General features: G+C 45.8%; 1 protein-coding gene across 2 annotated transcripts; it reads left to right on the top strand.

The window, feature by feature from the left end:
- Positions 1-4,239: 4,239 nt before the first annotated feature.
- Positions 4,240-44,219, top strand: TTLL6 (tubulin tyrosine ligase like 6). Of its 2 annotated transcripts, XM_072747417.1 has the most exons (14): positions 5,174-5,699; positions 6,646-6,764; positions 6,902-7,032; positions 8,754-8,910; positions 10,091-10,234; positions 10,846-10,931; positions 16,255-16,480; positions 17,994-18,169; positions 20,296-20,484; positions 21,331-21,508; positions 22,402-22,683; positions 36,727-37,096; positions 37,735-38,003; positions 43,496-44,219. In XM_072747417.1, the coding sequence occupies exons 2-13, from the start codon at positions 6,744-6,746 to the stop codon at positions 38,001-38,003; spliced, it is 2,229 nt and encodes a 742-aa protein (XP_072603518.1). In that variant the 5' UTR covers positions 5,174-5,699; positions 6,646-6,743; the 3' UTR covers positions 43,496-44,219. The 2 variants fall into 2 exon arrangements, with proteins under 2 accessions (XP_072603519.1, XP_072603518.1); XM_072747418.1 differs by lacking the exon at positions 8,754-8,910 and having other exon boundaries at positions 4,240-5,699.
- Positions 44,220-60,948: the final 16,729 nt, after the last annotated feature.

Below are 60,948 nucleotides of genomic sequence, written 5' to 3'. Positions count from 1 at the left end.
GATTCTTTCTTATTTTTTCCTTTATTTTATTTTATTTTTGAAGCAGGCTCCACACCCAGCGTGGGGCCCAAGATGGGACTTGAACTCATGACCCTGAGATCAAGACCTGAGCTGAGTTCAAGAATCAGATGCTTCACTGGGTGGCTCAGTCAGTTGAGTGTCTGACTCTTGATCTTCCATACTGGCCTACTTAAAAAAAAAAAAAAAAATATATATATATATATATATATATATATATATATATATATATATGAAATAAAGTCACATCTCTGACTGCAGAGGCCCTTATACTAGAGTGTATGTATAGCTCAGGGTGCTGGCAGCCCCTTTCATTCTTTTGTATTTTCCTTGTATTTCCTTGTATTTCCTTCATTTTGTATTTCCTAAAGGCCTTGTCTTTAGCATTTATTGGCTCTCCTCCTTTGATTCCTCAAGGCTGCAAAACTACTTTTGATAACCAAATTATTGGGCAGGAGAGTGGGTGGGAACCCCCAGGTTAGCAGGGAGTGGCTGCTGAGACTGGCAAAGAGAATTCTGGCTGGTAGAGTAAGATAAACCTTGAGAGGTTCTGGGGGAAGCAGCTTTTATTCTAACTCATTGCTGCTTGAGGGCCAGGGATGTGCTAAAAGAGGACAGGTCAGTCCAGATGTCAATGAGGCTGGGCCTCTGGCCTGAAGGAGAGAAATGATCTTGGCATACAAAAAATGTTCCCTCTCTCTTAATGCTTCTACGAGGAAAATAATAACACAAGAGCAACTGTCACTTGGCTCTAGTATCAGGGTGACCATAGGGACAGGATGGGGAAAGACTGAAAAATATCTAAAGAGGGAGCCATTACTTGGCTCTGGGGGATTACTGGCATGAAGCAATGGGGACCCATTTTTCCAAAAGAAATGGAAATCTGGATTTTTATGAGAAATTGATATTGTCTAGCTATTGGCAACTACTTCTATTTCAAACCATCACCACAACACACTGAGGTGGGCCAAATGAAAACTTCTGCAGGCTAGATTCAGCACGCAACATATGTACCCCCTATCCCCACCCCGGCAGAATTTGAGCAAGATATTCTCTGTCAGTGAGCCTTTGAGATAAGTCAACGGGATTTAGTGTTGGGGGTCAGACAGGAAGGAAAGGACCGGGGGAAGAGAAAGCTAGGTGGACAAAGGCAAAGCAAAAATAGACTCATGTAGCATTGACTGCTCTCCACCATCTTGCACCTGACTCAGGTACCGTTCAAGGGGCTCTTGTATCACAGCCTAGAATCCAGGGAAGGTAGGTGAGAATGCCACGGTAACCAGTTCCTTGAGAAGTACTCAGGCTCCGTTCCTTGGTCTATGTGCTTGGGTCCCTCTTGTCGTGCAAAACTAACAGATTTTGATCTTTTTGCCATTGTTTTTCTCTTTGAGGTAGGCGAACAGCGGCAGCTATGACTTGTTCCTACCACATGGGCAAGGACTCGAAAAAGAGCAAAGGCAACTCACAACTCCAGAGGCCAAATTCAGGGTCAGTTTTCTCTCCTCCAGTTAACATTAACCTTTAGGTAAACGGAGCCACTCCTCCATGGCTGGGTAAACAGAGGCCGTTGTGGAGGGCTCGGGGAGTGGAGTTGGCCGTTTACCTGAAATCAAGGGAGCAGGTTGAGGTCAAGATTTCATGGACCTTAGTCCTCTTGAACAAGAATGTGCCTATTCATTGGGAAAAATGGACTTCCAAGACGCAGGTGCCCTTGGTCTGTTGTGCTGAGTATGACTTTTTCTCCCCCAGCTCAGGTGTCACCATAAAGGGGCTTGACTGTAAGGGGCAGCCCTCTTCAGCAAAGAGAGAAACCAGTGGTGATCTTTGGCTGACTTAATAATGCTGCCCTTCCTCTTGGCAATGGTTATGAGCATTTGGTGCAATGGTGTATGTGATGACTCTTTGAAAGACATAAAGAAGTACACTCCTCTAAGGGCTTATTATGAAGCTATTCATAGGTAGGCTCCCAGTTAGAGCTCTCCACTCCCCAGTTTGGTTTGGGATAGAGGCAGAAAGATGTGGAAGGATGCAGTAATGTTAAAAACATGGCCCATAAGATACAAAAAGTTGTCTAGAATTAGCAAGTTTGGGTATGGAGGAAACGTGATTCCCATGAGATGTCTGGTGGGTCTGCTGTTACCACGTATTGCTGATAGTAATCCAAACTGTTGGAGTCCCTCTGGGAAACAACATGGCAAGATAGGTAGATAGATAAACTAAAACAAAAACAAAAGCTATATAATTTTTATATTAACCTAGTAATCCTGGTTCTGGATATATATCTTAAGAAAAATAATCCTCAAGATGTAAAAGGCCTTCTGTACATGGAAGTGCACATTTTAGAGCTAATAATGTAATAGCAAAATTGGAAGAAACTTACATTGCCAACAATAGGGCAATGGTTGGTTAAATTCAGGCACATTCCTTCTGTGCAGCATTATTACACCGCCATTAAACACTGGAAACATATAAGCTTTGTTACCAGCAAAAGGATGTTTCTTTTTTTTTTTAAGATTTTATTGATTGATGAGACACACACACACACACACGGAGAAGCATAGACATAGGCAGAAGGAGAAGCAGGCTCCTTGTGGGGAGCCTGATGCAGGACTCCTCGATCCCCGGGATCCCTTGGACCCTGGGATCATGACATGAGCCAAAAGCAGACGCTCAAACACTGAGCCACCCAGGTGCCCCAGGATGTTTCTGATATGATATGAAGTCGGGGAAGATAAGCAGATAGAAAATTGTTTCTTAAAAAAAAAGAGTAAAAGAAAATGGTTTCTATATTATGGTTACAATTATAGACGAATAATTATGCTTAGAAATTAATAATTAAAGAGAATATGCAAAAGGGACAAAGTTGCTATACTAGGGTAGGAAAGCCACAGTGATTTCCCACTTTATCCTTTTCTAAACTCCCTTTAAAAAAATAAACTCCTAAAAAAAATAAAAAAAATAAACTCCTTTTAGTGTTTTATTATTTCATTATAATAAATTATAATGAAGATATTACTATCTTTTAAAAACCAAAGAGTTGAGGGAAGAACAGATAGTAAGTAGCAAGAGCATCAAAGGACAGGGGTGGCAAGAGTGAGGAGGAAGAGGTTGGCATTGTTTTGGAGGTACAGAGGAGGAGGAGCTCCAGAAAGTTGGCTTTATGGTCACAGAAGCCCTGGATGTGAAGGAGATGGATCAGTTAATTGGATCTGGGCTGTTCTAGGTTACCCAAAGTCACACTAAGCATATTCCCTAAGGATTATTGAATCAGAGGCATTAAAAACCATTAAAAGAATTTGATATTTGAAATTTCAAGCAAACAACAAAGAAATCATCATGGGAATAGGGGAGGGACAAGACCTTTGCTGGACCTTGTTATCGGTGTTTTACCATTTGGTGTTTGTTTTTGTGTACAATTGCATGGTGTGGGAGACACTAGCTTTTTCTGTGGTTGGGATCACTGAAGGTCTCCTATGGCCCTAGGCTTGAATTGTGTTAAGTCAGCTACCAATTGACCCCATGCTCCACAAGCTACCTTTGCATTCACCATCAGCAGCAGGTTGGGGGTGGGAGGTTCAGTGTAGTGTCAAAACAGTTAACAGACCTCCTCAGAGTCCCTCATCTGCACCCACTGGGACTAACTTCTTCTGTTGGGAAGGCTTAGGGCTTGGTTCTGAGGCTGTCTCCAGACACTCACTCATTTCACTAAGATTGTTTACCAGGTGGTGCCATGCATAGCATCTCAGCCTGCTCCTGCAAATCCCAGGAGGGCAAAACCAAAGCCTGGATTGGCTGAGTGAGTCCCTAAGGGCAGAGTCTCCAAGGGCAAAAGGTAGAATCAGTTCTCTCCCTGAGCCTGCACCAACCTTGGAGGTGGGGTGGCATTTTCTAAACTGCAATCCGTGCCTGGTCTCAGAGCGGGTCTACCACCCACATGAGCAAGGGAGGGGGTCCCCCTGCAGGCCGATACAAGTCACTGCTGCTCCCTCTGCTCTCTCCCCAGGGTGGGCAGGGATTTCCCCAGAGCCTCCTCCCAGGCTGGGGAGATGCTTCAGTGCCTGTCTTTGGAAGGTGAGGAAGGAGCCGACTCTGAAGTGCGAGAAGACAGTTCCCAAGACGATCTGAAAGAAATCATCACCCTGGCTTTCGTGAGCGAGGACACTGGGGTGCACGAGGGGCTTCAGAATGCCCAGCAGCAAGGCAAGAAGAAGAGGAAGAAAAAGAGGTTAGGACTGAAAGATAGGGAATGGGAGTCCACATTGTTGGGAGCAGAAGGGACCTGGAAGGGAGGGGGCCTTGGCCACTAATGAGAGGTTAAAGAGATGCTGTGTGCTCAAAATCACACCCCCGTTCAGGTGTATGGGAAGAACCAACCTGACGATCAGTTTTATAGAATCAGATAATGGTGTGTGTAATCTCCAACCACACCCTGTCCTAATCTTCATTCCTTTTTTTTTTAAGATTTTATTTATTAACTCGTGAGATGCACAGAGAGAGGCAGAGACACAGGCAGAGGGAGAAGCAGGCTCCCTGTGGGGAACCTGATGCAGGACTCGATCCCAGGACCCAGGGATCACGACCTGAGCCAAAGGCAGACACCCAACCACTGAACCACGCAGGTGTCCCACTAATCTTCATTCCATATGTGTTTAGAATGCTTTTTTTTTTTAAGATTTTATTTATTTATTCATGAAAGATACAGAGACAGAGAGAGGCAGAGACACAGGCAGAGGGAGAAGCAGGCTCCATGCAGGGAGCCCGATGCGGGACTCAATCCCGGGACTCCAGGATCACGCCCTGGGCCAAAGGCAGGTGCTAAACCACTGAGCCACCCAGGGATCCTCCCCCCCCCCCCCCCTTTATTTTAACTGTGTGGAGAAAGATAATTTAATTTCCTTGTTTTAAGGAAGTGCTTATTGTCCTGGGAACTTAGTACATTTTAAAGACAGTGAAGCTGATGCTGACTTCTTAGGATCTGCCTGTGGCTTCTGCCTTTTAGTTCCTACTTACTATTCTGTCAAACCTGGTTCCTTTTGGGGACAATGAGTTACTCCTCAGACTCATTGCTGTCTGAAAGTTTGTCCACTTTCTAACTCACAACTTCCTTTTGTGGGGGGCAAGAGTAGAGAGACCATGAAGTATTTGGCCCAAGAGATTTTCTTTTTCTTTTTTTTTTTTTTTAAGATTTTATTTATTTATTCATGAGAGACACAGACAGAGAGAGAGATAGAGACACAGGCAGAGAGAAGCAGGCTCCATGCAGGAAGCCTGATGCAGGACTTGATCCCTGGTCTCCAGGATCACACCCTGGCCCAAAAGATTTTCACTTCCTGTTCCTGATGGGCCGCTGGAGCAAAAGGATTGAAGAGGTGATGATATTCATATGGAGCTGAAGCAGAATTAGTTATGACCCCAATACAGAATTCCTACCCTGTGGACAGGGTACCAGTTGAGTCTGCCTTCTGCCTCTCTGCAACCCTTTGGATTTGTGTCTTCAGTTAGTGGGGTTCATCAAACCAGGATTAGTGTGGCAGAGTGGGTTTCATGCAGCCTCGCCCAGGACTGGATGCTTCTGGGTGTGGTCACTTGTTCTGGCAAGTGTGTCTGTCTCTGTCTTGCTTTCCTTTTTCTCTTTTCCAGATGATTGGTGATCGATCTCTCCACCTGCCGATATGAGAGCGGTGAGCACTTGCATTCAAGGGATCCATGATGGGGACCCAGTGGATTACCCCAAAGCGTTGGGAAGGGTCACTCTTGTATAATCTTGAGGATGAAAAGTGGGTGTCTTCACATCCCATTGTTTCCTTCATCTAGCTGGATTAACTATTTGAAGAAGTTGGAATCTCATTCCAAGAAAATATGGGTTTTGACCACAGTTGGTGTATATTTCAGCTCTCTGTAGTTCTCATATAGGGTTTTTTGGGAATCTGATTGTAGAGAAGGCAGTTGTTGCTCCTTGCTAGAGCATAGGTTAGAGATTAGCAGTCCACAGACTGAAGATGACCTACAGACCTACATTGTACTACAGAGCAGTGTTGTTATTATATGGATTTCAAATTAGAATGTTTTAGGCTAGTCCTGACTCCTCTGGGTCACTGAAGGCACTTCTGGTTTTCCAGGTCCTTGAAGGCATTTGAGTTTGTGTTGGAGTCAGCTCCCAGTTACTAATGCTAAGAGGGACAGGGGAAGAAGGCTGTGATAGCATATATGTGGTTTTGAAAATCATTGTATGCTTTTTTCTTTTTCTGTCAATTTATCTTCTAATTAAGCTTGGCTCTGGCTGATGTTAAGGTTAGGTTTATCTTCCCTGAACATTCTGTGCTTAGTATTTGGAGGAAAGCCAGAATTCTACTTCCTGGTAAGGGGAAGCAGCGCGGATAAAACATTCTTCCCAGATAACCTTCTGTGGGGTTCACTGGGTATTGGCTGTATGCCTCAATAGCTCTTCATGTTCCTTTCTTGGCAGTGGTGAGGTCAGGCTGGGCAAGATGGCTTCCAGGCCCAATAAGCTGAGGTGTCTCTCTTCAGCATGTGGTCTGAGAGCACCTAGAAACATAACCTCCCCACCCCACACTCCTCCCCCACTTCCTGGACTAACAGGCCTTTCTTTTTCCAACTCCATGGCAGTGCGTAGGGCTGCCCAGAGATATGGCCTTCGAGAGGGAGGGGAAACCAATGACTGGACTCTCTACTGGACGGACTACTCTGTGTCGCTGGAGAGGGTGATGGAAATGAAAAGTTACCAGGTATCTGGGCAGAGCCGGTCCTCCGTATAAGGGTGACATCTACCCAGTGGGTCCCTACTTTTTGGACTGTCCCCTGAGGGGATCTCCTGGGTACTCCCATGGCCCCTGTTGTTCATGAATTTTGCCTTCCTCTGCAGAAAATCAATCACTTCCCTGGGATGAGTGAAATCTGCCGCAAGGACTTGCTGGCCAGGAATATGAGCCGCATGTTAAAGATGTTCCCTAGGGATTTCCACTTTTTCCCTAGGACCTGGTGTCTTCCTGCTGAGTGAGTGCCTACCTGTGTTCCCTTCTATGCCACCCACCCCCAATTTACATTTCCCCCTTGCTCCTCATTCCCCAGTGCTACTTCCCTTCCCAGAGGATCTCCCATCTCTCTCTCTCCTTTTCAGGAAGAGGAGGGATAAAGGGTGTGTCCAAGGTTAAGAGAATACAAGGCTCTGCAATAAAAGAATCAGATGACATTTAGGGGCTGGGTGCCTTGGAACCCGTGCCTGCAGTTGGGATGAGAATTTGTTCTGACCCTGAAATCTGTTGATTTTGAACTTGTTCCAGCTTCTTAACTGTGCAGTTTCTGAATTTTTAAGGACTGTGAGCACTTCTGGAGGGAGTGAGATAATGGTTAGTGCCCAGATTAGGAGTAGGGAGGGACACCTGACCTCTGTTCCATGGCAGAAGCATGGATGGCAGCCAGCCTTTCCCTGTCTCCTGTCTTGCTTTATCCATCTTGAAACTGAGCATCCATTCTTTTTTTTTTTTTTTTATGATAGTCACAGAGAGAGGGAGAGAGAGGCAGAGACATGGGCAGAGGGAGAAGCAGGCTCCATGCACCGGGAGCCCGACGTGGGATTCGATCCCTGGTCTCCAGGATCGCGCCCTGGGCCAAAGGCAGGCGCTAAACCACTGCGCCACCCAGGGGTCCCCCCCCCTTTTTTTTTATTTAGAGCATCCATTCTTAGTATACAAAATGCTCTGGACCGTAGCACCAAGAAACAGAAGAAATGCGAGATGACATGATTGTCACCGGGGTACAGTCTGGTCTTTGGGATGAGGAGAGGGGGCGCAGAGAAGCATTGCCATTGGAATTATATTCACATGACAAGAATCCCACTCTGTCCTCTGCACTCACTGCTTTTCAAAACTAAGAGCTCCAGGATTCCCAGACTTCCTGAGCCTGGAAAGTTTTAGGACTTAATAGCAACTTAGAAGGAAACATACTTGCCTTCAGTCACCTCCAGATTTCATGGCCACTGAGGAACATTGCAGTGAAGTGACTTCTCCAGTGATCACGATGCAAATGAGTTCAAATGCAAAACAAGAAGTGGAGCAAGCCTGAGATCTAGAATGCATTAAAGTGGTTTCTTTCTTCTGAATATATTTTCTACAGAGTATATTCGAGGACAGTATTTGTGCTTTGATACTCTGGCTGGAGTGGGGGTGTTCCTGGGGAAGAGCTGCAGCCTGGAGTAGAGGAAGAGACTGGTGGATCCAAGGTCACAACACTTGTCAGGGCTTGTGCCCCACACAGAAGTCCATGTCTCCTGTCTGCAAACCTAGAAAGTCAAAGTACTTGGATCATAGCTACCTTCATGGGCCATGCAACATGTATCAGCACCTTGCCTGTCTGTTACGTAATTAACCACTGTACAAAACAGGTGTCATTATCCTCATTGTGTAGATAGTGGAATTGAGGCTTAAATAGGTTAAGTCCTTGCAGAGGGTCACACAGCTGGTAAGTGGTGTAGCCTGGGTTTAAATCCAGGCCTGAGTTCCCTCCAAAGCCCACCCTCTCTCCACCATGTATCCACGTGCATGGCTATTTCTCTTCTTGCCAGTTGACATGTCCGTCAACTCTGGGGCTTTGTCACATGAGATAGCTTTAGTGGTTTTTTGGTTTTTGGTGGTTTTTTAAAAATAAAGAGCTAGGCTTCCTTTTCACTGCTCCCTCCGCTAAAGGTGTATCTCATTCCCTCCCTGCTGCTCTGGTAGCTGGGGGGATTTGCAGAACTACAGCAGGTCAAGAAAAAATAAGACATACATTTGTAAGCCGGATTCGGGCTGCCAAGGGAGAGGTATATTCATCACCCGGACAGTGAAAGATATCAAGCCAGGCGAGGATAAGATCTGTCAGCTCTATATTTCAAAGGTACTTCTTCATCGTGGTCATTTATTTCTCGCTCATAGCAACCTCAGCTCTAGCTCCTCCGCACCAAGGGAAGTGAGGGAATGAGGCGGGGGGGTCGGGGTGTGTGCGTGTCAAAGCTGAGTCCGGCCTTCTGCCTTAAAAGTTGTCAGACCAAAAAAAAAAAAAAAAAGTTGTCAGACCAAGCCTTTTATTTTTTTCCCTAAAGATTTTATTTATCCATGAGAGATACAGAGAGAGAGAGAGGCAGAGACATAGGCAGAGGGAGAAGCAGGCTCCCTGTGGGGAGCCCTATGTGGGACTCGATCCCAGGACCTCAGGACTGTGACCTGAGCTGAAGGCAGAAGCTCAACCATTGAGCCACCCAGGTGTCCCCAGACCAGGCCTTCCAACCAGGGCTGTGACATGTGTCTGGGCCAGAGCATCCCTCACCCTTGTACCCTTGTAGCTGGTCTGGCCTTAGTAGGCTGGCCTGTCACCTCTAACAGATGACAGCTAGAGGGCACATTTGGTCTGTGGATGCTCCTTTTCATTTAGGAGAGGGTAATAGTCCTGGAGGGTTCATGGTAACCAGCCTTCCTCCATGGCTGGAGGTCAGAGGTCACAGTGGTATAGCTCACTGCAGGGAGGAACCCTCTAGAAGTATGTGTGGACTGGAAAGGATTGGCCAGCATTGCAGGAAACATTTTTGCAGAGCTGCCATGTAATACAGCCCTCGATGGTGACACATGTCCTTCATCACAGGACTTTTAATTTTTAAAAAAATATTTCTTCATTTGAGAGAGAGAGTACGCACACAAGCAAGGGGAGCAGCAAAGGGAAAGAGAGAAGCAGGCTCTCGCTGAGCAGAGACCCCAATGTGGGGCTCAATCCCAGGACCCCAGGATCATGACATGAGCCAAAGGCAGACACTTAACCAACTGAGCCACCCAGAGGCTCTATCACAGGACTTTTTAATGTTATTTTGTTTGGTTGCCAGGAGATCTCTGGGAGGAGGTTACTTGTGCTGCAGGAAACTGAGGCACGGTATAGTTTAGTGACTCCCATGGGTCAAGTCACCTTGTCCTCGTTCCCTACCCCAGCCCAGCCCTTACTCTGTAGTACCAAGACCAAGACAAGGCACTAATATTCAAGACTGAATCTCTCCTTGGAAGCTTACATGACTTCTCTTTCCTCCTCGTAGCCCTTTATTATTGATGGGTTCAAGTTTGACCTACGGATTTATGTTCTGATGACATCCTGTGACCCTCTCAGGATTTTTGCATACAAGGAAGGACTAGCACGCTTCGCCACCACCTCTTACTCCCACCCCAGCACAGACAACCTGGTGAGCTCAGTGGATGTGCCCTTCCCCCTCCTCCTTAGGGGGATGAAAAATCCCAGTTCATTCCACATTCTCAAGGCATTGCGGATATGGCTGTCATTTGCTGAACACTTACTATGTGCCAGATTGCAGATGTCCCTTTGTTTAGCCCTCTTAGAAGCCCTCAGAAATAGGGATTATAATTTCCATTTCACAAATGAGGAAATGAAAACTCAGTAAAAGAAACTTGTCCAAGGTCACAGAACTGGGAAGAGATGAGGCTGGGCCTCGTCATGGCCAGATCTGCCCTACCACAAAGCTAGTGCCCCAGATCTGTGGTATCTGAGGGGAGAAGGCCATGGGTCTCTCCCCCACCCATACCCTGCACCCTCTGATCTCCCAGGACTTCTGAAATCTCCCTCAGGCAGTGAACCACCCAAACTCAGGAGGAGCTAGACTCTCTCCTACCCCAGGTTGCAAGCTCCCACTTTACTGCCTCTGTTTCATCAATTGAAGTAAGCCCCAAGACTTCCCCTCCTCTCTTCATGCCGTGGGGGCTACACAGGAGGGCACAGAGAAAAAGCGGATGGCCTGCCCTTCCTCCTGACCTCACAGAATTGTGTCTCTTTCCCCAGGATGAGATCTGCATGCACCTGACTAATTATTCCATTAATAAGCACAGTTCCAATTTCATTCGAGACGCTCACGCTGGAAGTAAGAGGTAAGGAAGCTGCTTCACTTCTCTTTTCTTGCCCTGCCAGGCTCAGAGTTGCTGCCTAGGATTCTACCCAAACCCTGTCAGTCCCCAGCAGTGTTTCTATCTTGGGTCACATGGTCTCAGCAAATATTTCTTTGCCTCCTTAGTCTCTGCCCTCTGGCTGTTAATCATTAAAAGAAGGCTACATCGTAAACCCTAGGAGGTTGGGAGGAGGAGAGATAAACATGACCGTTTCCCCAGCAGGACACACACACACACACACACACACACCCCAAAACATATGCTTGTTACCCTGGGCATTTCTGACATTTCCAAACCAACGGATATTTATCGATTGCTAGTCAGCCAAGGGAGGTGGACATGCCAGGCAGTTGTTGGCCTGTGGCTTCCGGGGTGTTGCTCCAACAGAGATTCTTGAATGATAGGTCACGATGCCTGGTGTGGCCTGACCGAGAGGCTGGCTGGCTTTGAGATTCCCCAGGAGAGGGGGGAGATGGGAGGAATGCATGAGAGTCTTCCCAGTTATTACATGCATGTTATTGTCTAATCCTAATCCTGTCTCATCTGAGATGGATGGGGTTGAGTTGTAGGAAAAAGGGGGAGCTGAAAGAAATGAACACAGCCAGGCACAAGGGGAAGGGGAGGCAGTACTTATGGAGGCCTCCTGTGTGGTGAGGCCTGTGGAGGGGAGTCCGTGTGCATTGTTCCCCATTGCATCTTCACCACACCATGACAGGGGCGTTGTCATCTGCCCTTTGTAGGTGCAGAACAATGAGTTAGGTACCATCTCATTTTCTTTACAGACAAGGAAACTGAGTCTCTGAGAGGTTAAGCTGCCCAAGGTCACACAGCTGTAAATGTTAGAGCAGGATGAGAAAGTAGGTCTGTCGGGTTGCAAGGCGCATGCTCCGTCCCCTTGCAGCAGGCTTCAAAGGATGGATAAACACACAGTCTGTTTGGCTTCAAAGCATCAGAGAGACACGTGAAATTTCCCAACTCCCCTGGTGGCAGAGTGCCAAAAGGCAAATGGAAAATCACTAGCTGGCCTGCTTGAAGGGAAGTCTCCCCTGTGTCGGAGGGTGCCGGCACCCGTCTCGCCCGAAGCTCTCAGCTCCTCATCAGGCCCGTGGGCACCAGCTCAGCCTCCCATGCTGCTGCGGGCCGAGAGCCGGTGCTCGGTGAGGCCTAGCTTTCAGGCCCGGCTCCGACTCTTGCCAGCTAAGTAAGTCTAGGCAAGTCTCTTTGGCTTTCTGAGCCTCCACTTGGTGTGTACAATGAGGGCAGACCCTTCTGCTCTGCTCCCCTGGCCTCCACCCTGCCACCTCTCCCTAAGCACCAGGCTCATCCCTCACTATACCCTGACATCTGTTGCCTACAACTCAGCCTTTTCTTGCTCCTTGCTCCCACCCCAGAGTTCCAAAATGGTCCCCTTGCTCAACTTCCCCATCTCTGCCTCCTGGCCTACAGGATGGGGGGGTTTGGTGTCATCTTGGTTGTTGAATCTTGAAGGTTCCTCCTGCAGATGTCCCCGTGTCCCTTCTTTCCACCAGACCTAGGCCTTGCTTCAGCCTCAGACCTGATGTCTGCTCAGCCTCCTTGCTTTTCTCTCTAAATTCAGACTTCGACTTCTTGGTACCTCCATTTTCTCATCTCTGAAATGACAGGAAAGGGCAGCCCTGGTGGCTCAGTGGTTTAGCGCCGCCTTTGGCCGGGGGTGTGATCCTGGAGACCTGGGATCAAGTCCCGCATCAGGCTCCCTGCATGGAGCCTGCTTCTCCCTCTGCCTGTGTCTCTGCCTCTCTCTCTCTCTCTCTGTGTCTGTCGTAAATAAGTAAATAAATCTTTAAAAAATAAAATAACATAAATAAAATAAAATGACAGGAAAATATGAATTCTGGCTGGCCATCCTCAGATTTGCCACGAGGGACCTATTGAGATGATGTGTACGAATGGGCTTCAAAAACACTAACCCCCTTCCAGATGAATGTTGTTGTTATTTTGTATTCCATATCCAGTGGTCCCTGCTTATCCATGGTTTCAGCTACCTGCAGTTAAGTGAGTGTGGTGTCTCTCTCTCTCTCAAAATATCTTCCTTTACTGTACTGGCCCTCCTTATGATGATGATGTGAAATGATAAGATCCTACCTGATGAGGTAAATGAGGTGAATGATGTAGACATGTGACATTACTATTATGGATCTCTTTCTGGGCCTAATTTATAAACTAACCTTTATTATAGATGTGTATGTATAGGAGAAAAACAGTGCATGTAGAGTTTGGCACTATCCATGGGGCCAAGCGTCCTCTGTGCATAAGGGAGGACTTCTCTACTCATTACTTCCACAGCGATGGGGCTCCCAGGTACCTAGAGATTCAGGTTCAAACTCTTCTTCTCAATCTACTGTAATTTGACCAGACGCCACCATCCATTGTTACACTACTACACTGGTAGTCAGCATTGTTGGGGACTTGCTATCTGGCAGGCACTACTCTAGGAAACATACACACCTCAGCCCACTCACAACACTCACAACAACACTTGAAGGTAAGAATTATTATTATCAGCATGGCTTTGCGTATTAGGAAACAGGTGGTAGAACTGCAAGGAAAACTCCCGAGTCTCTACCCTTAACCACTGGGCCACGCCGTCTGTCTGTTCACTCTGTGGTGTCTGTTGGGACACTCTGTGGCTCACATTCCATATATGGGCCTTGTTCATTCCCACTTCTCCATCTTTGCTCAGCACCAACCAAAAACATGGGATAACATCCTTGAAGGTTCTTCTGGCTCACTGGGCTTCCATGTTGCCTCCCCTGATCTGGCTTTGGGTCCTGGTCCAGCCATATAGCCACTGTGAAGCCAGCCTTCTCTGTGAGTCTCTGCTCACTTAATCAGATGAGATCTGTCTCTGAGGACGAGCCTGTGGAATCCGAGTTAAACCACCCACAGCAACCTTCCCATCTCTGGACTCCCACTACCCTCTGGTCAACATCAACCATACCTCATGACCGCTCTTGGCTTGGTGCACACGTCTGTCACGTGTTCTCAATTGTGCTTAGCCTCCTTGAGGGTTAGAGTGGCACCCTGGCCTTCTAGGCACCTCCCATGTGCTGGGCAGAGTCCTTCTTTCCTCCTGTTCCTCCCTTTTCCTTTCACCTCTCCTGTTCTTCCCCTTCCTCCTCTTCTGAGGCGATCTGCTTCTCATTCTGACTACCTCACCTGCCCCAATTCCCTCATCCCCAGCTCGGCCAACTGCACCCCAGGTAAATCCCCCACCAGCCGTAAACTTAGCAGGAACAGTGAAGGGAAGACAGAACGACTGGAAATCTGGCAGGGCTCGGGGGCAGAGACCAGGTCCTCTTCATCTCTCAGGGCGCCTGGCACATAACTGGTGTGTTAAATTGAATTGGCTAACCACTGGGCATTATGAAATTATACAATAATATATATTCATTGTGATGTGCCTGAATCATCAAGAAGAGGTTATGTTATGATTTGCAGTGTCTGTTATAAGAAGGCAAGGAAGTATATAATCTATTTTGGGAAAATTTATTTCCCAATTAGGCAAATTAAACACATCTATTTTTGCACTTGAGTGGATTGGCTTCAAGCGATCTGGAAAATTCATTTATGTGCCACATATTATTCCCTGATAATGACAGGTAGAGGCAGTAGGCCTCTGAATTGAGTGGCCTTTACTAATCTGTCTTTATATAAATGCATCCTCGGTTGTTCCATATGTGTGTTGAACCCTCCCCAAATGGTCCTTAGGCTCCCCCATGACAGTGGGGGCTGTTTCTTGGGGTTCTCTCATTTCATGTGTACAGCAGTCCTTTAGCAAGTGTGCATTGGCTGGCCACCCCTGCTTCATCCTTTTTGGCTCTGCTGGCTGGGGTCCAGTGAGCTCTTTGTTTTTTTTTGTTTTTTGTTTTTTTAATTTTTATTTATTTATTATAGTCACACAGAGAGAGAGAGAGAGAGAGAGAGAGGCAGAGACATAGGCAGAGGGAGAAGCAGGCTTCATGCACCGGGAGCCCGACGTGGGATTCGATCCTGGGTCTCCAGGATCGCGCCCTGGGTCAAAGGCAGGCGCCAAACCGCTGCGCCACCCAGGGATCCCCCAGTGAGCTCTTTGAACTGCCTCATGAGCCACCCAGTGCTCATTACATCCTGCACCCTCCTTAATGTCTATCACACAATTACCCCCTCCTCCAGCCCCCTCCTCTCCAGCGACTGCCTCAGTTTGTTTCCTATAGTTAAGAGTCTCCTATGGTTTGTCTCTGTCCCTGATTTCATTTTATTTTATTTTTCCCTCCTGCCCCCAGGCTCTTCTGTTTTGTTTCTTGAATTCCACATATGGGTGAAATCATATGATAATCATCTTTCTCTGATTGACTTATTTTGCTTAGCATAATACCCTCTAGTTCCATCCACGTTGCTGCAAATGGCAAGATTTCATTTTTGATGGCTGAGTAATATTCCATTATATATATATCTTTTTAAAAATATATATATATCTTATATATATATATATATCTTTTTAAAAAATTTTATTTATTTATTCATGAGAGACAGATAGAGGGTCAGAGACATAGGCAGAGGGAGAATCAGGCTCCCTGCTGAGCAGGAGGCCTGATGTGAGACTCGATCCCAGGACCCCAGGATCATGTCCTGAGCCAAAGGCAGATGCTCAACCACTGAGCCACCCAGGCACCCCTATACCACATCTCATTTATCTGAAATCAGGACCATCTTGATTTACCTGGACAGTTGTTAACCCCATCTTTTGACATGCCCTGGGGCTGCCTTTTCTTTGTGGAAGTCCTAAAGCAAAGTTTCTGTGACTTTGGGGGTCCCCAGAATCCCGTCAGATGGCTGGGGTAGGACTCAGGTGTAGCTGTTCTTAAAAGTGTTTCTAATGAACACCAAAGGCTGAGAAACCATTTGCCATCAAAGCAAAACCATGATGTAGGGTTTTTGTCTTTGTTTTTGTTTTTAATTCACCCATTAAGCTTTCTACCCAGAATACCCAGTCCCTGCCCCAGCCTAGTGGGTGTTTTCTGGGTCACAGTGAAAGTACCAAAAGCCAAGTCTTATGCATCATTATACCAGCACCCACTTTCAGACAGTAGAGGCTTGTGACTCTGTGGTTCCTGCAGGTCCTTCCTGGGCTGACATAGCCCTGTTGTCTCCCTGGGTTCCAGTTGTCTGTCCCCATTACCTTTGGGGACTTAACTTCTCCAGAATCTTCTGGTTCCCAGCATGAGATGGCCTTAGATGACCAGAGGTGGGCTGCTTTGCCTCATAGCCTGCAGTTTCCTTCCAGGAAGCTCTCCACCTTTAACATGTACATGGAGAACCATGGCTACAACACAGAGCAGATCTGGAGAGATATTGAGGATGTCATCATCAAGACGATCATCTCCGCCCACCCCATCATCAAGCATAACTACCACACCTGCTTCCCCAACCACACACTCAACAGCGCCTGCTTTGAAATCCTGGGCTTTGACATCTTGTTGGACCACAAACTCAAGCCATGGCTGCTGGAGGTAGAGGGGTCAGGGTGAGGGGTAAAAATCGGACACTGTTACTGGGGTCAGCCAGGGTCAGGCTCATCCCTTCATCCCTGGCTCAGTCAGGTCATTTTCATCAACTTCCTGGCCAGGCCCTGTGCCTGCTGCCCCAGGCTTCTCCCTTAGCTGAGAAGTGGCCACCAGAGGGGGGTAGATGGCTGGGAATTAGAGAATTCTTTATGCCTCCTTGAGGTCCACCCAGACCTGAAAACTTGGATCTCAGGCACAGAAAGACTCTAAAGACAGCTCTATTTTTTGTAACAAAAATCATCTCCCAGAAAGGGGGTATTCTTCATCAAAGCTTAGTTGATGTTAAGATCAGAGAGGAGCTGCCAAGCTTGGCTCTCAGGAGCTTGGGCCACTGAGTGCCCAGCACCAATGGAAAGTGGCCTGGAGTCTGTGGCCCAGGGCACAGATGAGGAGCCATGCAGTGAGTTTCCTGCCTCCCCCAGACCCATGGCAGGGTAGATGAAGGATAAAGAAAAGCATCTGGCTCTCTCTCTCTCTTCCCAATTAGACTGGTGCTCAGCAGCCCTCAAGGGGCCCTTCAGGATCCATTATAAGGAGGTGAGGGTGTGGGAAGCGAGGTGCCAAGTCAGAGGTGCTAGGGCCGGTTGGTACATGGTCAGAGTCAGCCTTCAGGAGGCAGAGCCAGAATTATGGGTCCCATTCCTGGGGCCTTGCCTTTCCTCCATTCCCAGCCCCTGTTCCCAGGTATAGGTGAGAAGGAGAATATGGGTGTTTGGAGCTCTTTTTAAAAAAATTTTTAAAAATTTAATTTACTTATTCATGAGAGATACAGAGAGAGGCAGAGGCACAGGCAGAGGGAGAAGCAGGCTCCTCACAGGAAGCCCGGGTTCTGTGATCCCGGAACCCCAGGATCACGACCTGAACTAAAGGCAGATGCTCAACCACTGAGCCACCCAGGTGCCCCGGGTGTTTGGAGCTCTTACACAAAGAGCGGAATTGGCCACCAGGCACAGGCCTTCAGAAACTGCTAGAAATCTTCTTATGTTACATAGTGCATACGGACTTTACTGTGAGCAGGACTAAGTCCTCTCCCTCCTCCCACCTGCCTCCCCCTCAGTCCTGGTGAGGGTCCTGAATGCATCAGTCTGGTTTCTTTCCCATGTCCCAGCCTGACCCTTTGGATTGCCCCCTTCCATCTGCTCTATGGCGTGCTGTGTATGTGAGAAAGCACACCCAAGCACACCCACCAGGTGGAGGGGAGACAAAAGACAGGGCACCCCGATGCTTCTCAAGAGGAAAAGATTGAAATCAAACTGGTTAAAGTAGAGGAGATTCTGCTTCCTTCTCTCCTCACTGTGGCTCTGGTGCAGACTCCCTCTCCCCATCTCTGCCACACCTGCTCCTCTGGTAGCCAGGGCCTCACACTGGCCTTAGGTGGCTCCAGGGAGGTGGTGTTTTGGCCTTGCTCCGTGCTTCTGCTCTGAACAGCCCAACCCCCTGACACCCCTGCTGCACACAGGTCAACCACTCTCCGAGCTTCTCCACTGACTCCTGGCTGGATAAAGAGGTGAAAGACAGTCTGCTCTATGACACCTTGGTTCTGATCAACCTGGGAAGCTGTGACAAAAAGAAAGTCTTGGAGGAAGAGAGACAACGGGGACGATTCCTACAGCAATGTCGTTCTCGGGAGATCAGGTACAAAGATGCCCCAGCACCCAGGGGACCCCATTCTCTATGACTTCCCTGCTCCCAGTAAGACTGGCCTGTCCTGGTCCTCGACAACCTACTAGTTATATGGCCTTTATGTCACTTCTCTGAGCTTCAGTGTTCTTTCTGTCAAATGGAGCTAATAACCTCTAAGGTGGAATTGAATGAAATAATGTATAATCAAAGGTTTGTCACAGTGCCTGACACTATAGTGTGTGTTAGAGATGGTGAAAGGGATTGCCTGGGCAAAATGAGTGAAGAAGGTTAAGATACAAACTTCTAGTTACAAAATAAATAAGTCATAGGGAGGTAATGTTGGTGACTATAGTTGGTAAGATTGTATTGCATATTTGAAAGTTGCTACGACCTTAAGAGTTCTCATCAGAAGAAAAAAATTTTGTTAATGATGTATGGTTACAGAGGTTAAATATACTTGCTGTGGTGGTCATTTCACAGTACATACAAATAGTGAATCGTGATGCATGCCCAAGAAACTGACAGAGCATTATACGTCTATTATACTTCGATAAAAAAAAAACAATTAAATTTTTAAAAACACTCTTGCTTGGAGTTGGTAGGGCAGGGAGTCAGTTCTAACAAATGATAATCCTATTTGAAAATTAGTTTATATTTGCAGAATGTGGCAAAGTTTGGATAGTTTTACTGTGAGCATTTTTTTTGTACCTAAAAATAGGAGATTAAGTTATAGACAGAACTATGTATCATGGATATGAGTTATTAATATAATATGAAGATTCAGGGATTACCAATCAAAAAATAAAGCCATTGCTTTATTTTTACAGAAAGACACATTTGTCAGGGATCCCTGGGTAGCCCAGTGGTTCAGCGCCTGCCTTTGGCCCAGGGCGTGATCCTGGAGTCCTGGGATCGAGTCCTGCGTCAGGCTTCCTGCATGGGGCCTGCTTCTCCCTCTGCCTGTGTCTCTCTCTCTGTGTCTCTCATGAATAAATAAATAAAATCTTAACAACAACAACAACAACAACAACTAGGCCATGAATAAAAAAAAAAAAATCCCTTAAAAAAAAAAAAGACACATTTGTCTGACCTACCTCATGTTACTGGGTTGGTAGGATCTATGTCCCCTGCTTCCTGCATGGCAGCATTTGCCTTTAAACAGAGGCCTCCATTCTGTGGAGTGATTCTAGTGTCTGAAGACTTGGAACCTGGTCAAAGAGATGCCTTTGTTGCTTGTCAGGTCCCACAGCAGCCCCCAGGTCCCCATGAGCAGAGCCTGCTGATTCTTGGTTGTCAGCTTCTAGAACTGGGAGCAACAGCATCTATGTTCAGATGGCACTGTGTTTCTCAGAGCACTTTTGCAGGTGCCCTGTCTTCCCTATGAGGAGGGTGGTGGATAGGTAGTGGGGGTGTTGCATTGGTCCTGTTGTTGGAGCTAAGGAGACCAGGCTTCTGGAAGGGGAGCTTACATGTGCAAGATCCCCTTGCTGGGAGGTGGCAGGCCTAGTGCCAGAGCACAGTGAGTAGTGTTCCTTGGGATTCCAGGATGCCTTCCACTTTGCCAGCACTCTAATTTTCTGAAGGAGGAGGCAACATCAGGGAGGAGCTGGGCCCTGCCCTGGATCATTCTCTGTCATGACTTGGCCCTGGGTAGCTCAGTGCTCTCAGTTTCCCTGCTATAAAAGGGGCTTATCATTCCTTCCCCCTGTGACCTCCACCTCCCCGAGGGGCTGTGAGGGAGAATGAGATCATCATAGCTCATAAAAGCTCATCCAAGAAGCCCTCAAATTTAGTAAAATGCAAGCTGCTGATCTCCAGAGGAGGGTTATAAGGCCTGTGAATGGGGAGGTGGCGACAGAACTGAGCCAAGGGGAAATGGATTTTTGTATGAGGAGAGAATTTGGTGAGCTGTCAGAAAGACTGTTTCTAACCAGCTTGCAGTGCCTCATGATGCTGGCTGCCCTGAGAGGGCTAGTTTCTCCTTTTAGGGAAACACAAGTTTATTTAGCAAAAACAGGTGGACCACTATTGTGTGCAAGGCCTCTGCCGGGCCCCACATGGCATCCAGCTTGGCACATCCCTTCCAAGCTTTGCCCTGAGAAAAATCTACAGCAGCCCTGTGTTCTGTTCCACCACAGGATAGAGGAAGTCAAAGGTTTCCAGGCCATTCGGTTGGAGAAAATGGAGAAGTACGAGATGGAAAACTGTGGGGGGTTCCGTCTGATTTATCCTACTCTGAATTCGGAGAAGTATGACAAGTTTTTCCAGGATAACAACTCCCTCTTCCAGAATACTGTTACCTCCAGGGCTCGGGAGGTGTATGCCCGGTAGGAAAGCCCTGGGTGAAGTGGGTGGGTGTTGGGGTCCGTTGGGTGGTGCTTGACTTCTGGGTGACCAGCCTGGGATGGTCAAGAGGGTCTTATGAGCTTCAATCCCCAACCTAGAAGTTGCCAGGGGAACATTTGCTTTAGTCTCATGAGGATCAGGAATCATAAGATTCCTTGGTGAGGGGGTGTTGATGTGTAGCTGTTTTTAGAAACTCGACCCCTGAGACAGGTACCCTCACCCTTCTCCAGAATTCCCAGCCCCTGAGAGCTACCTCCTGGATTCACATAGGCATGAAATCTAAGAGCTGGAAGGGACTCATCCTGTCCAGTCCAATCCCTACCCATCACCTCATGTTATAGACTGGGAAGTCAGAGCGCAGAAAGGGTCATATGGCAGGTGATGATCCCTGTCTCCTGACCCATGTGACTGTGTTATTTACACTGTATCATTGGCCAGAGAGGCCCAGGTATAAAATGGTCCAATGTGGGGGCCTCGGTCCGGCAACCAACCCAGACCCTCTTCCCAGCACCTTCCATGTGTGGCATTTGGCCAGCTGGGAAGTGAGGAGAGAGAGAAGGTAGTGGAGCTGGGTAGTGCTGCTGACTTTGCATCTCTCCTTGGATGCTATTCCTCAGACTGGAAATGGTATGATGAGAGAAATGACTCCCCCTCCCCACCTCCTGCTCTGTGCCCCACAACCATTTGTGCAGACTGGACACACTGAGGGAAGGCATGTGGAACACCGCACTCTTTGCCAAGCATCATCCACCCACCCCTTGGAGAGAGCACCCACATTTGCAACCCATCCCCTAACTTCCATAACACTCCCCATTCCTCTTGGACAGGCAACTGATCCAGAACCTGAGGCTAAAGCAGGAGAAAAAATCCTTCCAAGTTGGGAAAGAGAAGAAGGTGGAGATGCAGGGGGAGTCGGCAGGCGAGCAAGTGAGAGGCAAGAGCATGAAGAGCTGCCAACAGAAACCACAGCAGAAATACAAGGACACCACCCTCACCTCCAAACAAGTAAACCTGGCTGGGAGGGGAACATGTGTGGCCAGCACCCTTCCCCGCCTGGGGCCGATCTGTGGGGGGGTGCCGAGGAGATCACTGCTCAGAGCCCTGACACACTGAAGGAACGAGGCTGCGCAGAGGGCTGGGCCACAGGAGGGGAGCCTGGAGATCACCAGGAGCCTGGCACCCTTCAGAGAACTCTCACCCTCTTTGTGTCCCTCGGTAGGAGTAAAAGCCAATCCCTATGTAGGGAGTGGGCACCGAGACTGCTTGTACTCATGGGTCCCAACTCCAGTTTGAGTTGGGATGCTCCCCTCTGGCAGGCCAGGGGCACAGCTGAGAGAGGGGGCCACAGAGACGGGCTGCAGGGAGCTGGGACCCTCACCATCACCTGGGGTGACTGACCATAGCTGGCTCCCACCAGCCTGCTCTCTGTTCAAAGTGGGGACTGGCCCTGTACCGTGGGCCAGCTATTCAGTTGTCCCACAATCCAAATCTTTGGATGGCCCCTGTCTGCTTCCCCGTCTCTTTGGGCTCAGTGGAAAGACCCAGATGGCTTTGTGGTCAATTACCTTTTTCTCAAACACTCACCAGAAGGGACAGGGTTAGAGCAGGATATTTTTGGCTTCTTGTATTTTATAACTTTGTGAGGGTCATAGGCCTTTTGAGAAACTGATAAAAAGCTATGGACTCTCTTGCCATAAACTATACAAAGATACAGTTTTAAAACTGCAGTTCTAAGTGGTTCAAGGACCCCGTGAAACCATCTGTGAGCCTTCAGGGAGTCCCTACACCCCAGGATAAGAACCTCTTCTTCTTCTCCTTGGCACCTACCCTTGGTGCAAGTGAAACTGGAAGTGGACAGAGCTGGGTTCCCATGGGCTGTCTGGTTTCCTTCTTCCCAGTATCTCCAGCCATCGACATTAGTGTGCTGCACCCCTGACTTGCTCTTGAATGTCAGAGATGCAAAGAAAAATGAGACGGACAGCAGCCTCGAGCAGGAAACCCCCACCAAAGAGGCCAGCCCTGCTCCCTGCGAGCCGGTATCTGCAAGGCGGTATACCTCTGTACCCGACCTGAGGCACTCGAGCCTTCTCTGCGGCCCGGGGCTGGAGCTCAGCAAACCCATCTCCAGGATCAAGGAGGTCAAGTCTGCCTCTGCAGTGAACATACTCACCCACACTGTGGTGAGTAGAGCGGTCTACCTCCCCACAGGGCTAACCTCGGGGGCCAATGGCTTACTTTCTGGTCCCTTTTCCACTCCTGACTTGCTGTCTCCCTTTAGGTAAGCCGCTCGAGCCCCAATTTCCCCACCTGTGGAACCCAAGTTGTGGAATAGCATACCAGCTAGGAGAATGCACCCATACTTTTAGGGCTCTTCGAATGGCCATCTTCTGCACCCCATCTTTAGTCCCATTTCCACCTGCTGTGTTAGCTTCCTGTGGCTACTGGAGCAGCTAGCTCACCACAGACTTGGGGGCTGAAAGCACAAGTTTATTCTTTCACAGTTCTGGAGGCTAGAAGTCTGAAAACAAGGTGTTGGCAGGGCATCTGAAGGCCCTAGAGGGAGGATCCTTCCTTGCTTCTGGCTAGATTCTGGTGGTTGCCAGCAATCCTTGCTGTTCCTTGACTTGCAGCAGCATGACTTCAACCTCTACCTCTGTTGTCTTGTCACACAGACTCCCTCCTTGAGTTTTTCCTCTATATATCCTCATGTGGCCTTCGTGTAAGGACACCAGGCATTGGATTTAGGGCCCACCCTAATCCTGTATGACTTCACTTTAATTTGACTGATTATATCTACAAAGACTCTATTTACAAATAAGGTCACCTTCTGAGCACTTGTGGCACTGTTGGTACATCACTTAAACAGTGTTTTCAAACTCCGTTTGTGTATGGACATCTTTTGAAGGAAAGAAAACTCTTCCAGATCCCCATGGCAGACCTAAATAATTTTTATAGATATATACAAGCATAAAACCAGATTTATAAAATCTTTATGTTTACAACTCTCATACAACTATGAAACTATGAAATCAAAATAAACATCACCAATGAAAATAAACATCAAAAATATTATATTGAATGTGACAGTTGATTTTTTTTTTTTTTTTGCAGAAACTATGTTGCCACATAAATGTGGTACTCACGGTTCTAGAATAGGTCCCTCTGTGTTTACTGTAGTCATCCCACCAAAAGCTATATGATGTCTGTATTGTAAGAACTAGAAACTCTTCAGCATTGTTGGGCCTTTGCTGGGTCCAAGTGCAATCTAGAGGAGTGCAGTGTGTTTCAAGTTTCTAACCATATCCCACAGTAGAAATCTGTTTTATTTCATCCATCTGTATACACACACTGGAAAAAAATTTTTAGAACAATGATTAGCAATACCACCCATGGTGACTCTTTTCATGTTTATTCTATTCTGTTCTATTCTTAAAAAAAAAAAAAAACAGTTACAACCCACTAAATTAATTTCGTGACTGGTTAATACATTTACAACCACAGTTCGAGAAACACCTTTAAGAAGGTAGGCTTTGGAGCTTCATGACATTGTATGTCACAGACATGACACAAAAGCACAGGCAACAAAAGCAGGGCTGCCTGGCTGGCTCAATCAGAAGAGTGTGTGGCTCTTGATCTTGGGGCTATGAGTTCAAGCCCCATCATGCAGGTAGAGATTACTTAAGTAAATATATAAACAAACAAACAAAAAGCAAAAATAGATAAATGGGACTATATCAAACTTGAACAATCAACAGAGTTAAAAGGCAACCTGTGAAATGGCAGGAAATATTTTCAAACGGTGTATCTGATAAGGGGTTCATATCCAGAAAATATAAAGGACCGTTACAACTCATAACAAAGATAATCTGAAAAAAAAAACTCACAAAGATAATCTGATTTTGAAATGGCCAAAATATTTATGGGTGGCCCAGTTGGTTGAGTTCTTGGTTCTTGGTTTCAGCTCAGGCTGTGATCTTGGGGTTGTGGGGTCAAGCTCCTCCATTCGGCTCCACACTCAGTGCGAAGTCTGCTTGAGATTTTCTCTCCCTCTCTCTCTCCCTCTGCCCTTCCCCCTACCCTTTTCTGGAATCAATCAATCAATCAATCAATCTTTAAAAAAGAAATGAGGGGCACTTGGGTGACTCAGCCAGTTAAGCTTCTGACTCTTAGTGGTGATCTCAGGGGTCATGGAATCAAGCCCCACGTCAGGCTTCCTACTCAGCGAGGAGTCTTCTTGGAAGATTCTCTCCCTCTGCCCCCACCCCCACTCTCTATTCTCCCTAAAATAAATAAATAAATAAATAAATAAATAAATAAATAAATAAATAATAAATCTTTAAAAAAAAAAAATGAGCAAAGGAATTAAATAGACATGTCTCCAAAAATAAGCCAGTCACGAAAAGTGGAAGACTGCATGATTCCACTTATGTGAGCTATTGAGGGTAGAAACTCCTAAGAAAGTAGAATGGCAGTTGCCAGGGCTTATAGAGTTATTTCATAGTGATAGAGCTTCAATCTTACAAATTAAAAAGATTCCAGAGGTCTGTTGCATAACATTGTGCATATTGTTAATGCTACTTACTGTATACTTAAAAATGGTTATTGTAGTAATTTTTTTTTTGTAGTAAATTTTATGTCGTGTGTGTGTAGGGTTTTTTTTTTTTTTTTTCTGCAATTAAAAAAAAGAGAGTATCTATTGGGATCTGGCTGCCTCTGTTTGGATCCTGGAGTCTCCTCCATGACTTGCATCTAACCACTCTTAGCTCCCTCAGTTTCCCCATCTAAAAAAAAATGGAATTTGGGTGCCTGAGTGACTCAGTTGATTAAGCATCTGACTTTGTCTCAGGTCATGATCTCCAGGTCCTGGGATTGAGTCCCATATCAGGCTTTCTGCTGGGAGCCTGCGTCTCTCTCTGCTTATGTCTCTCCCTCTCTCTATGTGTCTCTCATGAATAATGCATCCCCAATAAATAAAGTCTTATTTTTTTAAAAGAGTTTACTTATTTATTCATGAAAGACACACAGAGAGAGAGACAGAGACAGAGACACAGGCAGAGGGAGAAGCAGGCTCCATACAGGGAGTCTGATGCGGGACTCGATCCTGGGACTCCAGGATCATGCCCTGGGCCAAAGGCAGGCGCTAAACCGCTGAGCCACCCAGGGATCCCCCCCCCCCCAATAAATAAAGTCTTAAAAAAAAAAGAGAAAAGAAAAAACAAAAAGAATGTTTCCTGGCAAAGTAGGGATCTTTTTAAAAATGTATGCATTTAAACTTTATTTAAATGTGATTGGGTCATTTACTGCATTCTATCACCTATTCTTTTTCTTCTTGAACATTTTTTTCTTTTTTTAAAGATTTTTTTTAATTTTTAAAAGATTTTTATTTATTTATTTATTTTAAAGATTTTATTTATTTATTCATAGAGACACAGAGAGGCAGAGACACAGGCTCCACGCAGAGAGCCCGACAGGGGACTCATTCAGGGTCTCTAGGATCACGCCCTGGGCTCGATCCAGAGTCTCTAGGATCACGCCCTGGGCTGCAGGCGGCTAAACCGCTGTGCCACCAGGGTTGCCCTTAAAGATTTTATTTATTCATGAGAGACACAGAGAGAGGCAGAGAGAGAAGCAGGCTCCCTGCGAGAGCCGGATGTGGGATTCGATCCCTAGACCCTGGGATCACACCCTGAGCCAAAGGCAGACGCTCAAGCGCTGAGCCACCCAGGCGTCCCTATTTTTTAAAGATTTTAAAGATTTTATTTTATTTTATTTTTTTAAAGATGTTATTTATTTATTCGAGAGAGAGAGAGAGAGAGAGAGAGAGAGAGAGAAGGCACAGACACAGGCAGAGGGAGAAGCAGGCTCCGTGCAGGGAGCCCGTCGCGGGACTCGATCCCGGGTCTCCAGGATCAGGCCTTGGATTCAAGGCAGCGCTAAACCACTGAGCCACCCGGGCTGCCCTAAATATTTTAAAAAAGCACTTGGGACGCCTGGTAGCTCAGCAGTTGAGCATCTGCTCAGGGAGTGATCCTGTGGTCCCCGGATCAAGTCCCACATTGGGCTCCCTGCATGGAGCCTGCTTCTCCCTCTGCCCATGTCTCTGCCTCTCTCTCTCTCTCTCTCTCTCTCATGAATAATAAATAAAATCTTAAAAATAAACAAACACCCAGGCACCCCCCACCCCAGCCTTTTTTTAAAAGTTTAAGTAAATCTCTACATCCAATATGGGGCTCCAACTCACAACCACGAGATCCAGAGTTACATGCTCTTCTGACTGAGCCAGCTAGGCACCCGAAAATGCTTGAATCTTAACTGTATTATTCTGACAAATAAATATACCCATGTAACCTATATCCCTATCATTGTATAGAAATTTCTGACCTCTCCAGAAAGTTCCCTCTTGTCCTTTCCCAGGCAATTTCCCCCTGTCCCTCATATCCCTCTTCAAGAAATCCATTATCCTGACTCTCATTTTTTTTTTTCTTTTTGTTTTGGACTATTTTGCCTATTCTCGAATTTTATATAAATACAATGATATAGTATATATTCTTTTGTGTTTGGCTTCTTTAGCTCAATATTCTATCTGTGAGATCCATTCATGTTGTTGGGTATATCAATAGCTTGTTCTTTATTGCTGAATGATATATTCTATATCAGTGCAAATACACTGCAGTTTGTTTATTAGTCTTCTGTTGATGGACATTTGGGATGTTCCGGTTTTTATTTTTTTATTGCTATTGTGATTAAAGTTCCTATGAACATTCCTGTACAAGTCTTTGTGAACATATGTTTTCATTTCCCTTGAATAACTACTTAGGAGGGATTTGTCAGGTCAAAAGGTAGGTCTATGTATAACTTCATAAGAAATTCCAAAATCTTTATTTAAAGGGATTGTATCATTGTACATGTCAGCCAGCAATGAATGAGAGTTCCATCTTTGTCAACATTTGGTGTTACCCACTTTTTAAATTTTAGCCACTCTGATGGCTATTTGTGATTTTACATTGTGGTTTTAATTTGTATTTCCCTGATGATTAACTGTGTTAAGCACTTTGCCACGCGCTTGTTGGCCATTCATATATCTTTGTTGTTTTTAAAAGTTATTTATTTGAGAGAGAGAGCACGAGAAGGAGCGGCAGAGGGAGAGGGAGGGAGAATCTCAAGCAGACTCCATACTGAGTGCAGAACCAGATGCCAGGCTTGATCTCACATCCCTGAGCTCATGACCTGAGCTGAAACCAAGAGTCAGACATTTAACCAACTATGCCACCCAGGTGTCCCCATTTATATGTCTTACTTTGTGAAGAGTATTTCAGGTTTTTGCTTCCCTCTCTTTTAAAAATTAGGATTATTAGGAATTATAAAGGAAGAAGGGGAACTAAGTGGGAAAAATTAGAGATGGAGACAAACCATGAGAGACTCCTAACTTTGGGAAACAAACAAAGGGTTGTGGAAGGGTAGGTGGGGTGGGGGGAATGGGGTAACTGGGTGATGGACACTGAGGAGAGCATTTGATGGGATGAGCACTGGGTGTTATACTATATGTTGGGAGATTGAATTTAAATTTAAAAAATGTAAAAAAGGGGATCCCTGGGTGGCTCAGCGGTTTAGCGCCTGTCTTCCCCCGGGGCATGGTTCTGGAGTCCCGAGATCGAGTCCCGAGATCGAGTCCCGTGTCGGGCTCCCGGCATGGAGCCTGCTTCTCCCTCTGCCTGTGTCTCTGCCTCTTTCTCTCTCTCTGTCTCTCATGGATGAATAGATGAAATCTTAAAAAAAATGTAAAGAAAGAAAAAAGGATTATTTATCTTTCTATTCAATTGTAGCAATTCTTTGTATATTCTGGAAACTTGCCTATTCTTTTACTTTTTTAAAAAAATTTATTTATTCATGAGAGACAGAGAGGCAGAGACATAGGCAGAGGGAGAAGCAGGCTCCTCACGGGGAGCCCAATGTGGGACTCGATCCTAGGACCCCTGGGATCACAACCTGAGCCGAAGGCAGATTCTCAATCACTGAGCTACCCCCAAGCGCCCAACCTATTCTTTTTCTTAATAATGTCTTTGATTAGTGAAAAATTTTAATTTTGATGAATACTATCAAATTTTCTCTTATGGTTATTGCTTTCTATGTCTTACCTAAGACATTTTCAGGTACTTCCAGGTCACAAAGATGTTCTCCGAGATTTTTTTCTTTTCTTTTCTAAGATTTTATTTATTTATTTATTTGAGAGAGAGAGACAGAGAGAGGGAGAGAGAGAGGGCATGAGCAGGGGAGGAGGGCAGAGGGAGTAGCAGACTTTCCACTGAGCAGGGAGCCCAACATAGGGCTTGATCCCAGGACTCTGATCTGAGCTGAAGGCAGACGCTTAACCAACCAAGCCACCCAGGCACCCTTCTTCTAGGTTTTCTTTCTTTCTTTCTTTCTTTCTTTCTTTCTTTCTTTCTTTCTTTCTTTCTTTCTTTCTTTCTTTCTTTTTTCTTTCTTTCTTTCTTTCTTTCTTTCTTTCTTTCTTTCTTTCTTTCTTTCTTTCTTTTAAAATTTTATTTCTTTATTCATGAGAGAGACAGAAAGAAAGGCAGAGACACAGGCAGAGGGAGAAGCAGGCTTCATGCAGGGAGCCCTATGTGGGACTCTATCCCAGAATTCCAGGATCATGACCTGAGCCGAAGGCAGACACTCAACCACTGAGCCACTCAGGCATCCCTCCCCTAGATCTTTTCTAAAAGCTTTATAGCTTTAGCTTTGTGTATAGGTCCATGATCTACTTCAAATTAATTTTTTAATACATTCAGTAACGGGAACTAGGGTTTGTTTTTCCCATATATGTATCTACTTCTAATACTATTTATTGAAAAGACTTTCTTTTCTCATGCAAATGCTTTGCTGGTAAATTTTTTGTTGTTGATTCTTCAGAATTTTTATCAAAATTATGTCACTTTTAAATAAAGACATTTTTACTTCTTTCCAATCATTATGCCTTTATCTCTTTTTCTTGCCTTATTATGCACTGAGATTTCTAGTATGACATTGGAAAGAGAAGACATCCTTGACCTGTTTCCAGTCTTAGGGAGGGAAACATTCAGTCTTCTATCATCAAGTATGATGTGAACTGTAGAGTTTTTGTAGGGGTTCTTTATCAGATTGAAGAAGTTCACTTCAATTCCTAGTTTGCTGAGAGTTGTTTTAAATCATGCATGAATATTGAATTTTGTCAAGTGTTCTTTTGGTATCAGTTGATAAGATCATATGGTTTTTCTACTTTTGATTTTACTGATTTCTGCTCTTTATTAATGTTTTCCTTCTGCTTTCTTTGGATTTATTTTCCTTTCCTTTTTCTAGTTTTTTAAGGGAGAAGCTTTGAAAGCTTTGATTATTGGTTAAAACCTTTTTCCTTTTTTTTTTTTTTTTTTGTAAGGTAGGCTCCACACCCAATGGAGGGCTTGAACCTACACCCTGAGGTCAAGAGTTGCGTGCTCTGCCTACAAGCCAGCCAGGTGTCTTAAGACCTTTTCTTTCCCTTTCTTTGTTTCTTTCTATTTAAAGATTTTATTTTATCTTTTAATTTTTAATTAATTTCTACACCCAGTGTGGGGCTAAACTTATAACCCAGAGATCAAGAGTCCTATGCTGGGGATCCCTAAGTGGCTCAGCGGTTTGGTGCCTGCCTTGGGTCCAGGGTGTGATCCTGGAGTCCTGGGATCGGGTCCCATGTCGGGCTCCCTGCATGGAGCCTGCTTCTCCCTCTGCCTGTGTCTCTGCCTCTCTCTCAGTCTGTGTCTCTCATGAATAAATAAATAAAATATTTTTTAAAAAAGAGTCCTAAAATAAAAAATAAAAAAATAAAAAAAATAAAAAAGAGTCCTATGCTATATCAACTGAGCCAGCCAGACGCGCAAGACCTTTTCTAATATAACATTTAATGCTATATTTTGGTACATTTTGCCATACTGGTTTTTAAAAAGATTTTATTTATTTATTCATTAGAGACATAGAGAGAGAAAGAGAGGCAGAGACATAGGCAGAGAGAGAAGCAGGCTCCTTGCAAGGAGCCTGACGCAGGACTCATCCCTGACCCCAGGACCACTCCCTGAGCTGAAGGGAGACACTCAGCCACTGAGCCACCCAGGCATTCCGCTATACTGTTTTTTTGTTTTCATTTAGTTCAAAATGCTTTCTAATTTCACTTCAGATTTCCTTTATGACTTATGGATTATTTAGAAGTGTGTTGTTTAATTTCCAGTTGTTTGGAGATCTTCCTAGTGTTTTTCCTGTTACTGATTTCTATTTTAATTCCATATGGTCAGATTTCAGTTCTTCTAAACTTGTCAAAGTTTATGTTATGACCCAGGATATTAGTCTCTTTTGGGGAATGTGCATCTTGCCATTGCTGGGTAGTGGTCAATTGCATTTGTTTCATTAATGATGTTTAATTCTTCTATGTTGGGATCCCTGGGTGGCGCAGCGGTTTGGCACCTGCCTTTGGCCCAGGGCGTGATCCTGGAGACCCTGGATCAAATCCCATGTCGGGCTCCCGGTGCATGGAGCCTGCTTCTCCCTCTGCCTGTGTCTCTGCCTCTCTCTCTCTCTCTCTCTCTGTGACTATCATAAGTAAATAAAAATTTTAAAAAATTAATTCTTCTATGTTAATTTTCTGTGTATGAGTTCTATCAATTCCTGTGAGAGAGAAATGTTGAAATCTCCAAATATAATTATGAATTTGCCCGTTTCTCGTTTCATTTCTGGAAGCTCTTTCTTCATGTATTTTGCAGCTTTCTCATTAGGTATATACATATTTAGGATTGTTATGTCTTGGCAAATTGACCCTTTTCTCATTATGCACTTCCTCTTAACTCTCTTGCTCTAATTATTTGATTCTGAAGTCTGCCTTGTCTGATATTCATAAAGCCACTCCTGCTTTCTTTTGATTAGTGTTTGGATGGTGGGTCTTTTTCCATCGACAGATCCATCCAGATCATTGGCCTGGGTGGCTCAGTGGTTGAGCATCTGCCTTTGGCTCAGATTGTGATCCCAGGGTCCTGGGATCAAGTCCCATATCAGGCTCTCTGCAGGGAGCCTGCTTCTCCCTCTGCCTATGTCTCTGCCTCTCTGTCTCTCATGAATAAACAGAATCTTAAAAAAAAAAAAAAAACTTTAGGTTTTGTTAATTTTTCTCTGTGATTTATTTTCAAATTCAAGCCACTGAGCCACCCAGGCACCCGTACACACTAGTTTTATCTGCATACCACAAATTTTGAGATGTTGCATTTTTATTATCATTCAGTTTGAAATACTGTCTAATTAGCTTCTTTTAAAAATTTTTTAAAAAGATTTTATTTATTTATTCATGAGAAACACAGAGAAAGAGGCAGAGACATAGGCAGAGGGAGAAGCAGGCTCCCTGTGAGGAGTCTGATGCGGGACCCCATCCCAGGACTAGGAGATCACGACCTGAGCCAAAGGCAGACACTCAACCACTGAGCCACCCAGGCGCCCCATTGTCTAATTTCCTTCTGATTTCATTTTTGTCCCATGGGTGATTTAGAAGTGTATTGTTGAATTTTTAAATTTTGGGGGTTTTTCTAAGTATCTTGTACTATTATTAGCTTCTAATTTAATTCCTTTGTGGCTAGTGTACATGCTTTGTGAAATTTCAGCGCTTGAAATTTTCCAAGAATTGTTTTATGACCTAGCAAATGGTTTATCTTGATTAATATCCTATGTGCACTTCAAAAAAAATGTGTATTCTACAATTGTTGAGTATAGTGTCTTATGTGTCAGTTAGATCACTGTGGTTGGCAGTGTTGTTCAGATTGTTCATACCCAGACTAATTCGGTGTCTACTTTTTATTTTGGTTACTGAGAGGGATGTTAAAATCTCAACTCTAATTGTGGATTTATTCATTTTTACCTTGTGTTTCTGTTTCATGTATTTTGAAGGTCTTTTATTAGGTATATATTTGCAATTGCCTTGCCTTTTTGATGTATTGACCCTTTTTTAAAATCATCATGAAATGATAAAATCCTATTTATCCTAGATAATTCTCCTTGTCTTAGAATCTGTTTTGTTGGGGGTGCCTGGGAGGCTCAGTGGGGTGAGTGTGTCTTGATTTCAGTTCAGGTCATGATCTCAGGGCCATGGAATTGAGCCCCACATTGACTCCACACTCAGCAGGGAGTCTGCTCAGGATTCTCTCTTCCTCTCCCTCTGCCCCTCCACCAGCTCATCTGCACACACACACACACACACACACACACACACACACACACTGTCTCTCTCACATAAATAAATGAAATCTTAAAAAAAAAAAGAATCTATTTTGTTTAATATTAATATAACCACTTGAGCTGGTTATGATTAATGTTTATATATCTTTTTTGATATATCTTTTTACTTTCAACTTATTTTTCTCATTTTATTTATAAAGATTTTATTTATTTATTCATGAGACACACAGAGAGAAAGAGAGGCAGAGACACAGGCAGAGGGAGCAGCAAGCTCTATGCAGGGAGCTTGACTTGGGACTTGATCTGGGTCTCCAGGATCATGCCCTGGGCTGAAGGCGGCGCTAAACCGCTGAGCCACCTGGGCTTCCCAAGATTTTATTTATTTGAGAGAAAAAGAAAGACAGAGAGAAAGAGAGAGAGAGAGCCTGTGAGTAGGGGGAGGGGCAGAGAGAATCCCAAGCTGACTGCACTGAGTATGGAGCTTTATGGAGGGCTTGATCCCACAACCTTGAGATCATGACTTGAGCCAAAATCAAGAGTCAGACACTTAAGTGACTGAGACACCCCGGTGACCCTCTCACCCTCTCATATTTAAAGAACATTTCTTATAGACAGACATAAGTGGATCTTGCTTTTTAAAATACAGTATGACAACCTCTGCCTTCAAATTGGAATATCTACTCCATTTTCATTTAATATAATTATTAATACAATTGAATTTAGGGCTGAAATTTTATGTTTTCTATTGCTTTTTTCTCATGTTCCTCTTTTTTTGCCTTCTTTTGGGTTAATTCAAAATTGAATATTTGTTTTTATTCATATGTACATTTTTTTTTTTTTAGTTATAACTTTTTGCTTTTTTTCTTAATGGTTGCTCTGGGGATTCCAATATGTATCTCCAGCTTGTTAGAATCTACTTAGAGGTAATATACTTCATTTTGAATACGGGAAAATAATTCCCTCTTTTGTTCTAACATACATTATAAATCCCACAACACAGTGTTATAAATTTTTCTTGTTTTATTTTTTATTTTTTTTTTTAATTTTTCTTGTTTTAAAAAAGATTTTATTTTTAAATAAGCTCTACACCCAATGTGGGGCTTGAAGTCACAACCCTGAGATCAGGAATTGCATGTTCCACTGACTGAGCCAGCCAGGTGCACCTAAATTTTGCTTTAAACAGTCATAATATTGGGCAGCCCCAGTGGCGCAGTGGTTTAGTGCTGCCTGCAGCCCAGGGCCTGATCCTGGAGACCCAGGATCGAGTCCCACATCGGGCTCCCTGCATGGAGCCTGCTTCTCCCTCTGCCTGTGTCTGTGTCTCTCATTAATAAATAAATAAAATCTTTAAAAAAAATAGTCATAATATTTAAAATAATTAAGAGGAAGATATTTTTATTTAGAAAATTTTTAAAGATTACTTATTTATTTACTCATGAGAGACATACAGAGAGAGGCAGAGACATAGGCAGAGAGAGACATCTGTGGGAACCTGATGTGATACTTGATCCTAGGACCCCAGGATCATGACCTGAGCTGAATGCGAATGCTCAACCACTGAACCACCCAGGCATCCCAGGAAGATATTTTTAAAAAATATCTATTTATTTATTTGAGGGAGAGAGAGAGATAGAGAGAGAGAGAGAGAGAGAGAGAGAGAGAGAACAAGTATGAGGAGCAGAGGGAGAGGGAGAAAGAATCCCAAGCAGACTCCATGCCAAGAACAGAACCCACTGGGGGGGCTTGACTCCATGACCCCAAAATCAGGACCTGAGCCCAAACCAAGAGTGGATGCTTAACCAACTGCACCACCCAGGTGCCTCAAGAAGAAGAAGGATATTTTAAGAATATATTTGTATGTATATATGTAAAATACGTATAGATGTGTGTTTATATGCATATGTATGTATATCTATATGTCATTTCCTTTTACCCAGAAAAACTCTCTCTAGCATTTACTGTAGTGCATATCTCTTTGCTGGTGATGAATTTTCTATTTTTGTTTATCTAAAAATGTCTTTATTTAGCTTTCATTTTGAAGGCTGTTTTTATTGGACCTAGAATTCTGGGTTGACATTTTTTTCTTGCAGCATTTTAAAAATGTTGTTTCAAGGGATCCCTGGGTGGCTCAGCGGTTTAGCACCTGCCTTCGACCCAGGGCATGATCCTGCAGTCCTGGGATCAAGTTCCACATCAGGCTCCCTCTATGGAGCCTGCTTCTCCCTTTGCCTGTGTCTCTGCGTCTCTGTCTCTCTCTGTCTCTCTGTCTCTCTCTCTCTCTGTCTCTCATGAATAAATAAATAAAATATTTTTTTAAAAATGTTGTTTCATTATCTTCCCGTCTTCTTTTTCTTTTTTAAGAAGTCAACTGTATTTGTAACATTGTCCCCTATATGCACTGTGTCATTTTTCTCTGGCTGTTCTCTCTATCTTTGGATTTCAGCAATTTGACTATGATGTGTCTGGGTGTCATTATTTTTAAAGATTTTATTTTTTTTTAAATAATCTCTAGGGCAGCCCGGGTGGCTCAGTGGTTTGGCACCTCCTTTGGCCCAGGGCGTGATCCTGGAGACCCGGGATGGAGTTCCATTTCGGGCTCCCTGCGTGGAGCCTGCTTCTCCCTCTGCCGGTGTCTCTGCCTCTCTCTCTCTCTCTTTCTCTCTGTGTCTCATGAATATATAAATAAAATCTTAAAAAAAAAAAGAGTCACATGCTTTTGACTGAGCCAGCCGGGCACTGCATCTGGGTGTCATTTTATTTGTACTTATTCTATTTAAGATTCTTGAGCTTGTTGGTTTTATAAATTGATGTCTTTTACCAAATTTGACAAGTTTATGGCTATTATTTCTTCAAGTATTTTTTCTGCCTTATTTCATTCCTCTCTATTTTACTGTGTCTATGACTGTAGGTACCTCAGATAAGTAGAATCATACAATATTTATACTGTTGTGTCTGGTTTATTTCACTTAGCATAACATGTCAAAGTTCACTCATGTTGTAGTATATATCAGAATTTCCTTCCTTTTTAAAACTGAAAAGTATTCCATCCATTCATCCATTGGTGGATATTTGGGTTATGTCCACCTTTTGGCTGTTACGAATAATGTTGCTGGGAACGTTGGTGTACATGCCTTTTAAAAAGGAGTCATATAATAACTCATACCTAGAAGCAGAAATACTGGGTCACAGAGTATTTGTAATCTTATTTAACTGACTATTTCCAGATGATTCACCAGAATGACTATACCAGTCTACATTATCAGCAGTGCATGAGAGTCCCTATTCTGCAGCCCCACCAATAGCTTTCTAATTTTTTCCAGTATCATAGCTGTGAAATAATATCTATTTTTCTGATGACCGGTTTCTAGAGTTTAAAAATCTCTCGTTTGTTAAAAAAAAAAAAAAAAACACCTGAAGAAGCTCTGTGGACCTCTCCACCATCCTCTGCCCTAGTGGTTAGTCGATTCCTGGTTAGGAAGTGATTAGGAAATGATTCTAACCTAATCTTTCTTGTTGCTGATGAGCTTGGCTTAGTCTGTTTAAATCAAGAAGGCGGAGCACCTGCGTGGCTCAGTGGCTGAGCGTCTGCCTTTGGTTCAGGTCATGATCCCGGGATCCGGGAATCGAGTCCCACATCAGGCTCCCGGCACGGAGCCTGCTTCTCCCTCTGTCTGTGTCTCTGCCTCTCTCTCTCTGTGTGTCTCTCATGAATAAATAAATATATTTAAAAAGGAAAAAAAAAAGGGACGTCTGGGTGGCTCAGCGGTTGAGCATCTGCCTTTGGCTCAAGCGTGATCCCAGAGTTCCCAGATCGAGTCCCTCATGGGGCTCTTTGCATGGAACCTGCTTCTCTTCCTTCTTCCTATGTCTCTGCCTCTCTCTCTGTGTCTCTCATGAATAAATAAATAAAATCTTAAAAAAATAAAAAATAAATCAAGAAGGCATAGGAAGGAGCCCTAGGCTTCCACAACCTCATTTTGGACTGTTTTCTCTTCCAGCCCTTAACCTCAATAGAAACCTCCTCAGACTCTGCCACCCAGGTCTCAGACTCCCCAGAGTCTCTGCTGAGCAGGACGGGGACAACCAGCTCTGAACGCAGCAGCCCCGAGATGGATAAGGCGGTCTCCCTTAAATACAAGCACCACCACACCCCCCAGCACCTCATCCAGGGTAAAATAGCAAAAATTTCTCTTCCAACCAAATCCCAGACCTTCTTAGGAAGTCTGAACCGAAAGCGGACTTCACTGAAGAACGACAGGAGGAAGCAGCATCTGATGTCAGAGCTCTTCACCAAGGTTCAACCGAGGGAGAAACTTTCCCTGTTCCCAGCTTACTACAACCCGAAGCTGATGCTGAATAGCAAGTCACGTGAGTGCCAGTGTGTCCAGGCCTGTCCAGGGGACCCGGGTAACTAACACAACCAGTCCTCCTCATCTTTGCAGAGAGCTCAGTTTGGGGGGGTTGGGGGAGATGCAGCCCCTGCCTGCAGGGAGACCCCCACCTGATAGTGGAAACATAGGCCACATCCTTAGGGGATCTCAGGTCTTATTGAAATACAAAAAAAAAAAAAAATGGTGGAGGGTACCTGGGTGGCTCAGTGGTTGAGCGTCTGCCTTTGGCTAGATCATGATCCCGGGGTCCTGAGATTGAGTCCCCCATCGAGCTCCCCACAGGGAGCCTGCTTCTCCCTCTGCCTATGTCTCTGCCCCTCTTCCTTTGTCTTTCATGAATAAATAAATAAAATCTTTAAAAAAAAGAAAACACACACAAAAAAAAGGGTAAACACAGAATGCTTTTGACAAGTACCCTGTTTCCTGGTTGTCACCCAGGTGAGGCACATGCAGCTGAGTCTGCATCAGTTAAGGGGCATGTCGTGGCTGTTTGTGATTCAGGAACTTCAGCTGGTTTTTAAGCCAGGGGACCCTTGTGGGAGGTGGCCTCCCGCCCGCAACGTGTGCCCAGTCCAGCAACACAAATACCTGGTGCCTATCGCTTCACCTTTCCAGAAAACCGCTCCCCACCCTGGGAGGGCTACTTCAGCAGCCGGAGCTCTGGTGAGAAGAAACAGCTGCGTGTGTCCTCCGTGCTCCTCCTGAATGATCCTCCCAGCCCTGACGTGTCTCTGAATGATCTGCTGGTGGTTGCCACCCCGGCCCGACTGGATCCCAGGCCTGGCAGGAGCCATAGTGGCGCCATGAGAGGCCCGTGTGTGCAGGAGCAGGAAGCATACAGCCAGGGCCTGATCTCTGGCCAGAAAGGATGTGAGAGGGACTAGGTAGGCCCACCCATGTTCCCTTCATGTGCTTGTTTCATTGGCAGGCACCATGTGTATATTTCTGGAACATCAGGTAGGTAGGTAGATGATTGGATGGATAAAGACATACAGGTAAGTAAGTAATTAAGACAGACCTCAGTCATAATGTGGCCCCCTTGCAATGTATAAATCTGCCATGACCACTCTGTCCCCACTGCTTTGGGGGTGCTTTGCTTGTCTTCCACTTATGGCTAAAATTGAGAGTCGTTAACATTGATCCCAGAAGTAGAACCATGAGGGATTGATTACCACACCTTTCATTCCGCCTCAGTCCAGGTCCCTTGCCCCAAAAGCTGGCCCTCTAATGACATGCACAGAAGGGACAATACAACAGGACAATGGAACCTGAGGAGATCTGAAAACAAAGACCCTGGAGAAGCTTTGATCCCACTATGTGCAAGGACAGAGGAGATAGCAAGGAGCCCTCTGTGATGAGCTTGGCTTATTTAGTCTGTTTAAATCAAGAAGGCATAGGAAGAAGCCCTAGGCTTCCACGTCATTTTGTGGGATCCAAATGATCAAGGCTGGTATGCACCAATTTAGGAGAGTTCGACAGCATAGCGTGGTGTGAAGAAGGGGGGCTTATGCCACTTGGCTACCTAGAGAGTAAGGCTGTGTTTTTTTTTAAAGATTTTATTTATTTATTTGAGAGAGAGAGAGAGAGAGAGAGCACATGTGCTCAGTGAGCAGGGCGGAGAGGCAGAGGCAGAGAGAGAAGCAGACTCCCTGCTGAGCAGGGAGCCGGACCTGGGGCTCCATCCCAGGACCCTGAGATCATGACCTGAGCCGAAGGCAGACGCTTAATGAAGTGAGCCACCCAGGCACCCCAAGGCTCTGCATTCTAATCATCACCCTCACTCCTGCCACTAAAGCAGACTGTGACCACCAGTTTGACTGGGCCCCTTCATGACCAGTAGCTCACACTGCAGAAGGGTGGGCCAGTAAACACTTTGGGTGCTTGTAAAAATGCATATACCAGGGCCTGCTTCCAGAAATTCTGATTCAATAAATCCTAGTAGGGGCCCAAGAATTTGCATTTGAGAAGGTCTTCTTTATGATTCTGATGCCCTTCTCACCACCCTCAGAGAAAAAGTGAGCCTGGTGTTTCCTAAACTTCCTTGGCAATACAAATCATGGGGGGCCCTTGTTAAGCCTATTGCTTTCTGGGTGACACCCCTGAAAATTGACACAAGAGGCTCGAGATGAGGCCCTGGGCATCTGTCTCTTGAATAAGTACCTCAGGTGTGGTAGTGAGGACTGTCCTACATCTAGACCCAGGCCTGGGCAGAGGAACCTGTGATAGCCAGGCCTGACCTGTGGGCCTGATATTAGAACAAAACTCCCTGATCCTTATGGAGCTCAAACCTACCCCTACTATCTTTGGTTTGTAATTTTCTAGTACTAAAATTAAAAAAAATTTTTTTTAGATTTATTTATTTATTTTAGGGGGAGAGAGAGAGAGAGAGAAAATGCATGTGCACGTGCAGGTGGCCAAGCCAACCAAGGGAAGGGGCAGAAGGAAAGAATCTCAAGCAGATTTCCAGATGAGCATGGAGCCCCACCTGGGGCTCAGTCTCATAACCCTGAGATCATGACCTGAGCCAAAATCAAGAGTCAGATGCCTAACCAACTGAGCCACCCAGGTACCCCAAATTCAAAATTTAAGTGAAGATACGGTTACTTATTTATTGCTATTTATGCTCCTATTGTTAAGAAAAGGGGGGGTGATGTAGCAGATTACAGTGAAAAATTTATTCAATGTGACTGTTACAATGAAGTTATAATGATCAGAAGCCACACAGAGAAAGAGAGAAGATCATTATATTAAGAGAGAGTGATAAAGTGCTTCTTGAATTGACTATTGAATTTGGCTCAGAATCTCTTTTTTTTTTTTAAGTTTTTTTTAAAAGAGATTTTATTTATTTATTCATGATAGACATAGAGAGAGAGAGAGAGGCAGAGACACAGGCAGAGGGAGAAGCAGGCTCCATACCGGGAGCCCGTCCTGGGACTCAATCCCGGGACTCCAGGATTGCGGCCTGGCCGAAGGCAGGCACCAAACCACTGAGCCACACAGGGATCCCCTGGCTCAGAATCTCTTAAACAGAAAAGGCCAAACAAAGCATTCTGTTTGGGTCTTTCTTGTCTCTCCAATAAGAATAGAGACTCTCTTAAGGATATGGAATATGGGGACACCTGGGTGACTCAGCGGTTGAGCGCCTGCCTTTGGCTCAGGGCGTGATCCCAGGATCCACGATCCAGGATCGAGTCCAGAAGCCTGCTTCTCCCTCTGCCCATGTCTCTGCTTCTCTCTGTGTGTGTCTCTTTGAATAAATAAATAAAATCCTAAAAAAAAAAAAAAAGTCTTCAAAAAAGTATATGGACTATGTCTCTACTGTCAGACTGGGGTCTTCCTGAGGACAGGTGCTGCATCTCCCCTGCTAAGCCCAGACTGGGAGCTCCTCAAAGATTAGGGCTATTGGTCACTTCATCCCCTGGGCTCTTGGTACATCTTTTTACATACTGGTATTTAAAAAAATATATTTATTTATTTATTTTTAGACAGAGACAGCGCGCGTTCTTGGGGACAGGGACAGAGGGAGAGAGAATCTCAAACAGACTCCACACTGAGTGTGGAGCTGGACTTGGGCTTGATCTCATGACCCTGAGATCATGACCTGAGTCAAAACCAAGAGCCAGAGGCTTAACTGACTGTACCCTCCAGGTGCCCCCATGCTGGCACTTATATGATTGGTTCCTCAACACCAGATTTGGGTTATAGTGAGCTGGAAACAGGGAGAGCTTTTTGCTCAGTTGAATCTCTGACGTCAGACACCCCTCTTTTTGTCCTTCTTTAGCAAAGTCCAGCGTGGATTGAGACTCCCTGAGAGGCTCTGGGATTTTTTTTTGGCAGAGAAGTTTTTGGTATTTTCTCCTAAATGAGTAAAAATAAGTTCAAAAATAAAGATAGATAATTCCTTAGGAGAGACTTGTTGCCCTGGCTCTAATTTCTGAGAGCAGTTTGTCATACGGAGTCTCATATTATAGATTTTTACTACCGTAGTGGACAGTGACTGAAGGCATTGACTTTTAATGAATATTAATGATGGTAATAGTTACCCCTATTTTTTGGTAGTCTACCATATAAGTGTGCCAGCACTTATTTTTTTTAATCTAATTTCATTCCAATCTCAATTGTGCATTTTAGAAAAGAAAAAAAATTGAGTCTCAAAAAGCATAACGCCTAACCTTTGGGAGGTCACACAGCTTTTAAGTGATAGAGCAAGGATATGAGTCAGATGTTTCTAATTCCCAAACCATACTATCTTTCTTTCAAATGGCATTGTTAATAATCTTCAGTTTGAGCCTAAGGGCATAATAAATAGCTCTGTAGTGAAGGCATTTCTGCAGGTTGCAGAGGTAGCCAAGACCAGGCAAGGCCTCTTAGAATGCCATGAGGGTCACCAGATCTCAGAGCTGGCTCTCTGCTCTTAGGTCAAATGATGGCTTCAAAAAATCCCCAATTAATCAGTCCACAAAAGACTGACACATACAAGGCAAACTTATAAAGTCTAGTTATATACAGGGCAATGCCTGGCTATCGATGCTTTGATTTACAAATGAAGGATGAGGGCAGCCTGGGTGGCTCAGCGGTTTAGTGCTTGCCTTCAGCCCAGGGCGTGATCCTGGGGACCCGGGATCGAGTCCCATGTTGGGCTCCCTGCATGGAGCCTGCTTCTCCCTCTGCCTGTATCTCTGCCTCTCTCTCTTGTCTCTCATGAATAAATAAATAAAAAATCTTTAAAACAAAAACAAATGGAGGATGATATGGCATAAGAATAGGGCTTCTGTATAATAAGTAATGGTTGGGAGCACCTGGGTGGCTCTGTCAGTTAGGCTGTCTGCCTTGGGCTCTAGTCATGATCTCATGGGACTCTTGAGTCATGGGACTCAAGATCTCATGATCATCCTGGGATGGAGCCCTGCATTGGGCTCCCTGTTCCACAGGAAACCTATTTCTCCCTTTCCCTCTGCCTGCTGCTCTCCCCGCTTGTGCTCTCTCTCTGTCAAATAAATGAATAAAATAAAATAAATAATGGTTGAATGAAAGAAGGAAAGAGTAGAGCAGAGGTCTGAATTATGGATCAAGGGCTCTCTTGGTCAGTGTAATACCCTCCACACATCAAGTTGAGGTACCATGTCCCATGTAATCCTCAGGTCAGTGCTGTGAGGTTAGCAAGAAGACATCAATTTGGGGCAGTAAGTGACTCGCCCCACCTCACACAAGTGATGCATTCTGGACAAATAGCATGATGTTTCTTCCATCTTGATCCATGTGAAGAAGGAGCCCTGACAAATTCCTACATGTTTCTACTTAGATCACTATCATCTCATCATCCTTCCTCTTGATCTACTTTCGCAGTGGGTCAGCCACTGAGCCTAGGGTTTCAGATCTGTCAACAATTGAGTTTTAGGGGATAAATAGCCCACTTTGTAGATTTTAAGATGATTAAAAGCTTATTAAGGGGGGGATCCCTGGGTGGCTCAGTGGTTTGGCACCTGCCTTCGGCCCAGGGAGTGATCCTGGAGTCCCGGGATCGAGTCCCATGTAGGGCTCCCTGCATGGAGCCTGCTTCTCCCTCTGCCTGTGTCTCTGCCTCTCTTTCTCTCTGTCTCTCATGAATAAATAAATAAAATCTTTAAAAAAAAAAGCTTATTAAGGGGGATGCTTGGCACCCTGGTGAGTATATGGTAGCTGCAGTGGTGATGATGATCATGATGATGATACTGTGTTGATGGTGATGACCCCAGTAGGGACTAAAGCAAGACACACTTGCTTTTGGTGTACTTTTAAAAGCTTTGTGTGCATTCTTTCCATGCTCAAAGTAACTGTGTGGTAAGAATCACTATAATTCTTTTTTTTTTTTTTTAAGATTTTATTTATTCATGAGAGGCACAGAGAGAGAGAGAGAGAGGCAGAGACATAGGCAGAGGGAGAAGCAGGCTCCATGCAGGAAGCCTGATGCGGGACTCGATCCTGGGACTCCAGGATCACACCCTGGGCTGAAGGCAGACGTTAAACCGCTGAGCCACCCAGGGATCCCTATTCTTTTTTTTTCAAACGAGAAAGCCAAAGCTTAGAGAGATTAAGTAACTTGCACGAGAACACTCAGAGCTCCTGGGACTATGCACTTAACCACTACCTCTTATTGTCTCTGACCAGCCATCTTGGCTGCTCTTAAATGGTCCATATTCAATGTTTTGGGCTGTAAGGATGCAGTAAGATAAATGGCATGTAGGTAAAATGAGTTTCTGGTGATTATGGATGTGGATCATCTGAGTGCCTCCTGACCTGCTAGACAGGATGGTGAGGAGAGTTAATTGACTTGAATCTTCTAGATGCCATTTTAAAGGAAAATCTAAGAAAAAAATCTTTTTTTTTTTCTTTTCAGAATCATACTGGATCTCTGCCATTTCTCCCTCTTTCTACCTCTTATTCCCAGGAAAAGATTTATCTTTTTTTAAAGTGTCTACAATGTCCATAGAATCAACTGAAAGTTTTATTTCCTCATCTAGATAACCTGGTCTTATAACTACTTCCCATTAACACCACTGGGCCAACAGCCTTGTGTTTTAGTGCTGTAGGCCCATGTTAGTGCTGTAGGCCCATGACTTCTGAGACGTATCGGTGCTACTCCAGGACACACTCCAGTTGCCCCACTAGTGGCATTCCTTTGGGTCCCTCAGATGACACTATCATCCAGAACACTCCCCCCAGATAGAGCAATATGAATGGAGGACTGTTTCAGAGAGGAACTCAAAGTTTCCAGGAATCCAAAGCCCTCAGTCTACCAACAGGTCTGTGTCAGTAGGTTTTCAACTCCAAAGAGAAAAGACAGAGAAAGGGCAAGGCTTGATGGAAGATTCTGAACCCTGAGTAAGGGAATTGAGGCAGGTATAACTTTACCAGGTACAGACCAGACCTCCTCCTCCCACCTGAGCCACCTCTGTACCCAACACCTTCTTGCTACCTCCCTTACCAGTCCACAGCCACATCAATCTTGCTGAAGAAGAAGTGAGGCAAGAATACCCAGCCTGCAGGTGTTTCTTCCATCAGCCTGCAGAAATGATGCATCTTCCCCTCAGGTATCTGTTATTAAAATAAATTGCCATACTCAGTGCTGGGATGGTGAGCCTGATCCAGAGTGAGAATGAGCAGAGGGAAGTGGGAGAGAGAGTTTTCCTGAGCACTCCTCATTAAGAAAGGTCCAAATTCACCAAAAATGCATCAGGAGCCTTTGAAGAATTTCTTTGGATGAATGGTAAGCCCTGTCCTCCTTGCTGGGAGCCTTGTGTCTGAGGTGGACCTTTTGGGGGGCTCCATGGTTGCCATGTGTCTGCCCAACATCAATCCTGGCTAGACTCCAGGCATAACATTTCATTTTGCCAGTTCGTTCTCTACCCTCTCTAAGAATGTGATCCAAGACTTTGCCTCACTTGCTCTTTCTGAGTTAGGTCCCAGGAATGAGCTTTGGAAGAGGAGTATGGGGCAGGCGTGGAAGAAGGATGAGGTCTGAAGTCAAGAACCTGCTTCACAATGTTGATTCAGCTTTGCTCTATGAAGTCCTAATGGGATGAATTTCTGGCCCCAGGGATGTCAGGGGATTCTGAGATACTTGAAGCCTACACTATTCCTCACTTAATTATCCAAAGCACTGAATGGAAAATCCATTTGCATCCAGCTGTGAGACACACACCTACATAACACCTTCATCTCCACTTATGCCTGGTTTTCAAAGACTCCTGGTGTAGAGTTCTTAGTGAGTTGAGGCCTACCTGGATGGCAGAAGAAGGAAGCCGTGATTACAACTAGGGAGATTATAAAAAATTAACCCTCCTGGGGCACCTGGCTGGCTGTCAGTGGAGCATGCGACTCTTGATCTTGGGGTTGTGAGTTTGAGCCCCACATTGGGTGTAGAGATTACTTTAAAAAAAATCCACTCTCCCTTTGCCAGCCCTTTCCCAACACCATTTAGAAGTCTCAAAAAGGACTGATTCAAGGCCAGTTTTTCCATTGTCATTATCAGTTTGCTATAGATATAGCCTGGACCACACAAAAGATGTAAGACTTTAAGACTTTCTGAAATGGGGCTTTCTAAAACCTCGATGTCTCTCCCTTTTTCTCCCTAGTCACCAGCCCCAGCCAGTCAAGGTTCCTAAGCTGATAAAAAGGAATTATTTTAATAAGGTGAAGTCAGAATTATTTGTCTTTCTAGGGGACAATTTGGTGCCCACATCCTTAATCCTAGACATAGTTTCAGCTTCATGAGCATGCAATCTGTGTAATCTCACATGGCTCCACACTTAGAAGGGCCCTATACTTGGTTAATGCTCTGTTGTCACCCTCTTGAAATTCTGGACATTTTTTGAACAAGGAGCCCCGCATTTTCATTTTGCACCCACCACATTATGTAGCCAGTCCTGCTACTGGCTTCAACAGGTCTGAGTTATCCAATGAGAAGGCAAAATGGCAGGCCCCATGCACTGCCTGCCTTTTCACCCATAGGGCTGTGCAGAACAACTGTCTGCTGAACAAAAAATGCTTGTGGCAGACCTTGCCCCTGTGGATTGGCAGTAGACTAAAACAGGTCCACAGACAGCTGGCCTGAATTAAGTGCCACTAATAAAAAGTGTCATTAGTTGAGAAGGAAATGCCCTCGCACCAGCTGGGAGGATCAAGTCCCCTTCTTCGGAGGAGGTGATATTTGAGATGGCAAGGAAAGATAAATACAATTTTGAATTGTTTTTTAAAAGATTTATTTTATTTTAGAGGGTGGGAAGAGGGGCAAAGGGAGAGGGAGAAGAGAATCCTCAAGAAGACTGCCTGCTGAGTGTGGAGCCGGATGCAGGGCTCGATCCCACAACCCTGAGACCCTGAGACCAGACCTGAGCTGAAACCGAGTCGGGTGCCTAACCAACTGAGACACCCAGGTGCCTTACAATAAATATGACTTTTTAAAGCGGATATGAAGTGTGGTACTGAGGCTTACTGGTCTGGAAGAAGACAAAAACAATCCCAAACATGGTCAAAAAGCAAAGCCGAGTCCAATCTGGCTAGATCCGAAAGGAAAATTGGGAGGTGACAATAAGAAGGTGGTGTGTGAGACCATATTGGAGACCCCAGTGCCCTTGTTTATATCACCAGTATTGCGTTCCTCGTGATGGTGAACTTGTTTACGTGGCTGTCTCTCCACAGGGCTATACCATGTCTTTACATCTTTATATCCCCTGCTTTTAGCCTAGTGCCTAGGACGTGATAAAAATTCAGTAAATATTTGCTAAATGACTGAATATTGAGGATCTAAAATGTTATCCTGGGAAGTGTTTACAGAATTCAGTGGAAAACCAACAGAGATTTTGAGTGGGGGATTTGAGCATTAGAAAATCGAATCTGGGGCAGCCTGGGTGGCTCAGCGGTTTAGCGCCACCTTCAGCCCAGGGCGTGATCCTGGAGTCCCAGGATTGAGTCCGGTGTCCGGCTCCCTGCCTGGAGCCTGCTTCTCCCTCTGCCTCTCTCTCTCTGTGTCTCTCATGAATAAATAAATAAAATCTTTAATAAAATACAAAAAAAATCGAATCTGGTGGGAGATGGTAAAATGGATGACTGGCATAAGGGAGAGACCCATTGTGGAAGAGCGGTTAGGAGGCTCTTTGGTGACCTTCATAAGAGGTCAAGCCCTTGCAGCCCTTCTTAGGATGATGGGCCATGGGAAAGAAAAGGAGGCAGGTGAGAAAAACACTGGAGAGCTGGGACATCACAGCTGAGTGAACTAAAGGGAGTAGGAAAAAAGAAGAGCAATGATAGCTTCAAAAGAGCTGAGTCTCATGCCTGGGTGGTGCAGTTGGTTAAGTATCCTACTCTTGATCTCAGCTTAGGTCTTGATCTCAGGGTCGTGAGTTCAAGCCTTGTATTGAGCTTCACAGTGGGCATGGAGCCTACTTAAAAAAAAAAAAGAACTGAGTCCCCTCAAAGGAAATAGAAACATTGGGAGAAGGAGCTTTGGGGCGATGGAAATCACACCATCTATTTCATAAAGCAGGTGGATGAGCTCCTGTCCACAGATATATTTAAAAGAATGACATACTACTCAGCCGTCAAAAAACAAAATCATGCAATGATGTGGATGGAACTAGAGGGTATTATGCTTAAGCAAAATAAATCAATCAGAAAAAGATAATTATCATATGATCTCATTCATATATGGAATTTAAGAAACAGAACAGAGGATCGCAGAGGAAGAGAGGGAAAAATAAGACAAAATCAGGGATGGAGATAAACCATAAGAGACTCTTAATCATAGGAAACAGAGTTGCTGGAGGGGAGGGGGGAGTAGGGATAGGGTAACTGGGTGATGGACATTAAGGAGGGCACATGATATAATGAGCACTGGGTGTTACATAAGACTGAGGTATCACTGACCACTATCTCTGAAACTAATAATACATTATATGTTAATTGAATTTAAATTAAAAAAAAAAAAAGAACAACACTAAAGGAAAACCCACCAAGTGCAAAAATGATTTTCCTGAAGACCAGAAGGTTAAAAATAGCCATCTTGGACTGGGCAGGTTCTCGAGTCTCAGAACTACCTGGGCAGCTTAAGATACATGTGTGCTCCCACCCCTTGAAAACCAGAGTAGTCAGTATGGGGGAGAGTGTTGACCTGAATTAGAAAGCTCCCTCATAGCCAGGTTTGGGAGCCACTTATCTGCCTCATCGCACACTGGGCAACCCCTAACCCATGTGTGGAACAGGCTGGGAAACTCTCCTTAGCCTTAAAAGGACAATTGCAGATTCCAGTTTTCCTTCCATTCTGGCAGGGAGTGGAAGTCAAGCAGATTGGCAGCTGGTTCAAGCGGCTTCCCCCACTGGTACTGGATGATTACATGAGCTGAATATAATCATTCACAACCCTTGTCTTTACAGCTGGCATGTCACTTAGCTTAATTACAGCACACAGTGGAATTTCAATTCAAGGAATCTAAAAAAGCAATGAAATGGGTTTTGCAAATTGTTAGGAAGGCAATGAAGACCGTGGAACTGCAATTTACTAAGCATTGCTTTCAATTATTTTGCATTCTTCAGCCATGACTTCAAGTTACTAACCAGCAGCCTGGGAAAGCCAAGTAGGCAATGTGTCATGTGGAGTATATTTCATGACTCCTGAGTGCATACTGTGTGTTGGGGAGGTGGCTGGAGGCTCCAGGAGCTACTTTGGGGTGAGAAGGGTTGTGATTGCTCTGAGCATGTGTTCTTCCCATCAGGTACTTGCTAATCATTCATCCACCATGACTCTCCTGAACCATAGACTCTGGTCTGGGGTGACCTCCAACAAGGGTCCCCCTTGCTCTTTACTCCTGAACTATCTACTATCCCCAGAAAACACGAGGAAAGAAATGTAGAAAAGCAAAACAAGTCATTCAAAAAAAGTCTAGAATTGGTGCCTGATTTCTCTGGCTGTCTGATTTCTTTTCCTGACTTATTTCTTGATTCTTTTCAATCCTTGAAAATGTACTTCTTGGGCAGCCATTTTATTTTATTTTATTTTATTTTTATTTACTTCATTTTATTTTATTTTAAGATTTCACTTATTTATTCATGAGAGACACAGAGCAAGACACAGACACATGGGCAGAAGGAGGAGCAGGCTCCCCACGGGGAACCAGATATGGGACTCGATCCCAGGACTCTAAGATCACAACCTGAACCAAAGGCAGATGCTCAGCCACTGAGCCACCCAGGTGCCCCTTGGACAGCCATTTTAAAGGGCAAGACTGTGCTGTCACCACCCCCACATCCTGCCTAGGAGTCTTAAGAATGAAAAGGGACCCCATCCATCTGAGAAAGGGGTGGAAATAACAGGAAGTCCAGCAGGCAGTGCTGACACAGATCCCTCTTGCTACAGGCAACATTGTCGGTGGGGTAATTGGGAACAGAATGCCAGCTGCCTCAGCAGTCATGCCAGGTGGGAGAGCAAACACCAAAATCCGGTTGGCAAGCCTAGCAGGGCCATCACGATGTGGCCAAAGCAAACAGAGGCTGAGGCAGGCCCACTGCAGTGGACTCTCGCTTCCCCTTGGATCTGGTGGAGGGTGAGCCGAGCCAGCAGAGCCACGTGTCAAGGCATCAAGCAGCCACGGGGATGCTCATACCCAACCCCGGGCAAAGCCCCAAGCTGGACCCTTGCTTTCCTTGCCACGGTCCTCTTTCAATTTGGGATAGTCCAAGGAAAGTCTGATAATGATAAAACACTTTCATCTGTATTTGTTTATTCTTCACAGGAGTCCTGGGAGGTCAGTATTATCCCCATTTTACATATGAGAACACTGAAGCTAGGGGCAAGTCAAGACTCAGCCAGGGCTTAGCCTCAGGGCCTCTGATTCAGTGCCTGTTGCACTTCCTATTCCCTCCACCCACCCATCTCTCCACCTTGAACTCTCCAAAGTCAATTTTCACCATCTAAATGGGACTTGGGTTCTTTCTATTTCATAGCTGAGGAGCAGAGGCTCAAAGGAGGTGTGTGTTGGGGGTTATGTTTGTTTTAGACCAGAGAATAGCTAATTGCTGTCCCAGATTCTATCTGCCACACCTGCCAACCAGAAGCCCAGTGAGATGAATCTCTTTATGAATAGTTCGAATTCTTTGGAGATTTCAAAAGTGTGTCCCCCTCTTCTTTCTTTCTTTCTTTCTTTCATTCTTTCTTCCTTTCTTTCTTCCTTTCTTTCTCTCTCTCTCTCTTTTAAAAAAGATTTTATTTATTTTTTCATGAGAGACACAGAGTGAGGCAGAGAGAGACACAGGCAGAGGGAGAAGCAGGCTCCCCACGGGAAGCCTGATGCTGGACTCCATCCCAGGTTCACCGCCTGAGCCAAAGGCAGACACTCAACCACTGAGCCACCCAGGTGCCATCCCCTCCTCTTTATTTACACACAAAAGATTTGAATCAAGATCTCTGGTTTTCATGTTATAATTTGGTTGTAGTTAGACATGGCCTGAATAGACCCTCTTACAGCCTGGCTGTATCACAATGAGTATCTAGTTAGGAATACTGAACTCTCCGTGGTTCAAAGGCTCAGTGTACCCATAAAAATTCATATTTCTTGCAGCCTGGTTGGGGAATTCAGGTTTCATGGAAAGATGTACAGTAGCTGTAGTCTTATGTGATGGAAGGACTGGGTTCCTACGGAGAGAAGGAAAGGCAGCTGTTGGATTGCCTGTTCTCTTCTGGGTCTCCATTCCTCGGCAAATTTCCTGAGTCTTTGACAATTCCAGATTATTTTCCAATCGTGCCTCTTTGAGGGAGGGAAAGACGGGAGGAGGAAAGAGGCGTCCCTCATGAGACTCAACCCCTACAACCTGTCCTCTTGCCCTGGCATTTTCCTTCGCTCTGCCTCCTGCCTCCGGGGACCTTGCAGGGAAATGCCATTCGCCAGAGGGGGCCTGGGATGGTGGAGGCGGAGGGCTGGGTTGGAGAGAGTTCTCCATCCCCCACATCTGGAGCGAGGACTTAGAGGGATCCCCGGGGGGGGGGGGGGGGGGGGGGAGAGAGAGAGAGAGAGAGAGAGAGAGAGAGGCCTGTGCGGGGCTGGTTTGGGGGTTCTGTGGGAGAAGGTGCGCGCAGATAAGGCGCAGCCGGCAACTTTGCACAGAATTGGAGATTAGGACACACGGAGAAGAAAAGTTCACTCCCCACGACCCAGGCCCGCTCCAAGCGACCGAGGTCTTCGGCTGAGGCTGAGCCCCGCGCTCTCCCGGCCCGGGAAAAATCCCGTCTGGGCCGTGGGGCCGCCCAGCCCAGCGTCTCGGGGCTCCTCTCGCGCAGAGAAGCCCGACTTCGCCCCAGCGGGGTCCCAGGAGGATCCGCTCCAGGCTGGAGGAAGTACGACGGGGCTGGAGGAGCTGCCGAGCTCCCAGTGGAAACTCTCAGGGCCGGGTCGACCGCCCGTTACCAAGAGCCTCCCTCTCCAGGTTGCGCCCCAGCGGCTTCCACTCAGGTACCCCAAAGCCGCAGAGGTAAGTCCCCCCTCCTCCCGCAGGGAACACAATGAGTATCTAGTTAGGAATACTGGTCCCTGCTGTTTGTGTTGCCCCGTTTATGTGCCAGGCCCTGGGGGCCAAGCGCTTTCCGAGCTAAAACCACCTAATGGGGGGCAGGGGTTCAGTCCCCATTTACAGATTAGAAAACTGGGCCCTGAGAGGCAGAATAATGCTAGAGGCAATATGTATGGGAGGCAAGACTGAATTTGGTCATGACTCCAAGGAGACGGTTGCTTGAACTTGAAACTGCCTGCTCCCAAATAGTTCCTAGTGTGGAGATCTATGCAATACCACGCAGGAGACAGAGCATTCCAGTGTAGTCCCCTCCATTCTGTCACTGTTCTCATAAGGACCCCTCGGGAGGGAAGACTTAGTGGGAATGACAGTTCCCCCAGTTTTCCAGACTAGGAACAAGTTCAGCCACATCCAGGGCCCAGCTAGTCCAGAGGCCAGCTCCACGAAAGGGCTTCTGATGTCCTAAACCCAGGAAGCGCTTTCAGCCCTCTCATGAATTATTTTCATCTTTGAAGTAAATGGGATGCTGAAAACACGGAGTGTCTCTGGACCACAGTACATAAGATCTACTCACATCTACCTCTTCTCAGAGCCATTGAACCTCTTGGTGTGGAGGGCCACCCCCTGGGCTCCAGAGCAGAGAATGGAGCTCCATGCTTCCTTCCCTTGGGGTGGGGAGGAGGGCTGTGGAGAAGAGCAGAGTATGACTTTCCTTTGATCCACTTCTCAGGGCCTTTAGTCACTTGGCTAGGACTAAGCAGAAGACAAGTGGCAGAGGGTTTCTCTGGGATATATGCAGTCAGGGCTTGGCAAGGTCAGAGAGGGAGCCGAGGCTGGTGGGACATCCCTGTGGTCACTAAGTGCTGGGCGGGCCACTCCGTTTGTTGATTTGATTCCAGCATCAACTCTGTGGCTGTTAGTGTCATCTCTCTTTTACAAGCAAGGAGGAGACTACTCAGGGTGACGAAGACACTTGCTGGGGCCTGTTGCTGGTGGGCACTGGGATCCAGGTCTATGCTGGATCTGTTTGGCTTGAGAGCTTCTCTCGACCAGCCTAAGGACGGCTTGAATTGGGAGTCCAAACAGGCTCTTTTCACACCATTCTTCAACCTTCAAAAATGATAGCCTTAATAACCATGTTCTTAAACTTCTGTGACCAAGTCCCTCCCTAAGGAGTGAAGATTACATTCTTATCCTGCCTAGGTCCTTAACCCCTCCCATGCTCTGTCTCCCTTCAGAGGGATATCCTTCAGGTAATCCTGGGGGAATGGGAACAGGGCTGGCACCTCTCAGCCCTTTCCTGCTCCCTCCTACCCCCACTCCCCAAGCCTGGGACCTTTTCCAAAGTCACATTTCCCAGGTTTGAGTAACCCGATTCTTTATGTAGGAGGAGAGAGACAGCGCCATGGGATGCTCCTTCTTTGGCCTCCGGTAGGCAGCACAGAAGCCCCCAAGGAGGGCCCACTGGATTCCTGGCTGGAGGCAGACAGGATTTCAGAACGTCCCCTCTTCTCAGCCTCTCTGCTAACCCTCCTCCCTCTCTCGCCACCCCCTCACCTTTCTGGTCCCACCAGTTCCCAAAGCGCAGAGGATGTTTACCCTCCTGAGTGAGGCGGACTCTAGGCTGAGGTCAGAAGCCTGATTCACCGCAGGGAGGAACCCAAGCCTGGCCCCTGCCCAGCGGGCCCCAAGCAGGCGGGCTTAAGGGAGGTGATCAAGGCTGGGAAACGCCACCCCGCCCAGCCAATAAACGCCTCTGCACCTCCCCAGCCCCGAGGGCATCCCTCCCGCCACCGGCCCTACCCGCGCCCCCCCCCCCCCCCCCCCCCCGCTGGCCAGGTCTGTAGGAGAGCTAGACCTTAGGAGAACTCCTAGGTGGCCCTGGGTGGCCCCCACCCCCCAGTCCCTGTCCGGATTGAGATCGAGGGCGCTAAAGGACAGTTACCCATAATATGCTCCACCTCACCCCAACTCACTAGAAGACTTTCGTGATCCTGCCTGAGGCATACCCAGCTGAAAGCCTAGCGATCTCTGCTCAGCAACCCTCCACCCCTCCAAACCGGGCTGAAAAACTGACGGAGGAAGAGCCTGGACGCAGGGAGACACGAGAATTCGCACCTTCCCATTGGCCAGGGGTTAGGGGTTCAAAGGCTTGGATTTGAATCCCAGGATTCAAGGAAGACGAAGAAATGCAGCCTCCCCACACCCTTTCTCTATGCCCTCCAGGGACCGATATCCCCACTTCAGAACCCAGAAGGGGTTAATATTTTACCAGCTACCCCCGTCTGTCTGGAGGCTGGGAAAGGCAGGTCCCAGGTTGGGTCAGTGTGGCAAGGGCCCCAGGCAGCCCCCTCCCTCACCTGTGCAGCCTCAACCCAGCCTCATCTGCCCAAGCTGTGTTGCCCCGGCCCCCACCTGACCCCGACACACTGATAAGCCCCCAGACAGCTAAACATCGTTAACTTCTTTGCCTTTCTAGACTCCTGCCTGTCCTTTCTCCGACCTCGGGCGGAGGAGTTGCCTGGGTGGATGTCTGTAGTTTCTCTGGGAACTGGACTTCTACACACCACACATATGGCCTTTGCCACACGTCTGCTTTCCCATCCTCATGCTTCTGGACCAGGAACGAACTTTCTGCGACACTCTGTTGGTCTAAAATAATGTTTTCTCACCCTCCATGAGCTGCAACTCATCTTGCCTATGTGGACCTTCTTAGAAGACTTCCAGGAAACAGTAAAACTCAGAGAGAGAAAGGATGTCAGAAAATGTCAGCAACGATTTCACAAACTGAAACTTAAAATCCCTCTCAGCCTAACTCTGAACGTGAGGGGAAAGGAGTTGGGTTGTCCACTGGGACTGCACAACCAAATAGTGTTCTCAGTTGCTCATTTCCCTTTGCCTTTCAGAACCTCGCTCACAAAGGAAAAGGAGGAATCAGACAGACAGGAGATAATGTCTATACCAAAACAACCAGTTGCTGGGAAGTATCAGGATGGTAGTTTTCCCCTGGTATGGACGGAGTGTGGACAAAGTGTGGATCGCGGTCTCGAGTTTGCAGGCCATCTGTCCAGGACAGAGGGAACCACTGTTTGAAAGCTTATCATAAAAGAAAGAAAGAAAGAAAGAAAGAAAGAAAGAAAGAAAGAAAGAAAGAAAGAAAGAAAGAAAGAAAAGAAAAAAAGAAAGAAAGAAAGAAAGAAAAGAAAAGAAAAGGAAAGAAAAAAGAAAAGAAAAGAAAGAAAGAAAGAAAGCTTATCATTCTTGGGACGCCTGGGTGGCACAGTTGATGAAACCTCTGACTCTTGGTTTCAGCTTAGGTCATGATGTCAGGGTCCTGAGATCAAGCCCCATGTCGGGCTGAGCACTGAACATAGAGTCTACTTGTGACTCTATGTTCCTCCATGTGCTCTCTCGCTCTCTCTCAAATAAATAAAATATTTAGAAAGAAAGAAAGAAAGAAAACAGAAAGGAAGAAAAAAAAAGAAGAAAGAAAAGAAAAGAAGCCGGTCATTTTTGATGCAGCTGCTTGCTCCAGGCACCCTCACTGCCACCAGGGGCATGGAATCTGCCCTCGAATCTTTCCTAGCCCTCTTCTCCCCACTCCTTCTCCAAAGAAAGAGAAGGCTCCTGGAAAAGACCCCTGGAAGACAGGCTCTGGCCAAAGAGGCAGGGTGGGGGTGTGGGGAAGTGGCATCCAGGGGAGAGGGCAAATGTGGTGGGGATGAGAGCTCTTCCTTCCTGGAGGGGCCACCTTCCTTTCTAGATGGGAACTGAGGTTTTAAGTCTAAGTGTGCAGTTTTTACCAATTTGAACAATTATTTGGATAAATCAGAACATTTCCCTTAGGGATCTCTGGGTGGTGCAGCGGTTTGGCGCCTGCCTTTGGCCCAGGGCACGATCCTGGAGACCCGGGATCAAATCCCACATCGGGCTCCTGGTGCATGGAGCCTGCTTCTCCCTCTGCCTGTGTCTCTGCCTCTCTCTCTCTCTGTGTGACTATCATAAATAAATAAAAATTTAAAAAAGAACATTTCCCTTAAAAAAAAAAGATTATTTATTTGTTAGAAAGAGAGCACGCAAGCAGGGGGAGCAGCAGAGGGAGAGGGAGAAGAAAGCTCCCCGCTGAGCAGGGAGCCCGATGTGGGGCTCAACCCCAGGACCCTGGGATCACGACCCGAACTGAAGGCAGACGCTTAACCGACTGAGCCACCCAGGTGCTCAAATGAGAACATTTTCTAACTGAAAAGTAATGCAGTAATAGGACCACAAAGTTAAATGTCGTTTGGCCAGAAATTAGGTAGTAAAGCCCTTAGATTTCTTTCCAAAAGAGAGGTCTTTTGACAAAAAAGAAATAGATATTAAATCATTACCTGAATACTTTAAAAATCTTTAAAATGTGATTTACCCAATCTATATGTCACTTCCAACAATTCTTGAGGGGATGAAGCTTAATAACAAAACTTTGGGGGGAAGTATATATCATTTTCAAACTTTGAATACTGCCCTGAGCCGTTTGACCAGAGAGATCCCGCAACCCTAACGTTGTTAGCAAGTTCCTGGCTTGCTGTAGTGCTCAGTAAATGTTAGCGACACCGTCCCCTCTGCAGCGGTGGCCCTGGCTCCCTTCAGTGGAACTCTGCAGGGGGCTTGAATTCTCTCTTGACTTTCCCTCTAAAGATCTGCTTAGGTTTTTTGCCACGTCTCTTGACTAGTATCTCAAGCACATAAATAGACGCAAACCATTCTGTCTTCCAAAAAACTCCTGGAAATGCCGGGAGTGCAGGGCTGAGCAGTAAACACCCAGCAAAGCGCTGGCCATGGCCCGGCTCCGAAGCGCTCCATTCAGTGGAAAATTTGGTGTAGCCTTACGGGGCTACATTTACCACCAAGCCTAGGACAGCGGAGCCCCCGCCTGCAGCTTTGTCCCTGGGATCCCTGGCAGTCGGCTCCCTGTGGGGATCCCGTGTCTGAAAAAGCGATCTCTGTGGCTCCTCGGATCTCTGACTCCTTGCTTGCCTCTCTCGCACCTTAGGATCCCAACTCCAGCCCCACTGAACCTCCTGCCCCCACCCAGTCTTTGCGGTCCCTTGTGTCCTCTGCGGATGTAATAAGTGGATGGCGATCACTAGGTCATGGGAGGGAGCAGTCAGGGCACTGGCTGTTTTCTCTCAGTTCCCCCAGAAAATTGGAGGCTCAAAAAACAGACCATCACCCCCCCCCCCCTTAGAAAGGTGGAATTTCCAGAAACCTATCTGCCAGAAGCCTGGAGGAGCTGTATCTTAGACTCCACCCCAATTTTCTAGTATTTTGTAAGCTGTTGGATGAGAGTCTGGTGACCTGGGGAGGCCGTTGCACTGGGCTGAAGCTTAGAGGGAGCCAGGATAAGCGAGCATCGGACCTGAGGTCTCTGTTCTGCAACGCTGACGTTTCCATCATTGTCCAACATGGGACTTTCCTGTGTCTTCTTTTTTTTTTTTTAAGTAATAAGCCCAATCTGGGACTCGAATTTACAACCCCAGATGGAGAGTCCCATGTTCGACTGAGCCAGCCAGGGGCCCCTGTGTCCTCTAATCTTAAGGAGAATGGAGAAGACAAGAAGATAATTAAGAAAATAACCAAATCTCCCCACCCCCATTTTCCAATACAGATGGAATTCTGCAAGAGAAAATCGAAGTGGGCAATAGTCCTAAATCTACAGCCCATTTCCTCCGTTTTTTTCTTCAGCTCCCAGAAAAAAAATGTCACCTCCCAGAAAAAAACTCCAGTACCTACAGATGGATACATTTAATTTATTTTTTAATTAAAATTTTATTTTTATTTATTTATTCATGAGACACCCAGAGAGAGAGAGAGAGAGAGAGAGAGGCAGAGACACAGGTAGAGGGAGAAGCAGGCTCCATGCAAGAAACCTGATGTGAGACTAGATCCCAAGACTCCAGGATCACACCCAGGTGGAAGGCAGGTGCTAAACCGCTGAGCCACTCAGGGGATCCCCTGATGGGTACATTTTAAATCCTCTGTAACATGTATAACTCTAATGACAGAACAAAACCACAATCTTACATTTTAATAAGTATAATAAAAAACAAATTAGTACGAATCTAGGGACACTGGATGGTTCAGCGGTTGAGCCTCTGCCTTCGGCCCAGGGTGTGATCCCAGGGTCCTGGGATCAAGTCCCACATCTGGCTCCTTGCATGGAGCCTGCTTCTCCTCCCTCTGCCTATGTCTCTGCCGCTTTCTCAGTGTCTCTCATGAATAGATAGATAAAATCTTAAAAAAACAAAAAAAGAATCTAGATCAACAAAAAACAGTAGAAAATGGGCAGATCCAAAAGACAGTTCTCTAAAAAAGGACACACAAATTGTTAAAAATAACGCTATGAAAATAAGTTTAGATTCTGCGAACATTAAAAATACACAAGGGAATGTAGATTTACAATATTCAATAATCTTTTGGTATATAGTAGTGAAAATGTTATCCTACTAGTCTGAACAAATAAATAAATCATTAACTTTGCAAAAAATGCACAAGGCTTTTGATAGGACCCATTTCTAAGACTATAACATGCATATACACACCGAGTTGTGCATTTTGTATACAGTAGTAGAAGAAAAGGAAGACAAAAATTGGAAACAATTTAGATAGCTATCAATAGTTGCCTAGTTAAGTAAGTTCTGGCACATTCATACAATAAAATAGAGTCACTAAAAAGGAGGCATTAGTAAAGATAGAGAACCATTATCAACATGATTTTTAAAATAAAAGACAAAATACAAAGCTTTGTGATGGCATGCTGCTATTTGTGTTAAGGGCTATATTTATAAGGATACTGAAAACTCAGCAGAGCAGTTGCTTCTGGGAAGGTCTGAGGAAAGAAGCGGGCGTACTTTTCTTTTCAACATATGTCTTTTGGTAACTTTTGAATTTTTCCTTTAGCATACATTATCTCTTTTTTAAAAGATGGATTAAAAGCCAGGAATTATCATTTTAATTGTGTTCATTTTGTTATGTAGGTATTGTGTTACATTGTGTTATGTAGGTAATAGAAATTTATTGTGAAAAAATTGAAAACAAAAATTAAAAACAAATTACATGCCTGTTTTTATAAGATCTCATCTACACAATCTTGATAATAACTAACGTGTGGACTTTTCTCATATAATTACAACTAATAAAATATCAGATCGTTGACTTAATCCATTAAAAAAATAAAAAGAGTTATTATTACTATTTTTTTTTTCTGAAGCAGGTTTGCAGTTTAATACAACCGGGACGATGCCAAAGCAGGTCCGGGTGAAAAGATGTATTCGGTGGGGGCGGAGGGTGTGTAAGAACTCACTCTTTTAGCGCCCGGACCAGGTCTGTACAGCTGAGACCTCCGAACGAACGCAGAATGAAGGGGGAAAGATTTGCACCATTCAGACTGAAAATGAAGCCAAAGTCTAACCGTGCGTTTTTAAGTGGAAACATAGGCACTGTGTGCGTCTGTTGGGGGCTCCCCAAATTCCCTGGGCGGCGTGGCTCCGTGGATCTCCGGCCCTTTGTCCCCGGCCCCGCGGAGAAGCTGCGGAGAAGCTCCAGGCCCCCCTGGGCCGCGGGGGTTGGGGGGCCCAGGGCACCTGGGAACCGAGATGGGGCAGAGAGAGCGTGCACGGTGCACCGTACTCCTGATGGAAAGAAATGCTTGTCTGCGGCCTCCCCAGACCCCAGGCGAGAGGGAGGGCCTGGACCCCGAGCCCTTCGCCCCGACCCGCCGGGTCGCTGGGGCCCCGCTTCGGGCAATCTCACGGGTCGGGCCGGTTCCCGCGCCTCACTCAAAAAGAGGTCGGCCTCCGGGTGCAGGTTCTCCGGGGATTGGGTGGGGAAGCCTTCTGGCCTGAGGTTCTCCCGCCGCCCGCCCGTACTGAGCTGGGCACCCTCCTCCCCTCGGAAAACGTGGAGCGAGAGCGGGGTGCCCTTTCGGTTGGGGCGACTCAGGGCGCTTGCTCTCCTGGTCCCTGGAGCGACCAGCGATCGCCTGGACCCGTTCAGCAGAACCCTGGGGCTGGGGTCAGACCTCCTCCCCGCAGCTTTGCCCAAATCCTCTTTCCTGCATAGACCGAGGCCGCGGCTATCTTGCAGGTCTCCTTCTCTAAAAATACAGGGAAACAGAGGCACAGAAGATTATAAAGAGATTTGCTGCAATTGGATTAGGAGATCTCGGGATGGTTTTGTGGTCAGCAGGATCCTTGGCAAGCCCAAGACACGTCGTCCTGTGAGGAGGAACAAAAGAGGTAAAGCCCTAGCTGGGGGTGAGAGACATCCTAACCAGGAGAGGGGATCCTGGAGAACAGGGAGATCTGACCCTCCAGGAGCCTCACAAGGACCCCTGGGGAGCAGGACTCTGACTTGAGAGCCAGCAAGCCAACCTTCCCAGCTTCTGGAGTCTTCTCAAAAAGCAGCCTCTCAGATGCTAAAATGATCCAAACATTATTGGAATTATAAACTGACTGGATTTACCCCCTCCCCATCCAAAACCATCAATTTCCTCCCTTTTCTCCTTCCTCTCCCTTACTGGGGACTCTGCTACCAGTTGTCAGCGTTGCCAGTTCCCTTCAAGAAACTGGGAAATGAGGGCCGATTAGTGTCTGCTAAGCAAGGTCCTTGGAATCCTATTCCTCTGTCACCCCCAACACCTCCTCCTTTCCCCCCTTTGACTGGTGTGGCTTAAACTGGAGGAGGGGGAGGCTTGGAATCTGAGTGCTCTAGCTTTCTTTGTGTAATGTGGCTCTGTAACACCAAACCAGAGGAGATGACCTCTGGTCATTCTTATAAGAATATTCTCTTATAAGAATAAGACTTATACTAAACATAGAAACAAAACCTCATTGGCTTTGGAGGACTTTAAATTGTGGGTGGATCTCTGGTCTTGCTTCTGACATAAGATTAGAACTGATAAAACTTCAGTATCACTCTAGATTGATTTGTTTATAAGCAAGGAACCAGAATACTTTCTCTTCAATAATCGGTAATTGGTAAAGGTGAGAGATTTTCCCCCATAAGGGTGGATCTATACCTGGATAAGGGCAAAGGAGGCCTGACAGCCTCCCTACAGGAGTTAACAACTCAGGTAGAGTGAATATTCCAGACAATCAAATATTTGGTCAAAGAAAAGCAAAACAATGGCTCTGGTTGATTTCTTCCAGAATTGGCTGAGCCTAGCTGGTTACTTTGGCATCTTAGAAAGCCAGCCTAGCAGGGTACTGAACTAGGTGATCTGTATTTGTGTCAACATGGGGTCTGGATGATTCCAGCCCCTGCTATCCTCTTGTCTAGTTTGTTCGGACTTCCCTTTGCTCTGTGTGCACTGAAATTCCCTAAGTTCTTTAACTTCAGTTTTCATCCATTTCCTCCCTCCTCCACACATCCATTTCCTCCTCCTCCCTCCCTCTATCTGTTTCTCTGTCTGTCACTGCATCCATTTCTCTGGGGGTTCTGGGGTTCCTCTGGATTCAGTCCCATAGGTCTGGTGATGGAATTACCTGTTTACCCATTAATTGGCTTGTTCAAATGCTACATCAGAGATCCCGTATGTGAGGACGCAGCTGCTGTCTGCCTGTGTTTATTAAATTCCCACACACTTTGAAATAGCATCAAAATTTCGTTCCTCCTGAAACTGAAAATTCGAGTAGGTCAGAGACAGAAGATTTTATTTTGTTTCAGTTTGTAGTCTGGTTGGCCTGGCCATGAATGGAAAAAAAGTTTCCAGGCCAAGACTCCAGCTGAGATACAGACTTTACCACCTACATT

This window comes from Vulpes vulpes, chromosome 2, assembly GCF_048418805.1.
Source record: "Vulpes vulpes isolate BD-2025 chromosome 2, VulVul3, whole genome shotgun sequence".
Classification (NCBI taxonomy): Eukaryota; Metazoa; Chordata; class Mammalia; order Carnivora; family Canidae; genus Vulpes; species Vulpes vulpes.
The sequence above is the reverse complement of the archived record's forward strand: the minus strand, read 5'-3'. Positions and strand labels throughout refer to the sequence as shown.

Coding starts and splice junctions, on each gene's coding strand:
- TTLL6 (XM_072747417.1), top strand. CDS start 6,744: ATGGAAATGAAAAGTTACCAG. Junction 8,911..10,090: donor GTCAGCTCTATATTTCAAAG/GTACTTCTTCAT, acceptor TCCTCCTCGTAG/CCCTTTATTATTGATGGGTT. Junction 21,509..22,401: donor CCACCCTCACCTCCAAACAA/GTAAACCTGGCT, acceptor CCTTCTTCCCAG/TATCTCCAGCCATCGACATT.